This window comes from Mauremys mutica, unplaced genomic scaffold (assembly GCF_020497125.1).
Source record: "Mauremys mutica isolate MM-2020 ecotype Southern unplaced genomic scaffold, ASM2049712v1 000671F_np12_subseq_1:101755_obj, whole genome shotgun sequence".
NCBI classification, from domain to species: Eukaryota; Metazoa; Chordata; order Testudines; family Geoemydidae; genus Mauremys; species Mauremys mutica.
Window position 1 is genome coordinate 12,486 of NW_025423030.1, and position 70,187 is coordinate 82,672.

General features: G+C 54.8%; 7 non-coding genes across 7 annotated transcripts; 4 read left to right on the forward strand and 3 right to left on the reverse strand.

Annotated features, from left to right (window-relative positions):
* Positions 1 to 9,750: 9,750 nt before the first annotated feature.
* On the forward strand, positions 9,751 to 9,832 carry TRNAL-CAA. The gene has a single exon. It is a non-coding gene; the product is annotated as a tRNA-Leu (tRNA).
* Positions 9,833 to 13,707: 3,875 nt separating this feature from the next.
* On the forward strand, positions 13,708 to 13,779 carry TRNAE-UUC. The gene has a single exon. It is a non-coding gene; the product is annotated as a tRNA-Glu (tRNA).
* A 1,268-nt stretch (positions 13,780 to 15,047) lies between these two features.
* Positions 15,048 to 15,119, forward strand: TRNAA-UGC. Its single transcript has one exon. It is a non-coding gene; the product is annotated as a tRNA-Ala (tRNA).
* A 12,016-nt stretch (positions 15,120 to 27,135) lies between these two features.
* Positions 27,136 to 27,207, reverse strand: TRNAD-GUC. Its single transcript has one exon. It is a non-coding gene; the product is annotated as a tRNA-Asp (tRNA).
* Positions 27,208 to 36,854: 9,647 nt separating this feature from the next.
* On the forward strand, positions 36,855 to 36,926 carry TRNAC-ACA. Its single transcript has one exon. It is a non-coding gene; the product is annotated as a tRNA-Cys (tRNA).
* Positions 36,927 to 48,789: 11,863 nt separating this feature from the next.
* On the reverse strand, positions 48,790 to 48,953 carry LOC123357473. The gene has a single exon (XR_006575560.1). It is a non-coding gene; the product is annotated as a U1 spliceosomal RNA (small nuclear RNA).
* Positions 48,954 to 61,536: 12,583 nt separating this feature from the next.
* Positions 61,537 to 61,730, reverse strand: LOC123357474. Its single transcript, XR_006575561.1, has one exon. It is a non-coding gene; the product is annotated as a U2 spliceosomal RNA (small nuclear RNA).
* Positions 61,731 to 70,187: the final 8,457 nt, after the last annotated feature.

A 70,187-nucleotide genomic window follows, 5' to 3' on the forward strand; every position in this document is an offset into this window, starting at 1 on the left:
CACAGCCTCAACAGGGGAGCAGAGAGCCGAAAGGGCCACAGGAGACCAACGGAGCTAGGCAGGGATAGAAAAGACTTCCCCTCCCTTCTCTTCCCTTCCCTTCCCAAGAGTCCCGTTAATCTCACCCATGGGATGTTCCAGCACCGTGTGGGCTCAAAGCACCAACCTTCCCCTCAGCAACGGAAGGGGGAACCAGCTCTATCACATGGAAGGAGACTCCCCACCTCTGCTGCTGCCATCCTGCAGCCATTAGTATGGATTTGTTTTAGCTAATGCAACCCCCTCAACCCCTAATCCATCCATGAATCAAGGAGACAAGACCCTCAGGTGGGCACCAGAGGTGCAATGGGTTAGTGCACAGGACTTATAATAGCAGTGCTGAGTGGACCGGCCGATGGCTCTCTTTGCAAACGGACGCCATCAGACTGAGCCACGAGGCGTGCTGCAGGATAGCCCCTCCCCACCAAAAAGCAATGCCGTGACCTGGATTCGAACCGAGGTTGCTGCGGCCACGGGGCAGAGTACTAACCACTGTACGATCACGGCCAGATGCTGGGGGCGCAGGCAGCAGCCTAGCGCAAAATGCTCAGCTCTGCGCTCTCGGGGGCGGCCTCCTACCTCGCCGGCGGCCACAGGTCTTTCTCAAGTCTCCCCATTACAGTCACAGGTCAAATGCTGAGCAAAGGAAAAAAGACAGGAAGCCAATCCCATGCCTGTCCCTTTTTCTGTCTTCCTCCACCCCTGGACCAAGTCCCTCCCCGTTTGTCTGGGCCATTGTCCTCATGCCCCTGGCCAGCCTATTTCCCTTTGCCGCTCTGAAACGTGTCCCCACATGCAGGCCCCGGGGGAGGCTTTGGCTAGGGCGAGCGTGTCCTTGCGAGGTCATTGTCTCTCTGGAGGTGAAAGTCATCAGTGCGGGGTGCGAAGAGAAGTGGCCGTTGAAGGAGAATGCAAGGCATGTGGTGGGCAGGCCAGGGATTTCTTTGTCCCCCCTTCAAAAGGGGTCAGCCTCCACATCAGGGAATCGAACCCCGGTCTCCCACGTGACAGGCGGGGATACTCACCACTATACTAACGAGGAAAGGGGCACGGTGAGTGGCCCCAGCTCCCACAGACCAGCCTTGGTCAGCGTACACCTACACCGTCGCATGGGCCCCAGCAGGCAACAACACCCCTTGCCCTCTTCTGCTTCCCAAAGGCTTTGGCCGCAGCAACAGCCCTGGGAAAAGCCCTGGCCCTCCTCACCTGCCCTTGCCCAGCAGGACGCCTTTCCGGGCCTACACAGCTCCTCACACAACACCCGCCTGGGACCTTGCCCTCCCCTACCAGCTCAGCAGCACCTTTTTTCCTCTCAAAACCTCCTCTTGACACCCTCCCCCTTCCACACTTCACACTCACCTCATCACAAACTCACCCACGGCCCCTTTGGCTTCCCAAGCGCCTCTGGAGGGACGCAGCTTCCCAGGCATGCAGATCCGGCTGATGGCTCCCAAGTGTGCAAGTCCGTCCCCGCAGAGCTGCCCCATAGGGTGACATTGAAGAAACTGTGGAAAACGGGACGGGGGTGGGGGGGTAATAGGCTCCTATATAAGAAAAAGTCCTCCCGGACCGGCCTGTCCCTTTAAACATGGGACATCTGGTCACCCTGGAGCAGCCCTGCCCTCCTGCTCCCCGGTTGGTGCGTTTGTAACCCAGGGGCTGAAGCCGACGCGTGAAAGGGAAGTGAGCGAGCTCGGAGCTCTCCGGCGCCACCTGCTGGGAGCAGAGGGCAATGACTGAGCTACGTCCTGGCTAATTTAAATATAACCTGGTTCTCTGCCGGGTGGCTCCACTGGAGAGCTGGGGAGTGGCCTGAGTGTGGCAGCACCTTATTTGCATATTAAAAGCGGCAGTTTGAGACCATTGGGGTAAAATATGAGTAAGTTTTGGGGTTGGGCCCCACATGTTTAGTGCAGGCTGTGGGGAGCCGGGCTGAGCAGAGCCTGCCCCGACGGGGAGTGTGATGTCACCCTGAGCTGGGAGCGTGTCGCCAGACATGGGGAAGGGGCTGGGGGTGGGAGAAGGTAGGTTGGTTTTCTTGTTTTTGGTGGAGTTTTTCTTATGTAAATTGAGAGTCTGTCTAGGGGTGGGAAATTGCGACTCCTGCTTTGGGGGCTGTTTGGGGGAGTGACACACGCGTCCTTGATGGTGGCTGTTGCAGTGGGGCATAGGACAGGTGGGGGTGGGGCTGTCTGGGTGCTTGAGATCAGGGGGGGTTCCTGGTTGGCTGGTGCCTTGGCCTGCCTAGCGTTTTCTGACAGCTGATCTCCCATTGGCCCTGGCGTGGGGCGGGTCTCTGAAAGCTGGTCTCCCATTGGGCCCTCCCCAACTGATGTTTCTGACAGGCTCATCTCCCATTGGTGACGTTGTCTGATAGCGATGCGGGGAGGAGCTGCCAGGGACTTGTGCGCTCAGCGCCGCCCACGAGAAGCAGCGCGCGGGGCCGGGTCCCGCTGCCGGGCGGAGGAACCGAGACCGCAGCAGCGGCGCCGCTTCCCGCCTCGCGAGAAGCCGCAGCACCGGGGGGGGGGTCACAGGGCGCGAGGCGCTTCCGCGCGCGGCTGTTTCCTGCCGGTCGCGGGGTGACAGTTCCTGCCCGGGGCGGCCGGGGGGTCCCGATGGCAGCGGGGGGCTCTGGCGTCAGCCCGCCCGCGGCGGCTGGGAGCTGCGGGGCCACCTGCAATGGCCGGGGGCTGCGGCTTCTCCTCACCCCCCCCGGTGACTGGGAGCTCCGGGCTCTGCCTGCGGTGTCTGAGCGCTGGGGGCTCCTCTCCTGCCTGGGGCGGCCGGGAGCTCCAGGGGCTTCGGCGCTGCAGGGTCTGTTAGCAATGACGTGGGGCTGCAGGGTCCTCCCGCCATCAAGGCCTGTTGGGAAACCCTGGGTCCATCCGCAGCAGCTGGGAGCTCTGGGGTCCACTCGCAGGAGCTGCAGGGTCCATACGCAGTGGGGTGGGGCTGTGGGGGCTCCCCGGCCACCCATGGCTGCTGGGAGCTCCAGGGTCTGCCTGTGGGAGCTGTGGGGAGATGAGGGGTTTGGGGTGGAGGAGGGGGCTCCAGGCTGCAGGGTGGGGCCGAGGGATTCAGAGTGCAGGAGGGGGCTGTGGGTTGAGGCAGGGGGTCAGGGTCCAGGACGGGGTGATGGCTCTGGGGTGGGGGCAGGGATGATGGGTTCCAGGTGTGGGAGGAAGCTCTGGGCTGGGGCAGGAGGTTGAAGTGCAGGGGGGTGAGGGCTCTGGGGTGCAAGAGGGGGCTCTGGGTTTGGGGGGCTTCAGGGCTGGGGCAGGGGGTTGGGGTGCAGACTTACCTTGGGCGGCTCCTGGTCAGCGGCGCAGCAGGGGGGACCTACTGGCCACTTCCAGGGTGCAGCGCGGTGCCCTAGGACACGTAGGAACCAGCCTGCCTGAGCCCTGCAGCACCACTGACTGGACTTTATAACCCAGTCACCCCACTGGGAGCTCCAGGGTCCCCCTGTCCCATGTGGTGGCTGGGAGCTCTGGGATCCACTCACAGCAGCTGGGAGCTGTGGGGTCCATCCGTGGTGGCATGGGCCTGTGAGAGCCCCTTCCAACACTGGTGGCTGATAGCTGTGAGGCCCCCACCGGCCGACAGCTCCAGTCTTGCTGCCCCAGGGCTGAGGTGGAAAATGTCACTGAGATCTCTGAAAGTCACAGATTCTGTGACCCCCCTTTATATAATCTTAGCCTTAATAGTTGTTGACTGTCTCTCTCAATCTAGTGGTCTGCTCTAGGGCACATGGGACAGGGAAGACAGAAGCTCACCCCCCAGCACAGGTTTGGGCAGAAATGGCTCTTGGGCTATTTGCTGTGCATGCAGAGGACTTGTCCAGGCCGGTGGAGCAGCTCAGCCAGATGAGGAGCTGGAAGAAGGAGACCTGAGCAGCCTGGACATCCCACTTTTTCTCCACAGCCACTGCCTGTCAGCAGGATTCCTCCTTCTCCTCCTCAGTGAGACCAAATCTAAGCACCTAGACAGCCGGTCTGTCCGCTGCACCCCAATCCCTCATGCCAGAGCCTCCCTGCCAAAGTCCTGTACCTGGCTCCAGAGAATTGTCTCACATCTCGCTGGGAACTCGACTTCTTGTGTCCAGAGAGTCTCGGCCCCACTCAGTAGAGGACCTGAGAAACACAGTGTCTGCCTTTTCCAAAGAAGGGCTTGGAAAGGTTTTGTTCCTGTGACCACGTGGCCTAATGGATAAGGCGTCTGACTTCGGATCAGGAGATTGCGGGTTCGAGTCCTTTTGTGGTTGTGCTTGTGCAATTTTACCTTTGTGCTGTAAGTCCTGCTCCCTTCAGGGCTGGAACCTCTTCTTGGCCGCTCAGGCCAATGCTCTGGCTTCAGCTAGAGCCCCGGGAAGGAGTTGGGGGTTGGGTGTCACAAAGGCTGGGGCATGAGCCCCAGGTGCTTCCAGTCTCACCTTTGCCATTCCTGACTTGCCAAAGAAAATGGGTGGGCTCCCGGGCTAGCGTGTGGAGCAGTTTCCCTCTTCCAAGTGTGCGCCTGTCCCTGTGCTGGAGGGGGTTGCTACATGGCACCTTTGGAGCCTGGGTGTTTCTCTGCTTCTCGCCAGCTGGGGAAAAGCCTCTTGGGGTAAAATCTTCTGCCCCACTGCCAAAGTGAGCACCTTGAGTGGGAATGGTAAGAGGCCCCACCAGGGGGGCTGGCCCTGCTTTCCTACCATCTTCTGATGTTGGCCAAAAAGCATCAGCAGCCGCCCTGCATGCTGGTCTGTGGGTGGTTTTCAGTGTGGGTTCGGCATGCCAGGGAGCAGGGAGCAGCCTGTCTGTGCGTCTCTGTGGCTGTCTGCTGGCCACGCATAGGCATGGTTCTCCCCTCCTCTTTCCCTACCCTTTGTTGTTCTGTGGCTTTTAAGCCTTCCCTTGGAGCTGTCAGCACCAGCCGCCTCTGTCCTAGGTGCCCAGAGGAGGAGAGGTGTGCTGGGCTCCAGCCTGGGACTCTTCCTCCCTCCTGCCTTTCCCTGACTATGAAACCTGGCCCTGACACTCCTTTCTTCAAGCGCTATGTGGGCAAGAGGAAAAGTGTGGTAGAAAGCACAAGGGCCAAACTTGTGGGCATCAGAAATCCCAAACACCCAGTCAAACCATAGCCACTTCTAGACCCCATTCCAACCAAAGACCTGGCTCCAGTGGGTATGAGTCACTCAGCACAAGGTAAACAACTCATTCTTAGACAGCTGGAGATAGGAAAGCACTTGGATCTCCAGGGATTTACCACAAGGTCCCACTGAGATTTGAACTCAGATTTCAGCATGCCAACCATTACACCATGGGACCAGCTTGTGCTAGTGTCTCTGAACATTGGTGACCCTGTCATAGAATACCAAGGTTAGAAGGGACCTCAGGAGGTCACCTAGTCCAACCCCCTGCTCAAAGCAGGTCCAATCCCCAGACAGTTTTTTATCCCAGATCCCTACATGGCCCTCTCAAGGACTGAGCTTACAAACCTGGGTTTAGCAGGCCAATACGCAAACCACTGAGCTCTCCCTCCCTCACAGGGCCAGCTTGTGTAAGGGGACTGTTGGCCCTTTACTAAAACTGAGTGGGGTTTTTTAGGTTGGCTAGTTCCCAGTCCCAATAGAAGTGGGAAGGGTCAATGGGAAATCAGGACCCTGAGACTGACAGGACCCTGGGGCAATGGTCACCAACTGGTAGGGAACAAGTGAGAATTTGTTAATGAGTAAAATTCCTGGTGAAAATTGGCAAAGCTGTGGAGAGTTTGAAAAGTTCCAGTGAATTTACACATGAAGATACAAACAGAGAGAAAGAGAACATCACAGACTGCACAGGCCCACACAGACATAAACAAAAACCAAACCCGCACAGCACACAGAGCCATAGACACATAAGGGAAAGCCACACAAAACATAGAACAAATCCACACCAAAAGGTACAGCAAAAGCCCACAACAGGAAAGCACAAAAACCACATACCAAAAGAATACTTAGCAAAAAACAATCTGCATGCAAAAGTCATACACACACACACACACACAAAACTATGCAAGGCATCCACAAAAATCACACAGGACCCACATGCACATCAACACGACAGACAAAAAAACCCCAACATACAGAAAGCCAGGCAGGGTTTGAGTCTCACAGCGAAGAGGGTGAGCACACAGGTGATTTGGGGAGCAAAGACTGAGGGGGAGTCGGGGGCAGTGCTCTGGGCTCTGCCTGACCCCTCCTGACACAGGCGGCTGGTGGAGAGCAGAGCCTGGTAGATCTGTGGAATCTGCCCTGCTCTCTGTAAAGCAAGGGGACCTCTGTGTCTTCTGAGCTGCGACTGTATTTTCTGCAGGGCAAAATGATTGGCAGAAGCCATTTGCTTAAAGAAAACTGGTGCTATAGGTGAGGTTTAAACTCACAAGCTCAGCATGACTCCACACAGCACTGCTCTGTAAGTACCGGGCACTAACCCATTGCACCACTGGACCCTGCTTTCAGGAGCTTGTCTCCATGTTTCATGGATGGATTAGTGGAGTGGGGGGGTTGCATTAGCTAAAACAAATCCATATTAAAGGCTGCAGGATGGCAGCAGCAGAGGTGGGGAGCCTCCTTCCATGTGATAGAGCTGGTTCCCCCTTCCGTTGCTGAGGGGAAGGTTGGTGCTTTGATCCCACCCGGTGCTGGAACATCCCATGGGTGAGATTAACAGGACTCTTGGGAAGGGAGGGGAAGTCTTTTCTATCCCTGCCTAGCTCCATTGGTCTCCTGTGGCCCTTTCGGCTCTCTGCTCCCCTGTTGGGGAGATGCAGAGACAAGCCCCCATCTGGGTGAGTCACCGAGAGGCTGTGTCCCATGGCGTGTGTGGGGTAGGGGGGTAGGGGTGGGATGGGGCTCAAGGGGAGAAGGTTGTGTGTGACAGTGTGGGGGGAGGGGGAGGGTGTGTTCCTTAGGATATAAATAATGGAAAACACAGGGGCAGTGACAGCGAAGCCCCGTGTCTGAGTGTTATGACCCTGTGTGGTGCTGCCGTTCACCTTCCCCTCCTATGGGCTCAGCTTTCATTGAATCCAGCATTTTTTCACCTGTCATCACCACAGAGGTGTCCCACCTGCCTCAGCTACCGAGTGTCCCTCTTAGAGACGCCGAGGACTGGAACTGATTTCAGCTGCTGGACAGCTCTGCTAGGTCTTTATTCATTTGCACAGGAAAATGCTGAGTGTTTAAATTCATTTCAAGCCCCCCCCCCCTCGCCCTTCAGCGAACTCCTGAACATACTGGAGATGGGTCTGGAAATCGATTTTCATTCAAAAAGTTTTTAAAGGGAATCACTTGGATTGGAACTAGGAACCCATTACCCTGCAGAGAAACATTCACCCACTGACATATACTTGCAACAAAAAGTATCATTTATAGCCAAGAGCAGGAACAGTTTTTAACCTGGGGGTTAGTAAACTTTATCTCTGTACAAACACCACACCTTACAAACTCCCCACCCCCGCTCCATGTCACCAGAGCACAACAACAACTCTCCTTGGGGCACACACAGCTCCCCAGCTCCCTGCCCGTCAGTCTCTCCAGCATTGCTCCAATCCCTTAAAGCAGGGTCTCAACCACAATTTACCTTAGGGCCAGTGCCAGTTCTCCAGTCCTCCCAGTGGGCCAATAATGTCACTCATACTGCCCAGAACCCGCCCCCCAAAACTCTGCCCGAAACCTGCCTAAGGCTCTGGGAGGGAGTTTGGGTGGGGGAGGAGGTCTAGGGTGCAAGTCCTGGGCTGGGGCTGTGGATTGGGGTGCAGGAGGGGTGCAGGCTCTGGGAGGGAGTTTGGGTGGGGGAGGGGATCTGGGGTGCAGGTTCTGGGAGTTTGGGTGCAGGGTGCAGGCCCTGGGCTGGGGCAGGGGGTAGCGGGAACAGGAGGAGCGGTGGGGTTGCAGGCTCTGGGCGGGAGATTGGGGGCAGGTGGAAGGGGGTGTGTGGGAAGGGGATGCAGGCTCTGGGAGAGAGTTGGGGGCAGGGGTGTGTGGAGGGGGGAGCAGGCTCTGGGAGGGAGTTTGGGAGTGGGAGGAGGTATGTGGGGAGGGGGTGAGGGTGCAGGCTCTGGGAGGGAGTTTGGGGGCTGGGGGTATGGAGGGAGAGAGTGCAGGCTGTGGGAGAGAGTTGGGGGCAGCGGTGTGTGGGGGGGTGCTGGCTCGGGGAGGGAGTTTGGGTTTGGGAAGGGGGAGGGGGAGGGATGGGGGTTCAGGCTCTGGGAGGGGGTCAGGGGTGCAGTGCTTACCTGGGGCTCCAAGGCGGGGCGGGCTGGGGGGCCTCCGTGTGCTGCTGCCCGCAGGCATCACCCCCACAGTGTCCCATTGGCTGCAGGGGGTTGGGACGGGGGCAGCGCATGGAGGCACTGACCCACCCTGCCCTGCCATGGGGAGGGGCCGGCAGCCACTGGAGCGAGCAGGCAGATGCTGCTCAGCTCCGCTGCACTGCTGGGGCTCCTGGGAGCGTCAGGTGGGGCCAAGGGAGTGACCTGGTCCCAAAACTGCTGGAGCCCCACGGGCGAGACCTGGGGACCAGGACTGCCAGACAGACAAACACCTTTAAGAGGAGGCGTCCCTCTCCCTGTCAAAAACTGATCTTCCTCCTTCAGTTCAGGGACAGCCTGAATTGTGCCTTATCTCGCCAGAGCCAGAGGACTGAAAGCAGCAACATCAAACCCCTGTGTAGCTCACAGGAATGGACATAAACACTCCCTGGTATATGAGGAGATGTTCAGTTTTGCCCTTGGTCAACTACAAGGCTAAAGGGAAAGGAGGTGGCGCCAGGTATAAAGAGTGAAACACGACACATCATAGTTATGCCCATGGTGGCTGCAAAATCTTTTGATGTACTTCTTCTTATCAGCCGTGCATTGTTTTCTCTGGCGTCTAGACCTTGACCAAGAAATTTGTACCTTGATAAAATAATCGACTGCCCCTGGTGAATACAATGGACTTGACACCCACTGGGGTGTCCCTACATAGGTACAAGTACTAACAACAGTGGCTGCCTTTTAGCCATAGATTTTAATCAGGGCAATACATTGAAACAAACCCCTGTTAAATCATTTCTCAGCCCAAGTCCTTCACCCACATTCCCTAGAGCATCGGGCCACCATGTGGACATTTCATTTCCGACCTCAGTTTCACACAGAGACAAAATTTCCTTTGCACAGATCCATGAACAGCAAAATCTTCCTGTGTCTCTGGTCTGAGCCAGGGCATTCGATTCCAGTGACCTCTTCTCTCCTGCAATGGCGATGGTCAGACAGAGGGGACGTGGCACCTGCATCCCTGCCAGGGAGATATTGGCTCGGCTCTTTCTTTCTGCTGCTGCTGTTAGTCCATGAAACATCAAGGGTGGAATGCAAGACTGAGTTCACGCACCAGCCCTCAGTGCCCCAGAGAAATCCTGCCCCCTGCTATTGGAACAATGTGCTGGAGATTTGACTAGGAAAGGGACTGTCTGAATTGTCAGAGTGGGGAATGAACAACAATCTACAGCAATGTCATTCACACAAACTCACTCTGATCATGCTCCAACAGGAAGGGAAATAGGCAGGAATTCTTGCTGTTCAGCCAAGGACACTCTTACACTAATGCAGCCATGAGTGTGCTGGGGAATCTGGTCTGAACAAACAATTTGAAGTGACAATTCAGTGAGAACTGAATCATCATGTAGGGCAACAAATGTGTGTCAAATAGTTGTGGCCAAGTGGTTAAGGCGATTGACTCAAAATCCATTGGGGTCTCCCTGCGCAGGTTCAAATCCTGCCAACTATGCAACGCATAGTGCTGTTGTTGTTGTTACTATTATAGTCTTAGTGCCTGAGCATCCACAGTGTGAACTGGAGCCAGATCTACTTTCACTCTGTCTACACTTAAAACGCTGCTGTGGCACTGCTATAGCACTTTGGAGTAAACAGTGACTAGAGGGGTTTTCCCATCCCTGTAATAGCTACATGGATAGAAGAAATCTTCCTTTTCTTTAGCACTATCTAACCCGGGCTTAGGTCACCTTAACTATATGGGCTTGGGGATGTCGGTTTTTCACACCCTGAGAGATGTTGCTCTGCCAGTGAAAGTGCCCAGCGTACACCAGCCCTTAGATCCCTCGTGGTATTTCAATGCAGGCACTGACCTGTGAGAGGAAAACATCAGCTCACAAACACAGAGACTGAATTCCCCACATTTAATCTCGCTGCACTTCCCAGAAAGTCACAAAATTCAATTCATTCTTGCTAGGACAGAGAAAAAATAAGTGACACTAAGTTTTTGGCTTGGTTAAATAAAATTAAGTGTTTAATTAATATAGTAAAAATCTGTACTGATTCCTCTAACTAACACCATAGCGTGAAATAGGAACAGAGACAAAGCTTGTCAGTGACGACTAATTTTGCAAATGATCTTCCCATTATTAATTTCCACGCCGCCCCCATTGGAAGTCTGGGCATCTCCAGTGTCATTGTGCTGCACTCACCTTCCCCTTAGAATTGTTCTTGGACATTTGCCTTCCTCTGCAGCGTGGGGCTCAGGTCACTTGCTGGTGGATTCCCTGCACCTTGAGGTCTTTTAGCCACGATTTGAGGACTTCAATAATTCAGACATAGGTTAGGGGTTTGTTACAGGAGTGGGTGGGTGAGATTCTGGGGCCTGCATTGTGCAGGAGGTGAGACTAGATGATCATAATGGTCCCTTCTGACCTTAAGTCTGTGAATCTTTTCCAAAATTTGGAAAATTGTGCAGTTCAGAATGTGAATAGTGACCCCGTCTCCTTCCTGCACCTGCTCTACATTGCTCCACAGCAGCTTCTCCACCTGCAGAGTCACCCCAGCACGGCAGTGCAGCTGCCCAGGGTTCAGCAGGGGCCCCTGGCAAGGACCGTGGGTGCAGCTAACAGCCCGGTGTGCCTGGCTGTGAGGCAGCTGTAAAAAAGCAACACCCCCCCCCAGAAGTACAGAGACTGAATTCCTCAACTTTAACATCATGACCCCCCTGTAGAAAGCCGCACGTGTCAGCTGTATTGTCACAGGGAGATGCAAAGATCAAGTGACACCAATTTTTAAGTTGAGTAAATAAAGTTGAGGAGATAGTTATTAACCTCCCAAAAATATACTAAAGATCCCTCAACATAACACCTGAAGGTGAAATATGAACAGAGCCAAACCTTGTCAGCAAAGGCTCATTTCCCAAACGATCCTCAAAATGTTACTAATTCCCACCCCTTCTCCGCAGGAACTCTGTGCAGTGTCACTGTTCTGCAGGCAGCTTCCCATTCAATGCTGTTGTGGGACATTCCCAGACCTGGAAATGTACCAACGACAGAATTTGAAGAGCAAACCTGGCTCCCCGCAGCAAGCGGGATTTGAGTGTTTTGTCCCTGTCACTTAGTCTTTGTCAATAGTACAGACGCCAGGGGCAGGACTCCAGGCTCTGCTTGAGGGATCCTGGCACAGGGGCTGGTCAGGGAGAAAGGATTGTAGATTCTGACCTGTGCTCTGGAGACGAGGTAATAATTGAAGGGGGCATTTTTAACACCTCTCCTCCTCAGTGTCCCAGGGCTGGAATTCTACATCCCACAGGGCCAAATGAGAGGGTGATGCCACTTGGTTAATGAAAACCAGTGATCCAGGTGAGGTTTGAACTCACAACCTCAGCATAGCTCCTCTCAGCACTGTGTGCTAACCAGTTGTGCCACTGAAGCACCTGTTAATTGTTTTCTCCCAGTTCCCTAGGTTAATTTTTTTTTAATAATTGACTAGAGCTGGAAGGGACCTTGAAAAGTCATTGAGTCCAGCCCCCTGCCTTCACTAGCAGGACCAATCTTTTGCCACAGATCACTGTGTGGCCTCTTCAAGGATTAAACTCACAATCCTGGGATTAGCAGGCCAATGCTCAAACCACTGAGCTATCCCTCCTCCCAAAGGCAAGAATTGACCCCAAAACATTCTCAGTGGGGCTGAGAGCAGGTAGCGACAAGTGTTGTACTCGGTGGGGTGGATTCTTCTTAAGGGTCCCAGGCCCCATTTGACCCTTTTGTTCTTCCCTGTGTAATAACAGAGCTGGTTAAGACTCAATGGAGAATCTTGCTGCAGACCAACAGATCTGAAATCACTGATAACCAGCTCTAAGCATTAGTCCTGCTTTGGGACAGTGTCTCTCATGCAACAAACTGCCCAGTCTGCACTAGCAGTGAGGCTCCCTCACTAACAGCTGAAATCAGGGAGAGCTGTGTGAAGTGCAGGGCCCCAGGGGTGCCTGAACAGGGAGGAACAACACCCCAGGACTTTTAAAAATGGGAGGGCTCTGCCTTGCCACTTTGTAATGACTGTAAGGGCGAGGGGGGGGAGGGGACGGAGAGCAGTGAGCAGGAGGAGGGGTCTTGGGGGAAGAGGCAGTGTAGGAGCGGGGCCTTGGGGAGAGGGGGTTGGGCAGGGGCGTGGCCTCGAGTGGCAGGGGTGGGTCTACTGTTTGGGCTCTGGTGGCCACTACTTTTAGGCAGGGCCACCCTGGGGTGGCTATTTGCCCCGGGCCCCACAGGGGCCCCACAAGCCCTGGCCGAGAATCCCTTTCCCTGGCTAGAGGCGCCTTTTTAATTTTTACTCACCCGGATGCACTTCTGTGGCGGGTCCTTCAGTGCTGCCAAAGACGTGGCACTAAACTGGTTTATGTAAAATCGGAATAATCCCATAGTGTAGACGTACCTGATATTTGCCTTCTTTCCTGGTTCGTTATGTCTCCAGCGAGCAAACTGGAGCTGTCACAAGGCTGGTTAGATGCTGCTTTCTAGCCCAGAGAGCTGGGGTTGATTTAGCATGCAGCCACCATCAGCTGGTCAGAGTAACCAGGGTGGGAGGGTGAAATTTAGGATTCTCCTACGAGGGGGAGCTGCTGTTGGACTCATCTAGTGGGAGAGAGTCTGAAAAAGCTTCTCAGATCCCAGAGAGGGGGGCAGACAAGCCAGTTCCCCACACGCCACACACACATTTTCACAGGGAATCAGGTCCCCTGAGGAAAAACTCAAAAGAAGCCCAGGTCCAGGAGTGTCAGAGAAGGGAATCACTGTTTGCCTTAAGAGGTGGGTGAGGGAAACCTGCAGGTCCGTAGATCCCTCCAGCGCCTGATAGAACCATTTGTGGGGAAGGTCTGGGGAAGCCGAGGAGGACAAGGAGACGGGAAAAGGGCTTGCAGCTGTTGTGCAATCCCCATGCTCCAGCAGAAGGGTCCGGGGGGCTCAGCACTCAGAACTCACAAGATGGCAAAGCTCAGAGCCCCATTACACAGAGTCAGAATGTGATCAGCTCACACCCAGGGCGAGCAACACCCCTCCCTTGGTCTCTATGCCAGAGCTCTTATCAGCTCAGTCCTTCCTGCAAGAGTTGGCTGCTGAGAGGGTTGCGATGGGGTAAATGAAGGCAGAGGAGGATTGTTCCTCATGGGGTTTTTTGTGTGGCTCTGTGATCCTGCTGGAAGAAGCATCATTTGAGTTTGTTTCAGTGACTTGGGTTGGGCTGAGGTTGTGACCCTGAGTACAGGGGTTCCTGCACTTTCTGCTCTTAACCCCTCAGGGAATGGACAATGGAGCAGCTTCAGAAATTGGATAGAAAGCAGCCTAAGAAAGTGTAGCATAAGAGAGAAGCAAAACAGTGTCATCACCTTCCCTGGTGGTCTAGGGGTTAGGATTTGGCACTTTCACTGCCAAGGCCTGGGTTCAATTCCTAGTCAGGGAAAAGTGACTTTAAACCAAAAAACCTTTAGTTATTCTTCACTTGCAATGTAAAGAAATCCATGTTATTTTCCTGATTCTCCCATCGTCCCAGTGTCTCCAGGCACCAGAGCAGCAAGCAGGTGCCTGGGGCGGCTAATGGAAAGAGGAGGCTTCAGTGCAATTTGGCCCTCTCAGTCCCTCTTGGAGGGAAGAACTTTCTGCCAAAAGTGGCAGAGGTAGAGCTGCCGCTGATTGTGGCTTTTTTTTTCTTTTTCCCCGCTTGGGGTGGCAAAAATGCTGGAACTGGCCCTGCTCCATGGAAGACAATTTGTTAAATCCCAGATGAGTGCAGTTCTATCAGTTCTCAGCCTGAGTCCTTAGGTCTTAATCCTGAGGATATTGTCCCACCATGGGGCCATTTCCCGCCTCTCTTTCCTAGGGAAGCACAATTTTCCTTGCACAGACACAGGAACAGCAAGATCTTTCTCTGTCCCTTGTGCAAAGCAGGGGGCCAAATTCCATGGAAACAATGGACAAGCAGGGGGCCCTGGGGACATCCAGCCCTGGCCGTGAGATGTTCCCTCCCCTCTTTCTTTATGCCCCTGTTGTTATTTCATGGATTGTCTGGGATGGGGAAAAGCTGAGTTCACTCCAGGTGGAGGGTAAAAAGGACCCCAAAAATCTCAGGACCCAACCCCTGCTACCAGGATCACTGAGGTGCTGGGAATTTGAGTAGGAAAGGGACTGTGTGAATTGTCAAGGTGGGGAATGAATAACAACTAGATCCACCTCATTAACCACTGACACAGGCTTATCCTGCTGCAGCTAGAAGGGAAACTGAGAGTGATTCTTTGCTGTTCAGCCATGGAAACAGTGACCCAATTGCACCGCAGTGAATGTGCTGGGGAAAGCTGGACTTCACAGGCAGGTGAAAAGAGCAGATCCTAGAAACACCTGGAGCTTCCCACTCTACTTCTGCCACCAGAGTCAGGTGCCGAGCGACTCACAGGGCCCCTCCCCTCCCATTCCCTTGCAGCAGGAGGTGGCAGCACCCTCCACCCAATGCAGGAGAGAGGGCTGAGTGTATCTCTGCACCCTGAGTCCAGGGCACCCACTCTCTCTGCCCCACACATCGAATCTGGACCTGCTGAAAAGTGACCCCTAAGAACCAGCAGCCTCCAGGACCGCAGGTTTGGCCCTCAGAGGAGGGAATGTGTCTCCCATGCTGCTCTTAAGCCACTGGATGCTCTGGAAATAGGACACCTCTGAGTGTAACTTGCAGCCCAGCTGGGGGATGTAGCTCAGTGGTAGAGCACATACTTTGCATGTATGAGGCCCTGTGTTCAATCCCCAGCATCTCCAGGCTCTTTCTTTCAACCCTGCTTCTTTGCTCATGCCTAGCTGGCATGTGGCCCTGCAGGAGTTTTAATCCTGCTGAGAGAGGGGCAAGTGCCAATTGAATGCAAGGTCTGGGGGTGTTTCTCCTCTGAAGTCACCTTGGTACGTGTAAGATTCCCACCTGCTGTGCTGCTTGGGACAAGGGTAGATGAGAAGGGCGAATCCTCCAGCACTGGAGGGAAAGGTCCCATCTGCTCAGACTGAGAGGCAAGGAAACAGAGGGGCAGTCAGTGCTCAGAAAGGAGAGGTCAGTGATGTACACCCAGCAGGGGACACTGTCTTTTTGAGTATCACAGGGGGAGCTGTGTTAGTCTGGATCTGTAAAAAGAGACAGAGTCCTGTGGCACCTTATAGACTAACAGACGTACAGGAGCATAAGCTTTCGTGGGTGAATCCCCACTTTGTCAGATGAATGTAGTGGGAATTCTGTGCCTGGCTAGCCAACTACAAAAGCAGTTTCTCCTCCCTTGATGCTCACACCTCAGCTGCTAGACAAGGGCCTCATCCTCCCTGATTGAACTAACCTCCTTATCTCTAGGCTGATTCTTGCCTGCATATTTATACCTGCCCCTGGAAATTTCCACTACATTCATCTCCCTGCCCCCCTGCCTGCACCCTGAGCTCCATCCTGCCCGCACACAGCCCCTAGCTACCCCCTCCCTGCACCCTGACCTACCCCCTGCCCGCACACAGCCCCTCGCTACCCTCTCCCTGGGCTACCCCCCTGCCCGCACACAGCCCCTAGTTACCTCCTCCTGGCACCCTGAGCTACCCCCTGACTGCACCCTGAGCTACCCCTCCCACCCGCACACAGCCCCAAGCTACTCCCTGCCTGAACCCTTAGCTCCCCCAGCCTGCACCGAGCCCCTAGCTACCCCTCCCTGCACCCTGAGCTACCCCCCTGCCCACACACAGCCCCTAGCTATCCCCTCCCTGCACCCTGAGCTCCACCCTGCCTGCACCCAGCCCCTAGCTACCCCCTCCCTGCACCCTGAGCTGGCTGAAAGGCTGAAAATGAGACAAGATCAGGTTAAGTCTTTTTAACATATGTCCCCAGATGGAAAAAAAGTGCCAGGAGAAGCAGGCAGTCGTAACCAGCTCTGTTATTACACAGGGAAGAACAAAAGGGTCAAATGGTGCCTGGAACCCTTAAGAAGAATCCACCCCACCAAGTACAACACGTGTTGCTACCTGCTCTCAGCTGCACTGAAAATTCGTTGGGGTCGCTCCTTGCCTTTATTAACCTAAGCACCATTATCAGCTCCAGTGGCATGATTGGTTAGTGTACAGTACTTATAGAGCAGTGCTGAGAGGAGCTGTGCTGAGGTTGTGAGTTCAAGCCTCACCTGGAGCACTGGTTTTCATTAACCAAGTGGCATCACCCCCTCATTTGGCCCTGTGGAATGTAGAATTCGAGCCCAGGGGACTCTGAGGAGGAGTTAAAAATGCCCCTTCAATTATTACCTCCTCTCCAGAGTGCAGGTCAGAATCTACCATCCTCTCTTCCCCCATCAGCCCCTGTGCCAGGATCCCTCAAGCAGAGCCTGGAGTCCTGCCCATCCTTGACCCCTGAGCCTGGAGGGAGAGGAGCAAGGAGCCATTGTTAGAGGGCTTTCCCTTCCCCTGCCCACTTCCCTGGCTCTTGTCACACAATCAATAAGGAGCAAAAGACCAGAAGCCGGAAGCGCAGACAAAGGGATGGTTACTGGGGTTAGTTTCCAAGAAGGCAGATTCCAAAGCCCTTCACACCAGCCGGGCTTATCTCTATAGACCGACAGAGTCTGTTCCCCAGTGTCCCCCTTCCCAGCTCTGACACCGCAGAGCCTTGCCTGTTCCTGGTTCCCTATTCCTGTTCCCCGCCCCCGTTAGCAAGATTCCAATTTCTCCTTCCACTTCCTGTTTGACCCCCATTTATACAGTAATAGTCTCAGCTAGACCTTAACCAATCATTGTAACTAACCAATTCTAACCTATTATAACAGAATTCTCTAACCAATTATATCCCACTCCCCTAATTAACTTACACCCAGCAAAATTAATTCGGCAGCAAACAGAAACAATTAGAGAACCAGACAGATTGACAATAGAAAAGTGGGGGCCAGAAAGATAAACCCTACAGAAATGAGGGTTTCACAACCACAACCATTGAGAAGGGATTTCTTGCCAGACCGGATGCTCTCTTAAGATCTGTTTCTTTATCTGGTGGTGATGGGTCAGGATTGTCTTCCCAACAGCCCAACCCCACCTTAGTTCAGTGTGACGGGTTTGGGAGGTGAGGATGGGACCGTTCGCTTCCCAGCTTATGGCTGCCCCTGCTGCTTAGCCAAAGGCCTTAGCCTACGAAAAAGGCTCAGACTCTCGGAGGGAGAGAAGGCCCAGACACAGGCAGACTGGGATTTTGGTTCTTTGTTTTATACCCCTGTCACTAGCTAAGTGATAAAAATACACCTAAGTTCTTAAAGTCTAGGCCTGTACAGGCAGCCTGAATATCTCTAGGCCTCCCTATTCCAAAAAAAAGGAAATGAAATTAAAACATTCCCGGGGCTCTTCCTGTGCACCTGGCTAGTGCATTGGAGTTGAAAGTGCTGTCCAGCGTGGTCACATTGGAGGACTCTCAGATAACTCCCGGAGGCCAATACCATCGAATTGCACAATGCTGTGTCTGCACTACCCCAAATTCAGTGGCTGCTCAGTAGGCCACCAAGCCTGCCTGCCTTGTTTGTGGGGGAGAGGGGGCACAACAAAAAAATGCAGTATCACTGCAGAAGAGAGCTCACCCCCTGCCATCAGTGAGGGTTGCCTCACAGCCGCTGACTCCAGGAGCAGGCAGGAGTTAGCCAAGGAAACATGCCACTGCTCTGCCCTGTTACATTAGCATTCAGGGAGCATGGCACAATGGAAGGCAGAACGTGGGTGGGTGGGTGGGGGGGAGGCAGGTGACCCCATGTGCCCCCCCCGCTTCACCAATGGTTGGGGATCCACAGGGCTGTGTGTTTAATTTTAGGGGCCCCTGGTAAAAAGATGTTGAGAACCACTATGCAAGAGGTCTGTGAAGCCAGGAATGAATGGGCTAAAGTGAAGCGCGAAGTGTTATTTACCCTTTCCCACCATGCAGTAAAGGTGGGGGGAGGGGGAGCCACCTGATGACATTAACGTGCGGAACTCCTTGCCATGGTACGTTGTGAGGGCGAAAGGTAGAACTGGCTTCCACCCAGAATGAGAGACGTTCATAGAGACTAGGTCCCTCGAGAGTAATTAGTGAAGTTGGTCAGTGATGCAATCCCACGCTTGAGGGAAGCCCTAAATCTCTGACTACACAGAGACCAGGAGTGGAAGATGAGGGTGGATCATTCCAGATTGTCCTGTTCTGTGCACTCCACCAGAAGCTCTTGTAGTGCCCAATGTCAGAGACGGGACACTGGGCTAGATGGACCGTTGGTCTGACCCACTCTGGCCTTCTTACAGGAAATCACGGGGGTGAAAGAATTAATTGCTAATGAGCTCTGCTGCATAAGGTCATCTAGAATAACTGGACAGGCCAGTATGAATAACCTTTTTGTACCATTCAATATTAACACAGAAAATATGGGGACTAGTTATTCTAATTCCTTCCTTTGGAAATGAAATGATGCATGAAGAAAAAAAATGAAACTCAAAACGATATCAGTAAGTTATTTTCTACATTATGCAAGCCTTGCCTCAGCAACTCACTCATACCGACAACACATGAAACCAAACAGCTAGGTGAATATAGATCACAAAATAGCCCCCTCCTGGAAAAACCTCATGCTAACACATCAAGCTCTAAAGATAATATAAATGCTATTTCTCTCAAAGCTCTGTTGGCCTATGGGGCTTTTTTTTATTTTCTAAGCAATTTAAGCTTCAGCCGTCTAAAGAAGTTCAAGAAAAAAAATCCAACCACCAGGGTTTCATCTAGCTCAGGGTCCAGCTCAACCTTCTCCCCACACCACTGGCCCTCCCATCCCCTTCCACCACCAGGTTGACCCAGGCACTAGGGCAGGAACAGGGTGAAGAAGCAAGTCAAGCTGAGCAAGGCAGGCCAAAGCAAGTCTTCTCTTCATGGGCCGCTCACAATGACATCCTTTTTGGGTGCAACTGCTGCAAAAACATCCCGGGCAGAGAAGCAACAGGCCAAAGAAATGCCATGCAGCTGTGTGAGCCTGACGCTCTAAAGGTTCCTGGTTCAAACCTGGGCTTTGGCAGGCCCTTTCATCCCTCTTTGTGCCGGGCTGGCTTCTTTCCTGGGAGCAGTAGCAGAGCCTTTAGCTGACATGAGCCCCTGCTCCCAAGCCAGACAGCAGACTGTGGGCTTCTGCCCCTAGTTGGCCCACCTGACCTTTAACAATGAGGGATGGGATCTGTCTTTCCCATATGACTTATTGGTTGACCAAATATGGCAGGAATAAAGTGAGGCAGTGGGAATAGTGCCAGAGGGGGTGATGGGCAGGGACTGAGGATGAAAGCTCCTCTGTGTAGCTGAGTGAGGGCAGTACCAGGGAAGGGACATCTGTTAAAGTGGCCATGTGGAAGGTGGAAGGTATTTGGGGGCCCAGGAGGAGGCACTTGATGTTCAGTTCCTTGGAGCAGCTGGACATAGACATGGTGGGCATTCAGGAAATGCACATTAATGACTTCAGGGTACATTGATGGGCAGACGGTGATTGGAGAAAGGGCCTGTCTTTCTGGTCCTCCAGGCCAGGGAAGAACGATGGGGTTGGAGTCTTGTTCTTCACATCCGTGGTGTGAGTACAGAAGGGGCTGGAGCTCTGACTAGGTAGCTAATTAGTGGTGGACTTTGTGCTCTGTGGCACTGGTTACTCTATATTAGTGTTTATCATCCCAGTTAAGGTGTGAAAGAAAAGATCAATGGAAGGAAGTGGCTCCCTTCCTCTGGACTGCACGGTGTTTGGTGTTGGGGGGATTTCAATTGTTCCAGCTGGCCTGAGGACCGCTGGTCCTGTTTTCCCAACCATCAGAGGAAACTTTTTTATGATGAGCACTACCTGGCGCAGGTCTGTAGCAAGGTCGGCTTAGAGGACTTGTTTCTCCGTAGTTGAACCTGTGGAGGGTGGGCAGTAACCTCCTATTCCTCTGACCCGAGCTCACACCAGCTGCAGAGGGGATACACCTTTCTGCAGGGACAGGCCAGGAGTTGCACTGACCGGATTTCCGTGAAGGAGAGCACGTCGACAGCCCAGTGCAGGGTGGTGCCAATGGACTGTTTGGATCCCGCAGCTCTCACCGTGTGCTCAATGTGGGCAATTCCCTGACCCAGGGCAGAGGATATTGGAAGCTGAACATCCAGAGCTTGCAAGATAAAGGAGCAGGGAGGCAAAGCCTGGCGGTGTTGGCAGAACAGGAAAGCATCAGAGGGTCCTATGGCAACCAGGGGGATTGGTGGGAGTCGGTGAGGGAGGAGTTGGTGGCTTTGTTCTGGCAGTTTGGCAAACACCGCAACATTAAAGAAACCAAGGGTGCCACGTCCTGCAGTGTCGCCTGTGGGATTTCCACAAGAGCATCTAGGCAGGGGAGCTAGTCAGCCTGTGATTGTATGACTGGATGAAACGGCAGCTGGATGAGTTCCAGGAGATGAGGCTGCAGCTGGCTGATATGAGCGGGAGCACTGAGTGAAGGGAGGGGTGGCCTCCCCTGACATTTTTGCAGCCTGCAGGGAATGGAGACAAAGCAGGGGGATGCGGGGACTCAGGGCAGGACCCACGGATCTGATAGTGCAGGACTATAGTCGCTGGAGGAGGAGAGAGAGTCCTGCGAGAGGAAGCCGCTGGTGGGAAGCAATAAGTGCAGCGTGCAAACTAGCCAGCTGAGAGTCACAGGGGTCTAGAAAAGGAACTAGCAGCAGGTCCCATGGTGTAATGGGCAGCACTCAGGTCTCTGAATCCTGTAATCTGAGTTTAAATCTCAGTAGGGCCTCCTGGAAATATGTTGATTTGCTGCCAAACCCTGGAGCTCAATGTGCTTGACTTCCCTCTCTTGGTGAACTAGAGTGAGGTTTTTCCCCACCTCCTGCTGGGTGACTGAGGCCGGGGCCAGCTCCAGACACCAGCACAGCAAGCTGGTGCTTGGGGCGGACCAACGGAGAGGGGCGGCACATCTGGTTCTTCAGCGGCAATTCGGGAGCAGGTCCCTCAGTCCCTCTCTGAGGGAAGGACCTGCTGCTGAATCACCATTGAAGAATGAGGCGGTGGTGGTAGAGCTGCCGCTGACTGCAGCTTTTTTTTTTCCCTCCACTTTGGGCAGCAAAAAAGCCGGCCCTGACTGATGCCCACTGGAGATAGGTCTTTGGTCCAGCCTGTTCAGTGGACTGGCCACTGTAGGTTGGGGGTCCCAGAACTTAACAGCCTGGCTAGAGATTCCTGCGGGTTGACCGGATGGTTGTTTCTCGCTGCTTCACCTGATGTCCACAACTTTGGTCCCTGCAGCTGCCACACTCTTCCTCTTGCCCACGTGGCATTTAAAGGAAGGAGTGCCAGGGCCAGGCTTCATAGTCAGGGCTAGGCAGGAGGGAGGAAAAGTCCCAGGCTGGAGCCCAGCACCTCTCCTCCTCTGGGCACCTAGAGCAGAGGCAGCTGGTGCTGACAGCTCCAAGGGAAGGTTTAAAAGCCACAGAGCAACAGAGGGCAGGGCAAGAGGAGGGGAGAACCATGGCTATGTGAGGCCAGCAGACAGCCACAGAGACACCCGGCGAGCCTGCTCCCTGCAACACCAAACACTCACTGAAAGTCACCCACAGGCCAGCTGCTGACGCTCTGTGGCCAACATCAGAAGACGATAAGAAAGCAGGGCCAGCCCGCCTGGTGGGGCCTCTGACCATTTGTATTCCAGATGCTCACTTTGGCAGTGGGGCAGGAGATTTTTTCCCCCAAGAGGCTTTGACTAGCTCCCCTGCCCGGATGCTCTTTTCCTCAGCTGGCGAGAAGCAGAGACACACCCAGGCTCGCAAGGTGCTACGTAGCAAACCCCTCAAGCACAGGGAACAGGCACACATTTGGAAGAGGGAAACTGCTCTACACACTAGCCTGGACAGCCGCCTATTTTCTTTGGCAAGTCAGGAAGGGCAAAGGCGAGACTGGAAGCACCTGGGGCTCATGCCCCAGCCTTTGTGACGCCCAACCCCCAACTCCTTCCCGTGGCTCTAGCTGAAGCCAGAGCATTGGCCTGAGCGGCCAAGAAGAGGTTCCAGCCCTGAAGGGAGCAGGACTTTCAGCGCAAAGTTAAAACTGGACAAACACAACCGCAAAGGGACTCGAGCCCTCAATTGCCTAAGCAGAGGTCAGACACCTTATCCGTTAGGCCACACAGTTATAATGGAATAAGCCTCTCCAAGCCCTTCTTTGGAAAAGGCAGACACTGTGTTTCTTGGGTCATCTACTGAGGGGAGCCGAGACTGTCTGGCAGGGCCGGCTCCAGACCCCAGCGCGGCAAGCACGCGCGTGGGGCGGCCCTTTCCCGGGGGCGCGGCAGGCTGTGCCGGCAGACCTGCCACAGTCATGCCTGCGGGAGGTCCCAGGATGACCGGACCTGCCGCAGGCATGACTGCGGAGGGGGCACTCGTCCCGCGGCTCCAGTGGACCTCCCGCAGGCATGCCTGCGGCAGCTCAAGCAGAACCGCCGGACCTGCGAACCGTCTGCAGCCGCGGGAGGTCCAGCCGAGCCGCGCGACCAGCGGACCCTCCGCAGTCATGCCCGCGGGAGGTCCGCTGCTCCCAGGGCTCCGGGGCACCTCCCATGCATGACTGCTTGGGGCGGCCAAATAGGTAGAGCCGCCCCTGCTCTCTGGGCACAAGAAGTCGAGTTCGCAGCGAGACGTGAGACTTAATTCTCTTGAGCCAGGTGCAGGACTTTGGCAGGGAGGCTCAGGCATGGGGGACTGGGGTGCAGCGGACAGGCCGGCTGTCTAGGTGGGGAGATTTAGTCTCACTGAGGAGGAGAAGGAGGAATCCTGCTGATAGGTAGTGGCTGTGGAGAAAAAGTGGGATGTCCAGGCTGCTCAGGTCTTCTTCTTCCAGCTCCTCATCTGGCTGGGCTGCTCCACTGGCTTGGACAAGTCCTGTGCATGTACAGCAAATAGCCCAAGAGCCATTTCTGCCCGACCTGTGCTGGGGGGGTGAGCTTCTGTCTTCCCTGTCCCATCCGCGCTAGAGCAGACCACTAGATTAAGACAGACAGTCAACAACTATTAAGGCTAAGATTATATAAAGGGGGTCACAGAATTTGTGACTTTCAGAGATCTCAGTGACATTTTCCACCTCAGCCCTGGGGCAGCAAGACTGGAGCTGTCGGCTGGTGGGAGCCCCACAGCTATCAGGCAGGAGGCGGCGCCCAGTAGTTTCCCCAGGAATTGAAATTAGGGGGGGTGTTTGAATTTACAGGGGGTGGTGTCAGGGCCAATGAGATATATAAAAGAGATGTGAATAAAGTAAATGTTTTGTTAGGATAATGCAAATTTAACATAAGGATAATGCAAGTTACACATAACAGGTCTAGATTTCTAAAAATATATATAATTTAAAACAATGTATTTAATTTAAATTGACTTTTGAAAAGTAAGCCATCATGGGATAAGAGGGATGTCCTCTCATGGATCAGTAACTGGTTAAAATCTTGGAAACAAAGGGTAGGAATAAATTATCAGTTTTCAGAATGGAGAGAGATGGTATCCCAGAGGGGTCAGTACTGGGACCACTACTGTTCAACATACTCATAAATGATCTGGAAAAATGGGTAAACAGTGAGGTGACAAAATTTGCAGATGATACAAAACTGTTCAAGATAGTTAGTTAAGTCCCAGGCAGACTGCGAAGAGTTACAAAGGGATCTCACAAAACTGGGTGATTGGGCAACAAAATGGCAGCTGAAATTCAATGTTGATAAATGGCTTCATCGGATGCATAGAATGGAACATATAGTGAGGATATATATATATATATGCACACACACATACACACAGAGAACATGAAAAGGTGGGAGTTGCCCAACCAACTCTAAGAGGCTAATTAATTAAGATGAGCTATTCTCAGCAGGAGAAAAAAAACTTTTGTAGTGATAATCAAGATGACCCATTTAAGATAGTTTGACAAGGTGGTGTGAGGATACTTAACATGGGGAAATAGATTCAATGTGTGTAATGGCTCAGCCATTTCCAGTCTCTATTTAAGCCTAAATTGATTGTATCTAGTTTGCATATTAATTCAAGTTCAGCAGTTTCTTGTTGGAGTCTGTTTTTGAAGCTTTCTGTTGCAAAATTGCCACCTTTAAATCTGTTACTGAACGGCCAGAGGTTGAAGTGTTCTCCTACTGGTGACTTAATGTTATAATTCTTGACGTCTGCTTTGCATCCCATTTATTCTTTTGCACAGAGACTGTCTGGTTTGGCCAATGTACATGGAAGAGGGGCATTGCTGGCACATAATGGCATATATCACATTGGTAGATGTGGAGGTGAACGAGCCCCTGATGGCATGGCTGATGTGATTAGGTCGTATTATGGTGTCACTTGAATAGATATGTGGATAGAGTTGGCATCGGGCTTTGTTGCAAGGATAGATTCCTGGGTTAGTGTTGTTGTTCTGTGGTTGCTGGTGAGGATTTGCTTCAGGTTTGGGGGTTGTCTGTAAGCAAGGACTGGCCTGTCTCCCAAGATCTGGGAGCGTGAGGGATCATCTTTCAAGATAGTTTGTAGATCTTTGATGATTCGCTAGAGAGGTTTTAATTGGGGGATGAAGGTAAAGGCCAGTGGTGTTCTGTTATTTTCTATGTTGGGCCTGTCTTGTAGTAGGTGACTTCTGGGTACTCTTCTGGCTCGGTCAACCTGTTTTTTCACTTCAGCAGGTGGGTAATTTAGTTTAAAGAATGCTTGATAGAGATCTTGTAGGTGTTTATCTCTGTCTGAGGGATTGGAGCAAATACGGTTGTATCTTAGAGCTTGGCTATAGACAATGGATCATGTGGGGTGTCCTGGATGGAAGCTGGAGGCATGTAGGTAAGTATAGCGGTCAGTGGGTTTCCGGTATAGGGTTGTATTTATGTGACCATCTCTTATCAGCACAGTACTGTTAAGGAACTGAACCACTTGAGTGAATTGATCTAGGCCGAGGTAGATGGAGGGATGGAAATTGTTAAAATTATGGTGGAATTCCTCAAGGGCTTCTTTTCCATGAGTCCTGATGATGAAGATGTCTTCAGTGTAGAGCAAGTACAGTAGGGGCATTAGGAGACGAGAGCTAAGGAAGCGTTATTTTAAGTCAGCCATAAAAATGTTGGCATACTGTGGGGCCATGTGGGTACCCATAGCAGTGCCGCTGACTTGAAGATATATATTGTCCTCAAATGTGAAATAGTTGTGGGTGAGGGCAAAGTCATGAAGTTCAGCCACCAGGTTTGGAATGTAACTAGTTCACAAAACTGTGGGGGGGGGGGTGTTGGGAAATCACTGCTCATGCCCCTGGCCAGCCTATTTCCCTTTGCCGCTCTGAAACGTGCCCCCACGTGCAGGCCCCGAAGCTGGGCCCGGGGGCGGAAGGCCAGGGAGAGGCTTTGGCTAGGGCGAGCGTGTCCTTGCGAGGTAATTGTCTCTCTGGAGGTGAAAGTCATCAGTTCGGGGTGCGAAGGGAAGTGGCCGTCGAAGGAGAATGCAAGGCATGTGGTGGGCAGGCCAGGGATTTCTTTGTTCCCCCCTTCAAAAGGGGTCACCCTCCCCTTTGGGGAATCGAACCCCAGTCTCCCGCGTGACAGGGGGGGATACTCACCACTATACTAACGAGGAAAGGGGCACGAAGAGTGGGCCCCCCCCTCCCAGACCAGCTATGGTCAGTGTACACCTACACCATCGCATCGGCCCCAGCAGGCAACAGCACCCCTGGCCCTCTTCTGCTTCCCAAAGGCTTTGGCCACAGCAACAGCCCTGGGAAAAGCCCTGGCCCTCCTCACCTGCCCTTGCCCAGCACGACGCCTTTTCGGGCCTACACAGCTCCTCACACAACACCCGCCTGGGACCTTGCCCTCCCCTACCAGCTCAGCAGCACCTTTTTTCCTCTCAAAACCTCCTCTTGACACCCTCCCCCTTCCACACTTCACACTCACCTCATCACAAACTCACCCACAGCCCCTTTGGCTTCTCAAGCACCTCTGGAGGGACGCAGCTTCCCAGGCACGCAGATCCTTCCCTTCAACGCGCACTGGACGGACATTCCAAACACAGCCCTTTCCAGGAGGGAATGCACTGCTTTTGGACCCTGGCGCCCAGCAAGAAGTCCTGGGACTCTTTTTCTGACGGATGGACCCCACTGACTTGCCTTTACCAAGCAGAAACTAAGGACCGGCTGATGGATCTCTTTGCAAATGGACGCCATCAGACTGAGCCACGAGGCGTGCTGCAGGATAGCCCCTCCCCACCAAAAATTAATGCCGTGACCCGGATTCGAACCGAGGTTGCTGCGGCCACGGCGCAGAGTACTAACCACTATACGATCACAGCCAGGCGCTGGGGGTGCAGGCAGCAGCCCAGAACAAAATGCTCAGCTCTGCGCTCTCGGGGCGGCCACCTACGTCGCCGGCGGCCACGGGTATTTCTCAAGACTCCCCATTACAGTCTCAGGTCAAATGCTGAGCAAAGGAAAAAATAGAGGAAGCCAATCCCATGCCTGTCCCTTTTTCTGTCTTCCTCCATCCCTGGACCAAGTCCCTCCCCGTTTGTCTGGGCCATTGTCCTCATGCCCCTGGCCAGCCTATTTCCCTTTGCCGCTCTGAAACGTGCCCCCACGTGCAGGTCCCGGGGGAGGCTTTGGCTAGGGCGAGCGTGTCCTTGCGAGGTAATTATCTCTCTGGAAGTGAAAGTCATCAGTGCGGGGTGCGAAGGGAAGTGGCCGTCGAAGGAGAATGCAAGGCATGTCGTGGGCAGGCCAGAGATTTCTTTGTCCCCCCTTCAAAAGGGGTCACCCTCCCCGTCAGGGAATCGAACCCTGGTCTCCCGCGTGACAGGCGGGGATACTCACCACTATACTAACGAGGAAAGGGGCACAGGGAGTGGCCCCAGCTCCCACAGACCAGCTACGGTCAGTGTACACCTACACCGTCACATGGGCCCCAGCAGGCAACAGCACCCCTGGCCCTCTTCTGCTTCCCAAAGGCTTTGGCCGCAGCAACAGCCCTGGGAAAAGCCCTGGCCCTCCTCACCTGCCCTTGCCCAGCACGACGCCTTTTCGGGCCTACACAGCTCCTCACACAACACCCGCCTGGGACCTTGCCCTCACCTACCAGCTCAGCAGCACCTTTTTTCCTCTCAAAACCTCCTCTTGACACCCTCCCCCTCCCACACTTCAGACTCACCTCATCACAAACTCACCCACGGCCCCTTTGGCTTCTCAAGCGCCTCTGGAGGGACGCAGCTTCCCAGGCACGCAGATCCTTCCCTTCAACGCGCACTGGACGGACATTTGAAACACAGCCCTTTCCAGGAGGGAATGCGCTGCTTTTGGACCCTGGCGCCCAGCAAGAAGTCCTGGGACTCTTTTTCTGATGGATGGACCCCACTGACTTGCCTTTACCAAGCAGAAACTAAGGACCGGCTGACATAGGCGGCAGGTTTGTATAATTTTTTTGTGGGGCCCAAAATGGTGGTGCCCCCCCTCTCCCGCCCTGGAAGCCGATATAAAATGAAGCTACAACGCGTCAGCGCCACAAGATTACAAGGGTCAATTAAAAGTGGAAAGTCAGAAGCAGCACTTGCCTACTTCAATATACGGTATTATATTTTGTTGCACCTGTTGTGATGAAGTGGGAATATTCTTAATATTTTCTCTGAATACTGTGTGGGTGCCTCAGTTTCCCCTGTAAGATGCTACTTGAAGGTGTTGGGGACAAAGAGATCAGGTGGCCTCCTTGTCCAGAAGAGACACAGAAGCCAGAGGAGGGAGTGTCAGTTTGGAGCTGGCTGTGGAAATGGGGAGAGACCCAGAACTTGCTTCTGGGCTGCCCGCCCCGCAAGATGGACCTGACAGAGGGGTTCTGTTTTCTGTACCAACAAGCTATGTTTAAACTGTGTTCCCGTCATCTAATAAACCTTCTGTTTTACGGTCTGGCTGAGAGTCACATCTGACTGCGGAGTTGTGGTGCAGGGACCTCTGGCTACCCCAGGACCCCGCCTGGGCGGACTCACTGTGGAAAGTGCATGGTGTGGAAGGGCATGCTGAATGCTCTGAGGTCAGGCCCAGGGAGGTGTAAGCTTCTTGCCATGGAGACAGTCTGCTCAGAGAGGAGGCTCCTCCAGAGTCCTGACTGGCTTTGAAGGAGTGGTTCCAGAGCATCCCAGCATCCCCTTCCACCCCATGCACTTCCCAGAAGTCCGCACAGGCACTAACAGTCCCTCCTCTGGCCTTTGTCAAGAAGGCTAACATCATTTTGGGCTGTATAAGTAGGGGCATTGCCAGCAGATCGAGGGACATGATCATTCTCCTCTATTCAACATTGGTGAGGCCTCATCTAGAGAACTACGTGCAGTTTTGGGCCCCACATTGCAAGAAGGATGTGGAAAAATTGGAAAATCCAGTGGAGGGCAACAAAAATGATTAGGGGGCTGGAGCACATGACTTCTGAGGAGAGGCTGAGGGAACTGGGATGGTTTAGTCTGCAGAAGAGAAGAATGAGGGAGGATTTAATAGCTGCTTTCAACTACCTGATAGGGGGTTACAAAGAGGATGGATCTAGACTGTTCTCAGTGGTAGCAGAGGACAGAACAAGGAGTAATGATCTCAAGTTGCAGTGGGGGAGGTTTAGGTTGGATATTAAGAAAAACTTTTTCACTAGGAGGGTGATGAAACACTGGAATGGGTTACCTAGGGAGGTGGTGGAATCTCCTTCCTTAGAGGTTTTTAAGGCCCGGCTTGACAAAGCCCTGGATGGGATGATTTAGTTGGGAATTGGTCCTGCTTTGAGCATGAGGTTGGACCTTATGACCTCCTGAGGCCCCTTCCAACCCTGATATTCTATGATACTCTAAACTGACCACCAAATTTAAGTTGCGTGTTTTTCCCGTCAGGTGAGGACTCTGGGGCAGGGCTGGGGATAAGGAACTTGGGGTGCAGACAGGCTGCCCCAGGGCTAGGGCCAAAGAGGACTCCCCTCCACCCTCCCTGGCAGCAGCAAGCTCCAGGGGAGGGACCCCTCCTCTCCCCCGCAGTTCACTGCACATGCTCCTAGGGTCCCTCTCAGGTACAGAAAGCCCACTCGGCTCCCCTATGGTGGGTACCGAGGGGGGAGGTTGCCATCACGTATGGCCTCCCCTGCTGCCACCCCTCACCATAGCCTCACTGGGGATGGGGCTGCCCCTTGCCCAGCATGGTGCAGGAGTGGGGACTGCAGGGTGGTAGCTGGGAAGGGGCACAGTATCACAAAATTCACCTAAGCCCCAGCTGCACAAGTCTAGGAAGCTCCCCTCCCCAGTGGTGTAGCCAGGTTCTAACATCAGGGGGAGCAAACATATCCAATTACTAAAAAAGATGCCAGCCAACATATCCAATTACTAATCAGGTAGTTCTATAACAGGCTGCCCTGACCCCATCACCCCCTGAAGCACAAGGTAGGGGTAGGCACCACCATGTTGTGCAACAAACACTTGACAAAATTACTGGACTTAGTGACGGACAATGCAGGCAGGTGGGTATTATGTCATTCAATCATTCAACCCATAAAATTGCACACATTTTGCCTCAGTGAAATTAAATATCCAGAGAATTACTGGGCCTGTGATGATGATGATGACCAGGGCTTGCTCACCTGTGGCTCCCCCTCCCTGTGCTGTGGAGGCACAGCCAGGCAGGTCTGCATCTGCAGGCAGGCACCCTGCCTCAGGTGCAGCTCCCATGGGCCCTGCTAGCTACTAGACTGGGAGCCTCCCGGCCAATGGAATGGGCTGGGCTGGGCTGGGGGGCGGAAGGCAAAGGGGGAGATTGTAGGGAGCTTTGGAGGAGGGGAGGCAGTGGGGGAGGGGAGTGGGCTGGCACAAAGGGGAGGGCTCTTTGGAGAGGAGTGACAGGGGCACAGGGGTCATTGGGAGTCTCTCGAGGGGGCAGAGGGTTGTGTGGGTCTCTGTGGGGCAGGGGGCTGTGATGGGCGGAGCCAGCTGCAACCTGGGTCTGCTCTGCGGGGGGTGTTGCTATAGTCCCCTCAGGAAGCCTCCCCCCATCCTGTGTATTTTATACCAGCCCCGGGGTGCCCATTGCTGCTCCTTTCCCCACTCACAGCTCCATCTGTCTGTCCCCACAACTCCCCCGGCTGTGTCCGTCTGTCTGTCCCCACAACCCCCCTAGCTGTGTCCTGGTGTCTGTCTGTCCCACAACCCCCGGCTGTGTGTGTCTGGCTGCCCCCACCACCCCCGGCTGTGTGTGTCTGTCCCCCTTCCCCCCCCGCTGTGTGTGTCTGTCCCACAACCCCCTGGCTGTGTCCTTGTGTCTGTCTGTCCCACAACCCCAGGCTGTGTCTGTCTGTCTGGCTGCCCCCCACTGTGTGTGTCTGTCCCACAACCCACAACCCCCTGGCTGTGTCTGTCTGTCCCCACCAACCCCCCTCCGGCTGTGTCTGTCTGTCTGTCTGCTCCCCGCTGTGTGTGTCTGTCCCACAACGCCCCCCCCCGGCTGTGTGTGTGTGTCTGGCTGCCCCCACAGCTCACAGGCTGTGTCTGTCTGTCTGTCCGTCCCCACCCTCTGTGTGTGTCTGTCCCACAACCCCCTGGCTGTGTGTGTTTGTCCCCACCAACCCCCCCCTCCCCGGCTGTGTGTGTGTGTCTGGCTGCCCCCACAGCTCACAGGCTGTGTCTGTCTGTCTGTCCGTCCCGCCCCCCCCTGTGTGTGTCTGTCCCACAACCCCCTGGCTGTGTGTGTTTGTCCCCACCAACCCCCCCTCCCCGGCTGTGTGTGTGTGTGTCTGGCTGCCCCCACAGCTCACAGGCTGTGTCTCTCTGTCTGTCCATCCCCCCCCCCCTGTGTGTGTCTGTCCCACAACCCCCTGGCTGTGTGTGTTTGTCCCCACCAACCCCCCCTCCCCAGCTGTGTGTGTGTGTGTGTGTCTGGCTGCCCCCACAGCTCACCGTCTGTGTCTGTCTGCTGCTCACAATGGCTGCCCAGGGCTCAGCCGCTGCCTGTGGCTCGCTCCCCCTCCCTGCTGTGGAGACGCGGCCAGGCAGCTCCGGCACCGCCCCCAGCAGCTCCCATTGGCTGGGGTTCCCAGCCAATGGGCTGGGAGTCCAGTCGCTCCTGAGGCCCCTCCCGGGAGCTGCCGCCGCTGCTGCTGCGGTGAGTGAGAGCGCCGGGTGTTGCAAAGCGGGGACCCCCAGCACAGGGCCTGGGGCCCCAACATTGGTGGGGCTGAGCCCAGCTCCTGGATTATTGGTGGGGCCTGGGCCCCATGGGCCCATATAACTCGCCGCCCCTGTGCATGCTATAGGTTGCACTCAGAGCCCTCCTGTTTCCAGAGCACCTAGTGGCCTAAAAGCAGCATGGGGGACACATTCCCTGCTCTGAGGGCCAAACCTGCTGTCCTGGAGGTTGCTGTTTCTTAGGGGTCACTTTGCAGCAGCGGGCCAGATTCGATGTGTGGGGCAGAGAGAGTGGGTGCCCTGGACTCAGGGTGCAGAGATGCACTCAGCCCTCTCCCCAGCATTGGGTGGAGGGTGCTGCCACCCTCTGCTGGAAGGTAATGTGTTGGGGGAGGGGGCACTGTGAGTTGCTCAACACCTGACCCTGGTGGCAGAAGTGCTGTGGGGAGCTCCAGGTATTTCTAGGATCTGCTATTGCCACCTGCCTGTGAAGTCCAGCTTTCCCCAGCACATTCACTGCGCTGCAATTGGGTCGCTGTTTCCATAGCTGAACAGCAAAGAATCACTCCCAGTTTCCCTTCTATCTGTGGCAGGATTAGCCTGTGTCAGTGGTTAATGAGGTGGCTCTTGTTGTAAATTGTTATTCATTCCCCACCTTGACAATTCACACCGTCCCTTTCCCATGCAGATTCCCAGCACCTCGGTGATCCTGGTAGCAGGGGTTGGGGCCTGAGACTTTCAGGGTTCTTTTCCCCTCCACCTGGAGTGAACTCAGCTTTTCCCCCATCCCAGACAATCCATGAAATAACAACAGGGGCATAAAGAAAGAGGGGAGGGAACATCTCATGGCCAGGGCTGGATGTGCCCAGGGCCCCCGGCTTGTCCATTGTTTCCATGGAATTTGGCCCCTGCTTTCCACAAGGGACAGAGAAAGATCTTGCTGTTCCTGTGTCTGTGCAAGGAAAATTGTGCTTCCCTAGGAAAGAGAGGTGGGAAATGGCCCCTTGGTGGGACAATATCCTCAGGATTAAGAGCAAAGGACTCAGGCTGAGAACTGATTTAATCCCATTCATCTGGGATTTAACAAATTTTCTTCCATGGAGACACTGGGAACTTGTGACATCGATCCAGACTCTGGGGGTTCGGGCTGCTTTAACTCTTGGCAAAAACATGAACTTGATTCCAAGAAGGGAGAGAGGAGAAGCCTGAAGCTGACTTTAGTCCCAGGCTGGGGTCTCCTGAATGGTGGGAAACATCCTTGGCTGCTACCCAGGGACAACAGCTACTGGTGACATACCAGGGCTGGGATGTGAGGGGAATGTTACATGGACTTTATCATACAGGGCCCAGCCTGCTTCTCAGAGCCCACAGGTGAGAATCTAGAGAAGGGTGAGTCATTTCTCAGCTGCATTCTCAGGAGAAGCCGGTAGCCGTCCTTGACCAGAGACCCAGGGGAGCAACCACGGCAGTTCTGGGGACAGCTCTGGCTGCCAGGGGATCCAGCTAGGAGAGGGAGTGCTGGGGGATCTGGAGGGTCAGTCCAGTGGGGCTGTCTCAGGAGTCAGAGGTGGCTTTGCCAGCGGGGAGGCACTAGGTCAGATGTTGGTGGGACGGGGAAGTAGGGACTACAGGCTGTGAGGCTGGTTAAAATGAAACTGCACAAAAAACCTCCCCCTTTGCTCCAGCTAAGGCCCTACTTTGGCCTCTCCCCCTTTCATAAAAATCTCCATATCTACCCTGGCCTCAGAAACCCCCTTTCTCCCATGAGTATTTTCATGGTTTCTTCCTTTTTTCAAATGATCAAGTAAATTTAAAATGAGAAAAACAATCAAACAACACATCTGTCTCTCCTTCACCAGACATGGTCTGTGTCTGAATTTTTCTACAGAACAGTCTAGGCAGGCAGAGTCACCCCTACATTTACTTCACATCAGGCCCAGGACTTGCACCCAGCAGTTCTTGAGGCCGTGGGACAGAACTGAGCTTCACTGGCAGCAGCGAGGGAGGATGGTTGGGACTGAGCTGTCTGGGGAATATTTTAATCCTTATCTATTTTTCAGAGGATTAAATCAATGCAGCTTCCACTTCTCCGTCTCTGCCAAGGAAATGATGTTTCTGTGCAAAGTACCCAAACCTTTTAACAATAAGAAGTGAAATGAAATGGCCACATGATGGCAACAGAACCTAAGAAACGTGCTAGTCTCTAAGGTGCCACACGTACTCCTGTTCTTTTTGAGGATACAGACTAACACGGCTGCTCCTCTGAAACCGAAGAGATGAGAAGCCATGTTCTTGTGCAATGTGCATTGAAGCTGAAAAGGGAGATGTTTCCTCTTTGAGTCCTAAGCCCCCAACTCTAATCCACTAAACACCCCTTTCCTCCCACAGCCAGGACTAAAACCCAGGAGTCATAACCAGTAGCCCCCCTTAACCTTCTCTCTGTGAGGAGGAAGAAGAAGCTCTGAGACCCCTGGGCTGTCCCCTTGCCACCCTGCCTGGGCTGCACTTGAAACCCAATGGGGTTTCCTTGGGCAGTTTTGAATCTTGCTCCCAGGAAGGGTGTAATTTTAGGAGCAGGTTCCAAACAGTGCAATTAACCAGCCAGAAGGGGCAGCAGGTATCGGTGTAGGAGCCATTGAAATCATCATAGCAAAGTAGTTCAGGGAAACTGTTATTAATGAAGTGTGAGTGAAAGGTGAGAATCTTGCAGCTGACGAAGTGGGCATTCACCCATGAAAGCTCATGCTGCAAATCGTCTGTTAGTCTATAAGGTGCCACAGGATTCTTTGCTGCTTTTACAGAACCAGACTAACACGGCTACCCCTCTGATACTTGAGAATCTGATGGTGTCAGTGTCACACTAGAGGCCGCTGTGATGGCTTTAACTTTGTCATCCAAACCCAGCCACCACCTAGCACATGTTTTAACCTCTTCTTCTCTTACCGTTGCTCCTTATCAGGGAAGGGGAGAGAGCAAACGAGCAATAGAAACAGAGACCTAGTGACCGAAACAAACATTTCTTTGCTCCTTGCTTGTGGGACTTGGGGAGCTCGGGACATTGCTGTGAGCTGCTTGAATGTTTAGATGAAAACCACCTAAACATGGACACAAGGTCTAGGCTGCAGTAACTCATCTTGCATCTGCGGCTGTTGAAGCTACAAGGCAGAGGACTAAATACAACATTTAAACTTATGTTTGACCTCAGAGAACAAAACAAATGTGTCTGTGAAAAGAGGGGAGTCGAGTTCAATCCCTTGTCACCATCAATGTGCAAACCAGGAACCTGTTGCTTTGCATTCCTGATGTGTCGCCATCATGTGGCTATTCTGTCTCAGTCCCTTTAATTAAAAAATTGTGTTTTTTTCATAAAAACTATATTTTCCTCGTAGTGACTCAGGGGCAGATTAATCTACAAAGGGAAGGTGATTCCAAGGCAGTTCTGGAGGAGAAGGGAACGTTTTCAGCATCACTAAATTATTTTGTTGTGCCTCACAGAGAGAGAGAGAAAAAAAATAAAGCTATTAATTTGTGCTACCAACACACTTCACAGCATGAAATACAGAATTTTGTGTTCAATGAGTTGTGTTAATTTACATAATATGAAAAATATGTTTTGGGCAATGCATGAAAACCTCACTGCATTGAACAACCCACTTGATCTAGTCAATATACTACAGAATATTTAAAGAAGTTAAGAAAGATGTGCTTATAAATTAACGTGTTGTGCCATTTACACACGTACAAGACACAGAAGAAACTGAATTATTTGAGCTACTAAAATTTCCACTTTCTCACAGCATTTTAGGTCTCAAGGTTGTTTTAATTTGCTTATTTTTTTGGAACTAGAAATGGGGAAAGAGCACATTGAAGTCAGTGGAATTACCGCAGTGAGGGATTAGTCTCATTATTTGCCACTAACAAAACCTTTGTTAACAGAGAGTTAACTTTGACTGTGACTATCTCTTACCTTCTTGAACATTGAGTTCAGTAAAACTCAAACTCTGGAGAAACAGGGAATACAGAGTGAGGGTACATGCCCAGATAACCTTAACTCTGCCCTCTAGAAGAGAATCCCTGATAGCATATGAGAACAAGGAAAGGTTTGGGGACAGATTACAGCTACTTCCCAAGAGTTTGTTTCTTCTGTAATTAATTGATCCTGGCCCCATCCATTGATCCTGGCCTGGTGTCTGGCTGTGGAATTTACTATCTTTATCCCAGTATAGTTAAAGGCAAAACTGCTTTACAAAAGCTCCTTTATTCTAGGTTATACAAACAGGTCACTTCCCCAGCTATTTCAAGGAGCTGGAATTGTCCTGACTCACAGGGAACTTAAACTAACATGCTCAAGATCACACATTCCTTAGGAGAAAACGAAGGGGAAAAAAAACCAAAACCCACCAAACCATTGCTGTTTCTACCCAAATGATCAATGAGACCAGAAAGTGAGACTGTGCAATTAACTGTCTGGGACTACACTGACTCTGCAGTTACTTGGATGCAGACACACCCAGCTCTACGGCTGGTAAGCGTACAGAGACTCTGCTGCTGCTCATGAACTAGCAGCACATGACCTCTAAACAGCAGCCATTCGAATGTATCTGAAAGTCACAAGTAACAATGATCTGTGTTAAAGGAAGGTTGCCATTTATTAGAGCCCCAGTTGATGCCGTGTGCACAAAGAGAGGCTTGAATGTGTAACAGGGAGTTTGGTAAATCTTGGTTATTTTAGTTTTGTAACAGGCTCCTGTCCACCTCCAGTAGAGTTTTCAGTCCCAATGGCAACTTACTTACCAAATGTAATACAGACTAGTCCATTCCTCCCAGGTGGATGTGGTTCTTGTTCTTCTGCACATTGTAGCCCATGGAGGCCAAGGACCTGCAAATGTGTCTTCATGTGCCTTTGTTTAATTGATGAAAACAAACCTAGACAATGAGAGGATTGAAAGTGATTTCAGCTGGGGGACATGTTTGCTAGGTTTTTATGCATTTGCACAGGAAAATATTGAACCTTTTTCTTCATTTCAGGCATCCCTTTTGAATGGAACTCCTGAACATAACAGGAGGTTATTTCCCACCTATTCATAAATAATGAAGCTGCTCTAAGCGGAGGGGAGAGAGCTGTCCCGTCCGTGCAGTTAACCCACCTCCCCGAGAGGTGGTAGCTATGTCAGTGGGGGAAGCTATGTTGGTGGGTGTGCAAGCTGTGGTGTCTACATGTGTATGTAAAGTTTAATTAACCCTCATTTTTAAAACCCCTGTGGTCTGGGAATAGAAAAGGAGCTCTCTGAGGCAGAGCCCGTCCTTCAAAATCCTTAAGATCACGGACTTGCCTCTGCAAGTGTCATGGGGGTATAGCTCAGTGGTAGAGTGTTTAACTACAGATCAGGTGGTCCTTGGTTCAAATCCAACTGCCCCCTTTCAAGTCTCTTCCTTTAGTAAAAATAATTCCATGTCCACTATGTTCAGGAGATTCACTAAATAGGGATTTCTGAAATGAATGGACACACTCAATGTTTTCCTGTGCAAATGCATAAAAACCTAGCAAACATGTCCCCAGCTGAAATCAGTTCCAATCCTCTAAGTGTCTAGGTTTGTTTTCATCAATTAAACACAGGCCCATGAAGACATATTTGCAGGTCCTTGGCCTCCATGGGCTACAATGTGCAGAAGAACAAGAACCACATCCACTTGGGAGGAATGGACTAGTCTGTATTACATTTGGTAAGTAAGTTGCCATTGGGACTGAAAACTCTACTGGGGGTGGACAGGAACCTCTTAGAAAAATAAAATAACCAAGATTTACCAAACTCCCTGTTACACATTCAATCCTCTCTTTGTGCACACGGCATCAATTGGGGCTCTAATAAATGGCAACCTTCCTTTAACACAGATCGTTGTTCCTTGTAACTTTCAGATGCATTCGAATGGCAGCTGTTCACAGGTCATGTGCTGCTAGTTCATGAGCAGGAGCAGAGTCTCTGTAAGTTTACCAACCATAGAGCTCATTATGTCTGCATCTAAGTAAGTGCAGAGTTATTTCAATGGCTCCTACACTGACATCTGCTGCCCCTTCTGGCTGGTTAATTGCACTATTTGGAACCTGCTCCTAAAATTACACCCTTCCTGGGAGTGTCAAAAATGCCCAAGGAAACTTCACTGGGTTTCAAGTGCAGCACAAGCAGGGTAGTGAGGGGTCAGCATAGGGGTCTCAGAGCTTTGCCTCTGTTGCAGGGAGCAGGGTCGGGGGGCTAGTAGTCATGACTGTGGGGTTCTAGTCCTGGCTGTGGGAGAAAAGGGGTGTCTAGTAGATTAGAGGTGGGGGCCTAGAAATCAAAGAGGAAACATCTCCCTTTTCAGCTTCAATGCACATTGAACAAGAACATGGCTTCTCATCTCTTCAGTTTCAGAGGAGCAGCCATGTTAGTCTGTATCCTCAAAAAGAACAGGAGTACGTGTGGCACCTTAGAGACTAAGACATTTCTTAGGTTCTGTTGCCATCATGTGGTCATTTCATTTCACTTCTTATTATTAAATGGTTTGGGTACTTCGCACAGAAACATCATTTCCTTGGGAGAGACGGAGAAGTGGAAGCTGCATTGATTTAATCCTCTGAAAAATAGATAAGGATTAAAATATTCCCCAGACAGCTGAGTGCCAACCCTTCTCCCTCACTGCTGCCAGTGAAGCTCAGTTCTGTCCCACGGCCCCAAGAACTGCTGGGTGCAAGTCCTGGGTCTGATGTGAAGTAAGAACAAAAAGATAACAGAGGTACCATATCTCCTAGAACTGGAAGGGACCATTGAGTCCAGCCCCCTGCCTTCACTACCAAGACCAAGTACTGATTTTGCCTCAGACTCCTAATTGGTCCTCTCAATAATTGAACCCACAATGCTGCATTTAGTAAATTAATGCACAAACCACTGAACTATCCCTCCCCTAAATACTGTAGGGGTGACTCTGCCTGCCTAGACTTTTCAGGAGATAAATTGAGACACACCACGCTTGGGGAAGGAGATACAGATGTGTTGTTTGATTGTTTTTCTCATGTTAAATGTACTTGATCATTTCCATGGCAAAAATATTTGTACGAGTCCATGAAAAAAGGAAGAAACTGTGAAAATATCCATGGGAGAAAGGGGGTTTCTGAGAGCCGGGGTAGATATGGAGATTTTTATGAAAGGGGAGCGGCCAAAGTAGGGCCTTTAGCTGGAGCAAAGGGGGAGGGTTTTTTGTGCAGTTTCATTTTAACCAGCCTCACATCCTGTAGTCCCTACTTCCCCAATCCACCAACATGTGACCTAGCGCCTCCCCATTGGCAAAGCCACCTCTGACTCCTGAGACAGCCCCACTGGACTGACCCTCCACATCCCCCAGCACTCCCTCGCCTAGCTGGATCCCCTGGCAACCAGAGCTCTCCCCAGAACTGCAGTGGTTGCTCTCCTGGTTCTCTGGTCAAGGACGGCTACCAGCTACTCCTGAGAATGCAGCTGAGAAATGACTCACCCTTCTCTAGATTCTCGCCTGTGGGCTCTGAGGCCTGGTCCACACTAGGACTTTAATTCAAATTTAGCAGCGTTAATTTGAATTAACCGTGCACCCGTCCACACCACGAAGCTATTTAATTCGACATAGAGGGCTCTTTAGTTCGACTTCTGTACTCCTCCCCGACGAGGGGAGTAGCGCTAAATTCGACATGGCCATGTCGAATTAGGCTAGGTGTGGATGGAAATCGACCTTAGTAACTCCGGGAGCTATCCCACACTGCACCACTCCGTTGACGCTCTGGACAGCAGTCCGAGCTTGGATGTTCTGATCAGCCACACAGGAAAAGCCCCGGGAAAATTTGAATTCCTTTTCCTGTCTGGCCAGTTTGAATCTCATTTCCTGGTTGGACATCGGGGCGAGCTCAGCAGCACCGGCAACGATGCAGAGCTCTCCAGCAGAGGAGTCCATGCAATCTCTGAATAGAAAGAGGGCCCCAGCATGGACTGACTGGGAAGTCTTGGATCTGATCGGTGTGTGGGGCGAGGAGTCTGTGCTTTCGGAGCTGCGCTCCAACAAACGGAATGCAAAGACCTACGAGAAGGTCTCCAAAGCCATGACAGACAGAGGATGCAGCCGGGATGCAACGCAGTGCTGCGTGAAAATCAAGGACCTGAGACAAGGCTACCAGAAGACCAAAGCGGCAAAGAGACGCTCCGGAGCCTGCCACCACTGACCCACCAGTGACCGTGGACTCTGACTATGGGATAGTGTCGACGGCCGGTTCCTCCGCGATGTTCGCGGGCGGGGAAGATGAGGAAGGGTTTGTGGAGGACGAGGCAGGCGACAGCGATTATAACGCTGGTTTCCCTGACAGCCAGGATCTCTTCATCACCCTCACGAAGATCCCCTACCAACCCTCCCCGGCCGTTAACCCGGACCCTGAATCAGGGGAAGGATCAGTCGGTAAGTGCTTTAAACATGTAAACTTTTATTATTAATGGAACAGGAATCTGAACTATGTGAAAAGGAGGTCTATATATATGGGGATAGAACAGAAATCCTCCTGGGAGATCTCCACGAAGCTCTCCTGGAGGTAATCGAAAAGCCTCCGCAGGAGGTTCCTGGGGAGAGCTGCCTTATTGGGTGCTCCGTGGTAGCACACGTTTCCGCGCCAAGCTTTCAGGAGGTGTTCAGGGAGCATTGCCTCCCCGAGCACGGCTGCATAGGCCCCTGGTTTGTGCTGGCTTTCACGCAGCATGCGCTCTCTATCTCCTTCAGTGACCGTCCTCAGGGTGATCTTGCTCGGAGACTCCTGCATCTAATAGGGGAATTACTGTAATGTTACGCCTGATCCAAAGTATTTTTTAAAAATCTCCAGACAGACGGCGTAGCAAAGACTCAGCGCGCTGCTGCGTGACAAGCGTAACGGAAAGCCAAAGAATCAAATGGACACTCATGGAGGGAGGGGGGACTGAGGACGCAAGCTATCCCACAGTTCCTGCAGTCTCCGAAAAGCATTTGCATTCTTGGCTGATCTCCCAATACCTGTGCGGTCAAACACATTGTCCGCGGCGGTTCAGGGCATAGCTCGTCAATGTACCCCCCTCCCCCACCCCCAGAAGGAAAAGGAACAAAAATTGTCTCTTGACTCTTTTAAATGTCACCCTATGTGTACTGAATGCTGCTGGTAGACATGATGCTGCGGCACTGTACTGTAGCATTCTCCCCCCCGCCTCATGGGTGGCTGATGGTGCAATATGACTGATATCTGTTGTCATCATCATCAGCCTTGCTGTAGCTGGTGTAGTGCAATATGACTGGTACCCATCCTCATCATCAGTCCATAAGTAGATGGCCTGCTAACAGTCTTCATCATAACAACAGGGGGCTGAGCGCCATCAGCCCCTGCCCTTCATGTGTAAAGAAAAGATTCTGTACTGCCTGGCCTGTCATAGCAGCAGGATGCTGTTTTCCTCTCCCCCACACTGCTTAATATCTTGTCTAGACAATCATAGCAGCTGGAGGCTGCCTTCCCCTCATTTCATTTCAGTAACAAGTCACTGTTTCTTATTCCTGCATTCTTTATTACTTCAGCACACAAATCAGGGGACACTGCAATGGTAGCCCGGGAAGGCTGGGGGAGGAGAGAAGCAACAGGTGGGGTTGTTGCAGGAGCACCCCCTGTGAATGCCATGCAGCTCATCATTCCTGCATAATCTGACCTGGAGTGGCTGTGCTCTCTGGATCTCTACTACACTAGCCCCATATTCTATGCAGGAATTATTCTATTTTTATATACCATAAAGGAGGAATTAACTGGGGGAGTCAGTCCCAGTTTTGTCTTTTGCACCCCCAGCTGATCTCAGCCAGGGGCACCTATGACAGCAGCAGAAGATATAATGCAATATGACTGGTAACCATCATCACCTTGCCAATTTACAATAGCATGGTAGATGGTACAATACGGCTCATAACCATCTCTGCTGTCATGCAAAAGCAAATGAATGCCGCTGTGTAGCGCTGCTGAATCGCCTCTGTCCGCGGCATCTAATACACATATGGTGACAGTGACAAAAGGCAAAACAGGCTCCATGGTTGCCACGCTATGGCGTCTGCCAGGGTAATCCAGGGAAAACGGGCTCAAAATGATTGTCTGCCATTGCTTTCCCAGAGGAGGAATGAGTGACTACATGTACCCAGAACCACCCGCGACAATAAAATTTGCACCATCAGGCACTGGGATCTCAACCCGGAATTCCAAGGGTCGGGGGACACTGCGATGGGGTGGAACAGGGGCAGAGGTTATGCTTTCCGTCTGCCACACCAGGGCACCACGGGGAGGTCACTGCTCCAATTAGTAGAGATACTCATCGGGTAGTGCCCCACCTGGGGGCCCTACCCCAGAGAGAGAGGGGGCTGGGGAGAGAAGAGGAAATCAAAGGCCACTGCCTCACTTAGCCACCAGGGGTCACTACCTAAATAGGGGACACACACACACAGGGCACTGCCCCACCTGACCAGTAGGGGTCACTGCCCCAATTGGGGGATATACAGAGGGTATTGCCCCATGGGGAAGCCAGGGATCAGTGTCTGCCATACCTGGCACAGGGGTAGAGGGGATAGGGTGACCAGATGTCCTGATTTAATAGGGACAGTCCCAATATTCGGGGCTTTTTCTTATGTAGGTGCCTATTACCCTCTACCCCGTCCCGATTCTTCACACTTTCTATCTGGTCACCCTGCAGGGGGGAGGGAGGGGGCTACACACAGGGCACTGCCCTACTTGGCCACCAGTGCACATCCCTAGTGGGGGAGTGACACACACCAGGAGCAGGGCTCACTGCCACAGAGGGGTTGGAAGATACCCAGGGCACTGCCTGACACGGCCACCCAGGCACCCTGACACCTTGGGGGAGGTGAAGAACACACCTCAGGCACTGACTCCTCTGGCTACCAGTGGTCACTGGCCCAATGCAGGGGTTGGGGGGAGTAAATACACAGAGGGGATTGCCCCACCTGGGCAACACGAGTCACCGAGATGAGAGTGGGATACGCAGAGGGCACTGCCCCAATGGCTGATATACATACAGGGCCCTGCCTCACCTACCCACCAGCGCTCACAGGCGCAATGGCAGTGGTGGGGTCACATAGGCAACTGCCCTCAGTGGCCACCAGGGGGCGCTGCAGCAATGCTAGGGGGGGATACATGCCAGGCATTGCTGCCCCTCGCCACCAGGAGTCACTGCTCCTACAAGAAGGCACCTACAGGACACTCCCGTGCCTGGCCAGCAGGGGTCACTATCACTGGGGAGGGGCTATGGGGAAGCAGAGAAAGAGCAACTAACTGCAGTGGGGAAAATCGTCATCTACAGGGGAGAAAGAATGGACTCCGCTAGGACATCGCACCAACTCCGGCCAGGCTGGAGACCAGCAATTCGGGGCTGGGGCAGCTCCAGCAAGAGGCTGGGAGGAGGCAGGTGACCTCGGTCTCTGTGCTGAGCAGGCTGCTTTGGCAGCGAGGAGGGACAGGGAACCCCCCGGCCAGGGTCTTGCTGCCCAAGGAGGGGAAGATCTGTGGCAGGCTTTGGAGTAGCTGATTCAGCAGCCGTGAGCCGCACGCTTGTCCCTGCCCGAGCTGTCCAGGAGCACGTAACACACAGGTGTGCACTGGATGTAGGCACCAGTAACGACAGGGCCAGACTCTGCTGAGTGCTCCCTGCGAGAGACAGGGGCAGAGTCAGACGGGGGCAGGAGATGACAGGGCCAGCGGCCATGAGCTGAACCCATCACAAGTCCAGCCTGTGATGTCACCATCCGTCCCTGCAGCTCTCCATCTGTCCCGCTGTCCGTCAAACTCTCAACCTCCCATCCATCTCCAATGTATGCCACACACCCCCCTTCACCCATCTGCCTCACACACTCATCTATTTCCTCATGCATCCTGCTGTCCCTCTGATTGGCCCTGCAGTGCCAGCACAAGGAGGCATAGTGGACCTTGAGCGAGGCTTTTGGGTGATGCAGTAATGGAGCTAGCGGGTGATAAGGGGGGTTCTGGGCATCTCTAATCCCAGCCCCACTTCTCCTGTGCCCAAAGCCATGACTGCGAGCCCACCCCTCTCAGTCTCAGTCCCCACAGCCCCAAAGACATGACTGGCCACTCACGCTGTGATCCAGTTACAGCAATGAGGTCTCCCTGAAGATAGGGGGTGGGAGGAGCAACCCCCTTATCCTGGCAGGCAGGACGCATCTTTCCCAGTATGGCAGAGACCTTGCCCGTGGGCAGATGGACCCAGCTGAGCCCATAGGAGACTGGGGGAGGAGGAGCAGAGGAAGAGGATGCAGGCAACTGAACATGACAGGTGTCCATGAAAGGAGAGAGAGAGTTTGAGTGTAAGTTGGCCAACACAGAGAGAGAAACCTTGGAGGAAGAAAGAAACTCAGAACAGGGAGTCACCCTCATGGATCCAACTTTCTGCTAGGGAGCACACACCACTCCTGGCCAGAGAGATGATCAGCCCCCGCAAATGGCAACATCATCTCCCTTGAAGCCACAGCTAGTCCGGAAACCCACACCCAGGTAACAGGACGTCCCTGCCTGGAGCCAGGGGGGCTGTGACCAGAGCCCTTCCCAAACCAGATACTTCTCTCAGCGATAGAGACAGCTACTCTCATCCCAGTTGGGCAGGTCTTGCCTGGCACCAACAGGATTCACGAGGTCACTGCTCTCGCTCACTTTCCATCTCACCTCGGGGCTGGACTCCGTCCCCGCGACTTCTTTCCCCTTGGTATGAAACACAAGAGGAAAAGAAAAAAACAATGGCGGCGAGGCTCCTCTTCTCGCTACTCCCGTACCCCAGGGCTCCGGCTTCAACCCTCCTCCCATCCTGCCATCACAGCTACAATTAGAAATCTGAGCCCTGGGCTCACACCTGGTTGTCTCCCCAATCCTTGGCGCTGTCCAGCATGTCTCCCTCCACAGAAGTCACCTGGCCTCGTCTTAGACTCCATCTTCATATTGCTCTTCTCCTTCCCAGAGCTCCTGCTCTGCTCCTCAGACTTGTCTGTGCTCAGCTCTGCAGGCAGAGGGGAAGGGGCATGATGGGAACACACACGCCCCATTGCAGACACCACGCAGCATCCACAGGGCTACCAAACCACATCACCTTCGGCCAAAACCACCCCCCGCCCCGAGGGAGCAAAAACCCTTTGTGAGCTCAGCCCCGCCCCCCGGCCTGCTTCTCCCTTGGCCTCATCTCTCCCCACTCGGGGGCGGGGCTGTTGGATGGAGCCATATGGAAATACGGGGGAGGGGCAGGGCTGGGAGCCAGGACTCCTGGGTTCTCCCCCAGCTCTGGGAGGGGAGGGGAGGGGAGGGGAGGGGAGGGGGGCAGAGTGGGGGAGGGGTTGGGCTGCCTGCTGCCCTCGCGGTGACCAGCAGAGCCCACCCTGCAGCTTGTCACCGCAACCACGCGCTTGGGGTGCTGGTGCCGGGAGCCGCCCCTGGTTCCAGCCCTTCTGCCCAGGCAGCTCCCCCAGCCTGACACACACACACAGCCCCTGCACCCGCCCACCCCAGGGCTCCTCAGCCCAGAGGGGAGCCCCCCGGCTGAGTGGGGAATCAGAACCCCCTGAAATTACCCTGGGACCAGCATGATCTGCCTCCGCCCTGCCCTGCTCCGCATGTATTCGGAGTGAGTCAGTTTCCCTGTCCAAATGTGTGTCCTGCCCTGTGTCTCTTCTCCTCCCCAGTTCCCTCCAAACCAGCCCATTTCCCCTGCACCCCGGGCTGGATCCCTCCCTCCCCCCTTCTCCCCTCATTTCCTGCCTCTGGGGGTCTATGGAGATGGGTGTCTCCTCTGCCATCCCCTCTCCTGCCCCCCCCATATCCCGCTGCCTCTAGGGGTCTATGGGGCTGGGTCTCTCCCCCCTCCATCCCCTCCCCTGCCCCCAATATCCCGCTGGGGCTCTGTGGGGCTGGGGCTCTCTCCCTGCCCCTGTGCTCCCCCCCTGCACAGCATGTCCTGGGAGTGACTCAGATTCCCTGGACCAACATTTCACACACCCCACCCCCACCCCACGTCTCCCTCCACCCCACCCCATTTCTCCTGCACCCCAGGCTGGGTCTCTGCCAATCCCCCTTCTCCCCTCCTGACCCCAAGATCTCCTGCCCCTACAGGTCTATGGGGCGGGGTCTCTCCCTCCCCCCTTCTCCCCCCATCCCCTCATCCCTTCCCCCAATATCCCCCTGCCCCAGGCTGTCTATGGGGCTGGTCTCTCCCTGAAGCCCCGCCCCCAGCGCGGGGCTCACAGACAATCCCCGCCCGGCTGCTGTGACCTGCGCTGGGGCTGGGACGTGCACTGACGTGTTCACTCTCTGCAGGCGACTCATTCACTCGAGACCAAAACGACAGAAGGTGTCACGTGTCCCTGGGCGGGGCTATGCAGATGAGCAGTGTCTGGCGGCAGGACGGAGAGCAGCGAGAGGAACCGAAGGAGCCCGGCAGAGAGAATTCTCTGCGTGTGGACAGAATCCAGTTTGGGGAGTTCGTGCTGTGGGTGCCTGTGCCGGAGTCACTTCGGGGCAGTGATTGCCACTGAGCTGCATATTGACCAAAGGCGTGTGACTGGGGTGTGGTGCCTAGCGGGGAGCAGCTCCTGGTGAAAAGGAAAGAGGAGATCCTGTCCTAGCAGGGGCTTGTGTGGGATTTCTTTGAAACCATGAGTGGGCTTGTTGTGGGTGTAACTAGGATCCCTACTTCTCTGGTGGGGTGGGGCTTCTGCTGTCTGCCTGGGGGGGTTCCATGATGTCACAGCCTATGGTGGCATCGTGTTTTGGAAGTGGGAGAGCAACTTTCTCTGCACTCACTCTCCACTAGGGGGCTGGGCTGGGATCTCTAGGGAGGGGAGCCCAGGAGAAAACAGTCTCCCCTATGGAACCCAGGAGTCCTGACTCCCAGTCTTCCTGCTCTAGACTCCCAGGGCCAGGGATAGACGGTGACCCCAGGTGTTCTGGTGCCCAGCCCCTTCCCTGCTCTGACCACTTGACCCCACTCCCCTCCCAGGGTGGTGCAGGGCTCACTGGGTCTGTGTCCCAGCTCTGCTAAGGGCCTTGATTGATTTTCCCAAAGTGTTTCCTTCTGAATCCAGCACATCTAACCCCCGCCCCCGGCCCGGTCGCTGCCCACCCCCGTGTGGGGGCACCAGCACTGTGCCGGGTCGTGATGGGAAATTGTGTGTGTCTCTGCTGCCCCCTCCTGGTGGGGCTAAGCCCCACTCTCTCTGTATATGTGTGTGTGTGTGTTGGCTTTGCAGGATTTTGTATCCTGCAGCAAGTGACACACACACACACATTGACGCACAAAGGGACTCACACAATCCCAAGAACACTCACACACAACACATGCTCCCTGAGCTGGTGTCATTGGCTGAAGCTTTTCTATAGTATGAAAAAAGTATAGTAGGGGGCACCTGGCTGGTATTGGCTGCTGTCGGCAGACAGGATACTGGGCTAGGTCTTTAACTTGGATGGGTAGCTGGGAAGATGGTAAATCAGACAGAACCCGTTCGACAAACCTTTTCATTTCCTTGTTATTGCCTGACTCCTTTAATTCTTTTACTTATTTCCCAGCAGACCTACTAGCCACCAGATTTGGGTGCTAGCAGAGGGACCTGACGAGCTCCTCCTTTTCGGCAGCGTTGAACATGCCAGGGCACAGTCAGATTCTGGATGCTCATCTGAATGTAACGCCTAGCGCTCACCTTTATTTCTGTTTCTTAGCTCTTTTGGGCCATCGATCTTTGGTCTGACCCGTAGGATCCCTGCATTAGGAGAGATGGCTAATTAATGAGCCCACAAACCTTGGAAATCAAATGAAACCTGAAGTCCGTAGAAGACCTCGAAAGGCCCTTGGGGGGTGGAGTGCGAGCTGAGGAAGAGTTCCCTGCACAGCTTACCTCTCCATTCTCGTTTTCCTGTCCTGAGCGCAAAAGCCAGGAAGCAGCTCCGGGTAGGGAGGGGATACCATATGTGTGCAGTGGTTAGACAGGAAACAACAAAGAACTGGACTCGTATGGAGTGAAACTGTAAGCATCTTCTGTATGCCTGATGACTGCAGGTTTGAGAGAGTTATGTGGGAAGTGGAGGCTTTCGGTGGGCTTTCAGAGGAAATGTAATGGAAAGGCAGCCGAAAGTGGAATCCCAGGTTTTTAAACAATCCTCCACTAACACACCAAACAGCTCAGGTCTAGTTACTCATTGAAAATTAGAATAAAGTTACAGCAAGATTTCATCATAAATGAAGTCAAAGCCTAAAGATTTCAGAACACAACTGCTATAAGGAGCCACGAGGGAAGCAATACAAAGTCAACCTGGCCTCAGAGAAAGGCAGTTAAACAATTTCTCTTTTTTAAAGCAGCATAATCTCCCCAAACAGAAGGGCACTGTTCCCGGAGAAGGGTCCTGGAGAGGGTTTTCCTCGTTGGTGCCGGCCATCCACCTCCCCCAAAGGCGGGAGCTAGGTCGACGGAAGAATTCTTCCGACCAAGGCGCGGACTGATGTAGCCGCGCCGATTTACGTTCCCCGTGCAGCCCAGGCCCGAGGGTCGGTGCGCGCTGAACAGTTAAGTCAAAACAGCTCCGTCCGTCAGAGGTGTGCAAAAGGGAAAACCCGCTCCTGGGCGACGCGGCCACGCCGCCCTAACCCCCAGCGTAGCTAAGGGCATTCGGGGAGGCGGTGGGTGGGCCTCAAGCGACGGAAAGCCCTCCTCCAGCACGGGGTTGTGACAGCCTAGTCTCCGTAGCACAGAGACAGGAACAGACAGCGAAAGCCAAAGCGGCCCCAGGGCAGGGGGCGAGGCTGCCTGTTGGACGAGGAGACCAGGTGGGACAGGCGTTTTGGACAGGCTGTCCTCCCGTCAAAGGAGGAAGAGCCCGAGAAGAAGGGCCGGGCAAGAAGCTACAAGCAGGGAAAGAAGCAGAGCAGGCAGGCAGCTCCCCTTAGAGCCAAGGAAGGCACCGGTCCAAGCCCCCCAAAAGCAGACTAGAGAGCAGATCAGCTGCAAAAGACCAGGGAAAGCCAAGAACACAGAAAGAGCCTTATAAGACCCAAGTAAAGTTTCAGAGCTGAGCTTTGCTTACAAGGAGGAACGTGTGACAAAGATGCCTAGAAGTACAAGACCTGTTGAAAAGAGCACTCCCAAAGACCCAAAATAACAACTGCTTTCCTAAGAATCTGCTTTGCAGTGCACTAAGCCTAAACAGCCCACTGTCAGTTTTCTGTTGTTCAACCCCATTCCCAGAGGAAAGCGCAAACGCAGTCCCCCACTACCACAAATTATGCAGTCAAGTTTCCCGCGTTTGGGGAAATCACAGGGGTCAACACACCCGCAGTGCAATGGATGAGCCTCACCCTGGGAAAACCACCTTCATGATCATGGTATCTCCCCTGCCAGGTAAGTATGAGTTCCTGCTGCCCGGCCGCCGCCCGCCCTCGCTCGCCCCGCACTTATAACACACGGGGCGGACCGCCGCGCCCCCACCGCCGGCCTCGCCCACACCGGCCCCCACTGCCGACAGCTGCCCCGACGCGGCCCCCGGAGACCGTCCCTTCCCCACGCCGAGCTCCCGGTGCCAAAGTCGGGCCCTGCCTGGCAGCCTGCGTCCGCTCCCACCATGCTCTGCTCGCACACAGATCTGCATACCCGCTCACGCGGCTCCGCCCCTCCGCTCAGGCCCCTCCCCCTGCCCGCCCGGGCCGCCGCTCTTGCGTGCTCAGCTCTTTGAGCTCAGATGGGGTGTAGTGCTCAGATCGAGTGCGACAGACCTTAACTTTGCCATGTGAGGGTCATTCTATCCCCATTACCTGGCTTGCTTATTTATACCTATGACTGTCTTTAACTGTTGTATGCGTGATGTACCCTCACTGCTTGCTGACTGTATCTTGAACTCACCCACAGTATACCCCACATTGGGGACATTGCACACTGTATAAGTTATGTGCTGTCCAATACCAAAAGTACTAGCATCCCCCTATACTCTGTATGTCACCCCTGATGACCAGTAACTGATGTTACAAACTCTCTGTATTATCTATTCTTAAACATTTTCTAATAAACATTTAAAACTAAAATCACCCTATACTCTGTATGTCACCCCCGATGACCAATATCTGATGTTTCAACTCTCTGTATCGTTCATTTTCAAATATTTTCTAATAAACTTTTAAATCTTGGCCTATCCAAGGCCGTGATCAAGTGTCTTGATGTTTTTGGTCTTTTGGCCTCGAGATGAAAACCTTGTCTGTGTCTTGGGAACCTTGAGGTAAAAAATTGTCTAAGTTGTAGCGGGTCCCATCCCGGGAAGCCAGGCCATCAGAGAGACGACGTGGCCCACCTGCTGCTGGGGAAAGAGTGCAGCTTGCATTTCGCTTCTCTCTCTCGCTCTCCCCACCGGAAGTTGGTCCAATACAAGAATGACCTCCCCTGCCTTGTCTCACGTCAGTTTCTCCTCAGGGCAGAAGGTCGGGTGTTGTCAGCCACTCTCCAGAAACTGGACGGCCACTCGATCCCTTTTGTGACCTGCCAAGTGAGGCTGAGTGCACTGGCAAGCAGGGCTGCCCAGACGGGGGGGCAAGAGGGGCAATTTGCCCCAGGCCCCGAGCCCCACAGGGGCCCCCACCAGAGTTTTTCGGGGCCCCTGGAGCAGGGTCCTTCACTCGCTCCAGGGAGCCTGGAAAACTCTTGCGGGGCCGGGCGCAGGAGCTTCTTCCGCTCCCAGTCTTTGCTGGCGGCTGGGGTCCTTCCGCCCCTGAGCGGACCCCCCGCTGGCGAATTATCGCCGAAGACAGAGCGGGACCCGCCGCTGAACTTCAGCTCGGTCTTCGGTGGTAATTCGGCGGCGGGGGGCCCTTCCATTCCGGGACCCGCCGCTGAAGTGCCCCGAAGACCCACGGCGGGGCCCCCCCCGCTGCAGAATTACCGCCGAAGACCGGGCTGCACTGGTCGGCCCTGCTGGGAGGCAGCTCCACATGGAGCTTCCCACCTTGACATCCCTGGACGAGGTGAGGTGGTGCATTGGCAAAGGGGGCGGTTTGAGCAGAGGGTGTGTGTGTGTGTGTGTGTGTGTGTGTGTGTGTGCGTGCGCTCTGCTGCCCTCTTTCGGCGCAACAACTGTTTCTCCGTATGTCACAGCCCCCATACCGTCGACCCCGGTGGTGATTTCCCCATGTTACAAGGGCTGGCTGGCCTGACCCTTCTCCCCTCTGCGGAGTGTGGCAGGGGCTGCAGCTCACCCCCTGTGGGGCAGGAGGGCCCAAGTGTGGGGCACTGGGCTCCGATGCACCTGGAGAGCAGCTCAGGTGAGGTGGGGCAGGGCAGGGCGTGTGGTGTCTGTTCTGTGTTGCCTGGTGCTGGGCCATTGCACAATCCCCAGCCACACCGCACAGCGCACCCCGAGAGGGGGCAGGGGGCCAAGCAGACGATCCAGCACGAGCGGGGAGAGGATGTGTGGTTGGGGCGAGGAAAAGCCTTGGGCTGCACTGGGGGAGTGCAGAGCAGGGGTGACACCCCAGAAACCTGCAGCAAAGGGATGGACAGGTGGGCTGGGCAGATAGAAGAGGCAGCGGGACTAAAATCTAAAAGGGGAGTGTGGGGTCTAGTGGTCAGAACGGGGGAGGGGGGCTGGTGGTCAGAATTCCTGGGTTCTATCTCCAGCCCTGGGAGGGGAGTGGGAGCCAGTGGTTAGGGTGTGTGTCAGGGGGAGAGCCAGGACTCCTGGGTTCTCTCCCTGGCTCTGACTCTCTCTTGTGCAATCCCTCAGCAGTTACCCAATTCACCAGCGTGTGGGAGCGAGGGGCTGGGGCCGGGTTGTGACACAGGCCAGAGTCCCGTACTGCCCCTTTGTTACCCAATCAGGGCAGGGTGGGGGATGGCCTGGGAGTCCCGCTAAGAAAGGCGCTTCTGGTGGGTCTGTGTGTGGGTCACGCTGCCCCCTGCTGGATAGACCCCTCTATGTCAGAACCAGTCACAGACCTGGTCAGACCCTGGGAGCCCAGCCCCCTCTGTCGCCATGGCCATGTCTATTGGTCTCCTCGAAAGGTCCATTCTCATGTGTAGCTGTCCAGTAGCAGTGAGTTCCACAGGCCTCGGCCCACGCTGTATGGGGCAGGAGGTCCTTGTATTTGTAGCAGTGGGAGTGAACTGTGTGCAGTTGTGTCTCTGAGCACAATTGCGAATATTCTGGTGTGTGTGTGTGATTGTGAGTGTGGCTGGGGGTGTGATTGTTTCTCTCTTTGGGGGTTGGGCTAGCATGCCCCTCTGGGTGTGTTGTGTGTGAGTGCTCTTGGGACTGAGAGTCCCTTTCTGCGTCAATGTGTGTGTGTGTGTCACTTGCTGCAGGATTCAAAATCCACACACACACACACACACACACACAGAGCAGGGCTCAGCCCCACCAGCAGGGGGCAGCAGGGACACACACGTCTCTCCTGGGCCAGCTTGGGCAATTTCCCATCACGACCCGGCACAGTGCTGGTGCCCCCACACGGGGGTGGGCAGCGACCGGGCGGGTGGGGGCAGATGTGCTGGATTCAGAAGGAAGCACTTTGGGAAAATCAGTCACGGCCCTTAGCAGAGCTGGGACACAGACCCAGTGACCCCTGCACCACCCTGGGAGGGGAGTGGGGTCGAGTGGTCAGAGCAGGGCGGGGGCTGGGCACCAGGACCCCTGGGTTCTACCCCTGGTCCTGGGAGTGGAGGGGGTCTAGAGCAGGGGGACTGGGAGCCAGGACTCCTGGGTTCCATAGGGGAGTCTGTTTTTTCTTGTGCTTCCCTCCCTAGAAATCCAAGCCCAGCCCCCTAGTGGAGAGTGAGTGGGAGCGGGGGAAGTTGCTCTCCCACTTCAGAAACATGATTCAACCCCCCCTCCACCATGGGCTGTGACATCATGGACCCCTCCCTCCCCCAAGCAGACAGTAGAAGCCCCGCCCCACCAGAGAAGGGGGGGGTCTAGCTGCAGCCACAACAAGCCCACTCATGGTGCAAAGAAACCCCCCACATCCCCACAAACCTCTACTAGGACAGGATCTGCTGCTTTCCTTATCACCCTGAGCTGCTCCCCGCCAGGCACCACACCCCATTCACACGCCTTTGGTCACTATGCAGCTCAGTAACAATCACTGCCCCGAAGTGATTCCGGTGCAGGCACCCACAGCATGAACTCCCCACACCGGATTCTGTCCACACGCAGAGAATTCTCTCCGCCGGGCTCCTTCGGTTCCTCTCTGCTCTCCGTCCTGCCGCCAGACACTGCTCATCTGCATAGCCCCGCCCATGGACACGTGACACCTTCTGTCGTTTTGGTCTCCAGTGAATGAGTTGCCTGCAGAGAGTGAACACGTCACCACACGTCACAGCCCCAGCGCACGTCACAGCCGCCGCGTGGGGATTGTCTGTGAGCCCCGCGCTGGGGGCGGGGCTTCAGGGAGAGACCCAGCCCCATAGACAGCCTGGGGCAGGGAGATATTGGGGGAAGGGATGAGGGGATGGAGGTCGGGGAAGGGAGAGACCTCTAGGGATATTGGAGTCAGGAGGGGAGAAGGGGGATTGGCAGAGACCCAGCCTGGGGTGCAGGAGAAATGGGGTGGGGTGGAGGGAGACATGTGGGGTGGGGGTGGGGTCTGTGAAATGTTGGTCCAGGGAAACTGAGTCACTCCCAGGACATGCTGTGCTCTGGAGGCTTCGTTGCCCCACCCACCCACCCCGGGCGCGCGCTGTGGCCGTTGGGATTCGAATCCCGTTGGGCCTGGGGGGCAGCAGCGGGGGGGGGGGCTGAGCTGCCTGGGAGCAGCCCCACAAGCGGCAGCCTGGGGCCGTGGGGCCTTCAACCCCCCCCAACCTGCCCTGCAGTGTCCCCCCCCCGCTGTGTGTCCCCCAACCCCCAACCCCGCCAGCCCCGCCCCCGGTGTCCCCTCCCCCACCCCGTCCGCTCTGCCCGACCTTTCCCTTCGCCCCCCCTGCCATGCTCCTCCTCCCCCCCATCCCTGTCCTCAGCACCCTGCCCCCCCGCCTCCTCCCCCTCAGCGCCCCGACCTCCTCCTCCCGCCCCACCCCCGACATCCTCCTCCCCCTCCCCATCCTCAGCACCCCACCCCGCCTTCCTCCTCCTCCCCCCTCCCTGTCCTCAGCACCCTCCCATCCCCTCCCCATCCCCCCCCAGCACCCCACCCGCCTTCTCCTCCCCCGCATCCTCAGCACCCCGACCTCCTCCTCCCTGTCCTCAGCACCCCGCCCCCCTTCCTCCTCCTCCCCCCCATCCTCAGCACTCCTACCCTCCTCCCCCTCTGTAGGGCCCCGACAGCCCCTTCAAGCCCCCCCGTGTTTCCCCTTCTGTTGTGACCCTCTCGCCAGCCCCACCCCCATCTGTGGGGATCCCTCAGCCCCCAGCATCCCCTCCCCCACCCTGTACACTCTGCCTGGCCTTTCCCTTCACCCTCCTCCTCCTCTTCCCCACCATCCTCAGTGCCCCACCCCCTTCGCCACCCAACCTCCTCCCCCCCGTCCTCAGCGCCCCGATGCAGACCTCCTCCTCTCGCCCCACCCCCGATGACCTCCTGCTCCTCCCCCCTGTCCTCAGTGCCCCATCCTCCCTTCCTCCTGCCCCTCCCCGTCCTCAGCGCCCCGCCCCTACTTGATTCCAACCCATTTCTCCATTGCTGGGCCCCACTTTCCCATCCCCCCCCCACTCCCCCAGTCCATCCCCAGGGTGTGAGGTTCCTCATCTCCAATCTCTGCTACCCCCAAACCTGCCAGGTTCCCCTTTTCAGCTACTGTGGGGTCCTCCAACCCGCCCCCACCCATCCACTCTGGGCTCTCTAAATCCCACATTCCCACAATGCACCTTGGTATCCCCACCCTCGTCTATCCCTAATCCCCCTAGTCCCTTCCCTTGGGTCCTCCTGGACACCCCAACCCACACTCCGGCCCCCACATACATCCCAGTCACTCATTCACACGCTGAGCTAGTCCTTCAGGGGCCCCCACAGCCCACCAAACTCCTCCATCCATGAGCCCCGTGGGCCTGTGGCCGGGAAGGTGGGGAAGCTCCCACTTTGGCTGGGCTGGGGGTGGGTGTTAATCTTTTCCTGGCTTGTGTGTGCTGAGCTCACAAACGCTTTTTGCTCCCTCGGGGTGGAGGGTGGTTTTTGGCGAAAGGTGACGTGGTTTGGTAGCCCGGTGGATGCTGCGTGGTGTCTGGAATGGGGCGTGTGTTCCCATCATGCCCCTTCCCCTCTGCCTGCAGAGCTGAGACAGACAGATCTGAGGAGCAGAGCAGGAGCTCTGGGAAGGAGACGAGCAATATGAAGATGGAGTCTAAGACGAGGCCAGGTGACTTCTGTGGAGGGAGACATGCTGGACAGCGCCAAGGATTGGGGAGACAACCAGGTGTGAGCCCCGGGCTCAGATTTCTAATTGTAGCTGTGATGGCAGAATGGGAGGAGGGTTGAAGCCGGAGCCCTGGGGTACGGGAGTAGCGAGAAGAGGAGCCCCGCCACCATTGCTTTTTCTTTTCCTCTTGTGTTGTGTTTCTTACCAAGGGAAAAGAAGTCGCGGGGACGGAGTCCAGCCCCGAGGTGAGATGGAAAGTGAGCGAGAGCAGTGACAGGGTGAATCCTGTTGGTGCCAGGCAAGACCTGCCCAGCTGGGATGAGAGTAGCTGTCTCTGTCGGTGAGAGAAGTATCTGGTTTGGGAAGGGCTCTGGTCACAGCCCTCCTGGCTCCAGGCAGGGACGTCCCGTTACCTGGGTGTGGGTTTCTGGACTCGCTGTGGCTTCAAGGGAGATGATGTTGCCATTTGCGGGGGCTGATCATCTCTCTGGCCAGGAGTGGTGTGTGCTCCCTAGCAGAAAATTGGATCCATGAGGGTGACTCCCTGTTCTGAGTTTCTTTCTTCCTCCAAGGTTTCTCTCTCTGTGTTGGCCAACTTACACTCAAACTCTCTCTCTCCTTTCATGGACACCTCTCATGTTCAGTTGCCTTCATCCTCTTCCTCTGCTCCCCCTCCCCCAGTCTCCTATGGGCTCAGCTGGGTCCATCTGCCCACGGGCAAGGTCTGTGCCATACTGGGAAGGATGTGTCCTGCCTGCCAGGATAAGGGGGTTGCTCCTCCCACCCCCTACCCTCGGGGAGACCTCATTGCTGTAACTGGGTCACAGCGTGAGTGGCCAGTCATGTCTTTGGGGCTGTGGGGGCTGAGACTGAGAGGGGTGGGCTCGCGGTCATGGCTTTGGGCACAGGAGAAGTGGGGCTGGGATTAGAGATGCCCAGAACCCCCCTTATCACCCGCTAGCTCCATTACTGCATCACCCAAAAGCCTCGCTCAGGGTCCACTATGCCTCCTTGTGCTGGGCACTGCAGGGCCAATCAGAGGGACAGCAGGATGCATGAGGAAATAGATGAGTGTGTGAGGCAGATGGGTGGATGGGGGGTGGCATACATTGGGGATGGATGGGAGGTTGAGAGTTTGACGGACAGCGGGACAGATGGAGAGCTGCAGGGATGGATGGTGACATCACAGGCTGGACTTGTGATGGGTTCAGCTCATGGCCGCTGGCCCTGTCATCTCCTGCCCGCATCTGCCCGTCTGACTCTGCCCCTGTCTCTCACAGGCAGCACTCAACAGAGTCTGGCCCTGTCGTTGCACTGGTGCCTACATGCAGTGCGCACCTGTGTGTTATGTGCTCCTGGAGAGCTCAGGGAGGGACAAGCGTGCGGCTCACGGCTGCTGAACCAGCTACTCCAAAGCCTGGCACAGATCTCCCCCTCCTTGGGCAGCAAGACCCTGGCCGGGGGGTTCCCTGTCCCTCCTCGCTGCCTGCTCAGCACAGAGACCGAGGTCACCTGCCTCTGCCCAGCCTCCAGCTGGAGCTGCTCCCGCCCCGAATTGCTGGTATCCAGCCTGGCCGGAGTTGGTGCGATGTCCTAGCGGAGTCCATTCTTTCTCCACTGTAGATGACGATTTTCCCCACTGCAGTTAGTTGCTCTTTCTCTGCTTCCCCGTAGCCCCTCCCCAGTGATAGTGACCCCTGCTGGCCAGGCACGGGAGTGTCCTGTAGGTGCCTTCTTGTAGGAGCAGTGACTCCTGGTGGCGAGGGGCAGCAATGCCTGGCTTGTATCCCCCCTAGCATTGCTGCAGCGACCCCTGGTGGCCACTGAGGGCAGTTGCCTATGTGACCCCACCACTGCCATTGCGCCTGTGAGCGCTGGTGGGTAGGTGAGGCAGGGCCCTGTATGTATATCAGCCATTGGGGCAGTGCCCTCTGCGTATCCCACTCTCATCTCGGTGACTCGTGTTGCCCAGGTGGGGCAGTCCCCTGTGTGTATTTACTCCCCCCAACCCCTGCATTGGGCCAGTGAGCACTGGTAGCCAGAGGAGTCAGTGCCTGAGGTGTGTTCTCCATCTCCCCCAAGGTGGCAGGGTGCCTGGGTGGCCGTGTCAGGCAGTGCCCTGGGTATCTTCCAACCCCTTTGTGGCAGTGAGCCCTGCTCCTGGTGTGTGTCACTCCCCCACTAGGGATGTGCACTGGTGGCCAAGTAGGGCAGTGCCCTGTGTGTAGCCCCCTCCCTCCCCCCCCCCCCCAGGGTGACCAGATAGAAAGTGTGAAGAATCGGGACGGGGTGGAGGGTAATAGGCACCTACATAAGAAAAAGCCCCGAATATCGGGACTGTCCCTATAAAATCGGGACATCTGGTCACCCTATCCCCTCTACCCCTGTGCCAGGTATGGCAGACACTGATCCCTGGCATCCCCGTGGGGCAATACCCTCTGTATATCCCCCAATTGGGGCAGTGACCTCTGCTGGTCAGGTGGGGCAGTGCCCTGTGTGTGTCCCCCCCCTATTTAGGTAGTGACCCCTGGTGGCTAAGTGAGGCAGTGGCCTTTGATTTCCTCTTCTCTCCCCAGCCCCCTCTCTCTCTCTGGGGTAGGGCACCCAGTTGGGGCACTACCCCATGTGTGTCTCTACTAATTGGAGCAGTGACCTCGCCGTGGTGCCCTGGTGTGGCAGTGCCCTATTGGTATCTCCCTCCCCCTCATCCCCCCCACACCACCACCACCACTGCAGCAGTGCCCCCTGGTGGCCATGTGTGGCAGTGCCCTGCATGTATCCCCCCCAACCATTGCTGCAGTGACCCCAGGTGCCCAGTTTGAGTAGTAGCCTGTGTGTACCTCACCTCTTGGGGCAGTAACTTGTGGGGCCACGTAGGGCAGTGGCCTGTATGTACCATCTCCTCTGGCGCAGTGACCACTGGTGTCTTGGTGCTAAGATGCAGCCACCTCTGGGGTACATGGTGGGGCTGTTTACAGGACAATGGGGACAGGCCCCCCCGTTCCAGGAAGTAGGGGACTGTCTGGTGCTCGGGGCAGAGCGTTCCACCTTCTATTGAACTGTGATGCTCTGAGCACCTTTCCCTTGCATGAAGAAAACCTTGTGTGGCTCCAAAGCTGGTCCAGTAACAGGTATCACCTCACCTGCCTTGTCTCCTGGTATTCTGGCCAGTGTCCAACTTCCCCTTCGCCGTTGGTCCTCAAACCTCCTGCAAGCAACCCCCCCCCCCAGTCCCTTAAGATGCCAAACCTCCCCTGGAGCCCAACCCGGCAGGGGGCACCCCACCTGAAAACCCTACGTCACCATGGGAGATGCTGCCATGAGGCGCTGCTGGGAAGGGTGATGCTGGTGTCGAAGAAAAACTTAGTTCTCGCTTTTTGTTTGGGTGCAGCAAAATCAAATACTTTATTATTTTCTCCAGTAATTACAATGGAGGGAGAGAGTGCCATAGGACACAGGGTCGCCCCAGTCCTGGACAGGTCTCTCAACTGGTAAACAATTACATCAAGCCTTTATATCTTTGTTACAGACAATTTCTAGCAATCCTGGAGACATTAAAGGAAAACATTTGCATTTGTTTATACATAAGCCTATTCGCTATCTTATTTGTCTTCAATACTAGAACAAAAACAAGGCTGCATTTTACAAGGCCGTAATGACTTTTCACACAATTCACTCTGTACCACATTATCTTATTTCTACATATCTCACAGCATTAGGATCAGAGCCTAACTCCTGCTAAATTAGCTAACATACATTAAGATCCCTTCAAACCTTTATTAATTATTTCTTGGCTTCCACACTGGTGTCAGAAGAAAGCAGGAGGAGTAGGTGTGGTCTGTGCTATTGTCCCCCTAATCCCTGCTCCCCCCCCTCTGGCACCCAACCCTGAACCTCCTCTGGTGCCCCCAAGCTCTGCACCCCTAACCCTGTGCCCCCTCCAGTTCCCCTAACCCCTGCACCCCTAACCCCTGCCTCCTCCCGCACCCGTAATCCCTGCACTGTGCCCCCTTTTCCCCTAACCCCTGCACCCCCTCCTGTGCCCACTTGGGGAAACTGACCTGGATGCACGGAGTAGCTGGCATTGCTGCTCGCTCCCCCCGCCGCCCCTGAACACTGCTCCTCCGCACATCGCTAGGGGGCTGCATAAGGGGAGGACAGAGAGCAGCAGCCCAGGTGGGGAAGGTGACCTGGATGCAGGGAGCCCTGATGTCGCTCCTTGCTCCCCCTCACAGCTCCCTAGGGGGGCACGGAGGAACATTGGGGGGAGCAGTATCCGGTCATCACCGCTATCTCCCCCTTCTCTTCCCCTCCCTCCCCTCATGTTCCTGAACAGGGAGAAATCTGGGCACCACCCCAAGCAGCTCTCCCCTGCCAGCCGGGAGCAGTTTCTGACTTTACACCGGCAGCACACACCTCTCTGCTACCGTACAGCACCGCCCTTGACCATGGTACCCCTGGGCAATTCCCTGGTGGCCCCCACCCCTAAGGCTGGCCCTGGCTGTGGGCTTCAGAGGGAGTGACCAGACCAGGCGGCCATGGAGAGCTCCAGCCCCTGTTCTCCCCTCCCAGCTTCTAGCCATCAGAGGCCAGGGACATGCTTCCATGCTGATGACAGGTACTGCTCGATAACGATCCAAAGTACCTTCATCTTCCTCATCTGAGTCAGATGCCACCCACCGAAGATTGATTTTCCTGTCTAGTGGTTCAGGTTCTGTAGTGTCTGCATCAGAATGTTGCTCTTTGAGGACTTCTGCCAACATGTTTCACACCTCGTCCCTCTTGGATTTTGGAAGGCGCTTCAGATTCTTAAACCTTGGGTTGAGCGCTGTAGCTATCTCTAGAAATCTCACGTTATACCTTCTGTGCGTTTTGTCAAATTTGCAGTGAAAGTGTTTTAAAGTGAACAACATGTGCTGGGTCATCACCCAAGACTGCTATAAAACAAAATATATGGCAGAATGTGGATAAAACCATGGAGCAGGAGACATACAGTTCTTCATCAAGGTCTTCAGTCACAAATTAACACATTTTTTTAAACGAGCGTTATCAGCATGGAAGCATGTCCTCTGGAATGGTGGTTGAAGTATGAAGGCATATGGATGTTAGCACATCTGGCACATTAATACCTTGCAATGCTGGCTGCAAAAGTGCCATGAGAGAGCCTGTTCTCACTTTTAGGTGACGTATATAAGACACGGGCAGCATTATCTCCAGTAAATGTAAACAAACTTGTTTGTCTTAGCGATTGGCTGAACAAGAAGTAGGACTGACTGGACTCTAAAGTTTTACATTGTTTTCTTTTTGAGTGCACTTCTGCAACAATAACAACAACAACATCTACATACGCAAGTTGCACTTCAATAATAAAGAGATTGCACTACAGTACTTTATATTTTACAATGTAAATATTTGTAATATAACTATATATAGTGAGCACTGTACACTTCGTATTCTATGTTGTAATTGAAATCAATATATTTGAATATGTAGAAAAACAAAATATAATAAATTTCAATTGGTATTCTATTAACGGTGTGATTAAAACTGAGATTAATCATGATTTTGTTAAAGTTAATTGCGTAAGTTATCTGCGATTAATTGACAGCCCTAGATTTGGATGTTTCTGTCCCATGCAGGACAAGCTAGAATATCTGTGTGCAGGGAAAGAGCCTGGGGGGAATTGTGCTGGGAAATTATTTCCTGTTCTGACATGTCCTCAGTTGCCCTTTTTGCCCTAACAGGCTGCAGCGCAACATCCATGTTTTGCTCCAGCTCATTCCGTCCTCCCAGGGGCAGGGGAAGGGAAATGGCTGCAGTGGAGCCAGTTGAGGGAGGGATTATCAGGGAGTTGCTGGCGGGTTCCCTTGGTGGGGAGAAAGGGCAGTAAATACATAGGGGGTGGGAACTTCCAGGAAGGTTGGTCTGGGTGGGAGAGGGCAGGAAATCCTCAGGCTGGGGGACAGGGAGTGACAAACCTGCTGGGATTTGTTTACTGTGAGGCTCCAGCATTTCTCAAATGTGGCCACCAGGGGCTTTTATTGTGGCCACAGACTCCCGGGCTGTAATTGAGGGGGAGTCGGGGGCAGCAAAGCAGCGGCTCTTCCCCCGGGCTGCCTGCAGGGGCTGGTCCCTACCCCCTTCCGGAGTCACAAACACTGCAGGAGCAGGCAACCAGCGGGAGTTCCCCACCTACCCACGTGCGGTGGGGCTCAGGCTTCAGGCTTCTGCTCTGGGATGGTGGGCGGCAGGCTCAGTCAAGATACATGGAGCGTAGGCTGGGTGGGGAGAAGTCTGTGTAACTCATCCAGTTACTGATATACATGTGACCTCAAATATTACCAATCTGTGTCCCCCCCCCCCAACCAACCATCTCCCAAACAGACCCTCAGTCTGGAAAGCTTTCGTCCCTCATATTGTTGAAAAAACTCACAGCAAACAGAAGAATCTCAGCTTTTAAAACAATTTTCCAGCAAGACAAAGAAACTCACAGCTGTAGACTCAGAAAACACTCCCAAGGAATTTTAACAATATGTTGTTATGAAGAACTTAAGTGCTAAAGAGACCTGATTTTCCAACTACTTTAAAAAAAATCTTCTCAAATCAGCATCTTTAGAGTGAATCTTATTCTGCTTTTTTAACCACACAAATCTCCTCTGAAGGAGAGGCACTGGTCCTGGAGACACTGCAATACCAGGTCAATGCATGGGGTGGACAGAGCAAGCTCCTATTCCATCCCCTTGTTTCAAAAATCAATTTAACATACAGTCCTTAAATAAAGGACTTATCAAAATATTAAACTGATAAGAACAGACACTACGCTTGATCTGAGCTCTAAGGAGCCGAGAAGCAATGCTGTGAGTCTCGGATGTTAGGCAGCCGCTATTCCCCCACTGCTTTTTACTTCAGCACGAGGAGCTCCCAGACACGCACCAAACACCATTCACGACACTTTGATAACTAGGTAACTCAAAGTGATGATCACTTCCCCGAAATGACTCCACTGGAAGAATTCAAAGCAAGAGCCCTTAACACACAATTCTGTTCAAAGACAGAGAAGTCTTTCAGCCTCCTTCCTCTTGCTGGTTTCCCTGTACACGCCTAATTTGCATAAACCCACCCACTGACATGTGACTAACAATCTCTCTCTGTTAACTCTTACAGCAAAACAGGCCACAGAAAGCCTATGCAAGCGCTATCCCGCAGCCCCAGTGCTCTTTTCTGCTCCTTCTCAAACATACAGTCATCAGGCACACATAAGAGTTTTGCTCCATACCAGTCCAGTTTATTGTCTAACCACTGCACACACATGGTATAACTCTACCCTGAGCTGATTCCCAATTTTTGCACTCAATCCAGGAAAATGAGAATTGAGAGAGAAGCTGTGCAGGGAAGTCTTCCTCAACTTGCACTCCACTCCCCAAGGGCCTTTCAGGGTCTTCTGTGGACTTCAGGTTCCATTTGATTGCCAAGGTTTGTGGTCTTATTAATTAGCCATCTCCTAATGCAAGGATGCTACATGAATAAAGAAGTCAGGAAATAACAAGGAAATGAAGAGGTTTGTCGAACGGGTTTCTGTCCAATTTACCATCTTCTCAGCTACCAATCAAAGTTAAACACCTAAAGTCGACCTATCAGCATAAGTACAGATGGTTGAATGGAAATTAAAAGGAGCTGCTGTGGCAAGTGTTAGGAGCCTGCAAGCAACATGCAGACGGTTTAAAAACACTGCAATTAGAGGCTGCGACAAAGTTCCTCCTCTACCTTGGTGGGTCCTGTGCTTATTGGCAGATTTGCTCACCTCAGTGATCTTCCCCTCTGGTGGAACCCACAGTCTGGGTCAACTCCTCCTGTGTCTGATCAGGAGTTGGGAGGTTTGGGGGAACCCAGGCCTGCCCTCTACTCCGGGTTCCAGCCCAGGGCCCTGTGGATTGCAGCAGTCTATAGTGCCTCCTGTAACAGCTGCATGACAGCTACAGCTCCCTGGGCTACTTCCCCATGGCCTCCTCCCAACACCTTCTTTATCCTCACCACAGGACCTTCCTCCTGGTGTCTGATAACGCTTGTACAGGGCCGGCTCTAGACCCCAGCGCGGCAAGCACGTGCGTGGGGCGGCCCTTTCCCGGGGGGGCGGCAGGCTGGGCCAGCGGACCTGCCGCAGTCATGCCTGCGGGAGGTCCACCGGAGCTCCGGGACGACCGGACCTGCCGCAGGCATGACTGCGGAGGGGGCGCTCGTCCCACGGCTCAAGCGGAGCCGCCGGACCTGCGAACCATCCGCAGCTGCGGGAGGTCCAGCCGAGCCGCGCGACCAGCGGACCCTCCGCAGTCATGCCCGCGGGAGGTCCGCTGCTCCCGCGGCTCCGGGGCGCCTCCCGCGCATGACTGCTTGGGGCGGCCAAAAAGGTAGAGCCACCCCTGCGCTTGTACTCCTTAGTCCTCCAGCAGCACAGCACTCGCACAGCACTCCCACTCCCACTCAGCTCCTTGCACCTCTTGCTCCCAGCTCCTCACACGCACACCACAAACTGAAGTGAGCTCCTTTTTAAACCCAAGTGCCCTGAGTAGCTCTGCCTTGATTGGCTGCAGGTGTTGTAATCAGCCTGTCAGGGGTGCTGAAAGCCTGTTCACAAGCAACATGAAAACGTGCAATTCCCGCTCACACTCCACAGGGGCAGCACAGCTCCGGGGTTCTCTGGAATCATACAATAATGCTGGCTTTGTTCCCACAGCACCTGGAGCATTGCACAGTGAGACATGGGGGTGCTGCAGCACCCGCCGCACCCCTCGGTCCCGCACCTCTGCTTCTCTGCAGGGAACTTGTTATGCCACGAGGGGTGGGGGGGGGCAGGGAGACTGTGCAGGAGACCCAGGCCCACGCGCTGAGCACTGCAGCTCCAGTGCTGTGTGCAGGATTCATTTCTACTCTCTGATAAAACTGCCCCAGGCTCCTCTGTCCAACTAATATTTGTCCAGGCTCCCCGGCGCTGTTAGTATCTGTCCAGAGCTCTCGCCAGCCCTGCCCCAGGAGAGCTGGGCGCTCGCCCTGCTCTAGGAGAGCCAGGCAGGCCCTGAGCGGGTCGGCAAAGGGCACTAGATGGTGACCCTAGGCCAGTGGTGCCAGAACAATCTGTATAGTGGGGGGTGCTGAGCCACCGAAACAACTGTAACCCCTGGGTGTGATGGAAACCACGTCAAGCCAGGGGCTGCTGCAGCCCCCCCAGTTCCAGCCCCTCTGCCCAGGCGGCTCCCCCAGCCTGACACACACACACAGCCCCTGCACCCGCCCCACCCCAGGGCTCCTCAGCCCAGAGGGGAGCCCCCCGGCTGAGTGGGGAACCAGAACCCCCCAAAATTACCCTGGGACCAGCATGATCTGCCTCCGCCCTGCCCCGCTCTGCATGTATTCGGAGTGAGTCAGTTTCCCTGTCCCAACATGTGTCCTGCCATGTGTCTCTTCTCCTCCCCAGTTCCCCCCAAACCCGCCCATTTCCACTGCACCCTGGGCTGGGTCTCTGCCAACCCCCCTTCTCCCCTCCTGCCCCCAATATCTCCCTGTCCCTACAGGTCTATAGGGCTGGATCCCTCCCTCCCCCCTTCTCCCCTCATTTCCTGCCTCTGAGGGTCTATGGAGATGGGTGTCTCCTCTGCCATCCCCTCCCCTGCCCCCCCATATCCTGCTGCCTCTAGGGGTCTATGGGGCTGGGTCTCTCCTCCCTCCATCCCCTCCCCTGCCCCCAATATCCCTCTGGGGCTCTGTGGGGCTGGGGCTCTCTCCCTGCCCCTGTGCTCCCCCCTGCACAGCATTTCCTGGGAGTGACTCAGATTCCCTGGACCAACATTTCACCCCCCCTCCCCCACCCCACATGTCTCCCTCCACCCCACCCCATTTCCCCTGCACCCCAGGCTGGGTCTCTGCCAATCCCCCTTCTCCCCTCCTGCCCCCAAGATCCCCTGCCCCTGCAGGTCTATGGGGCTGCGTCTCTCCCTCCCCCCTTCTCTCCCTTCCCCCCCATCCCTTCCCCCAATATCTCCCTGCCCCAGGCTGTCTATGGGGCTGGGTCTCTCCCTGAAGCCCCGCCCCCAGCGCGGGGCTCACAGACAATCCCCGCCCGGCGGCTGTGACGTGCGCTGGGGCTGTGACGTGCGGTGACGTGCTCACTCCCCGCAGGCAACTCATTCACTGGAGACCAAAACGACAGAAGGTGTCACGTGTCCATGGGCGGGGTTATGCAGATGAGCAGTGTCTGGCGGCAGGACGGAGAGCAGCGAGAGGAACCGAAGGAGCCCGGCGGAGAGAATTCTCTGCGTGTGGACAGAATCCGGTGTGGGGAGTTCGTGCTGTGGGTGCCTGCACCGGAGTCACTTCGGGGCAGTGATTGCCACTGAGCTACATAGTGACCAAAGGCGTGTGAATGGGGTGTGGTGACTGGCCGGGAGCAGCTCCTGGTGATAAGGTGCCCCTCACTCCCAAACCGTAGCCCCCGCTATCCCAGTCCTGACCTCCAGACCCACAGCTCTGCCGGTGCCCCTCACTCCCCACCCGCAGCCCCTGCTATCCCAGTCCTGACCTCCAGACCCACAGCTCTGCCGGTGCTCCTCACTCCCGACCCGCAGCCTCTGGTATCCCAGTCCTGACCTGCAGATTCACAGCTCTGCTGGTGCCCCTCACTCTCGACCCGCAGCCCCCTGCGCTCCCTCCAGCTCTGCTAGTGCCCCTCACTCCCGACCCGCAGCCCCCTGCGCTCCCTCCAGCTCTGCTGGTGCCCCTCACTCCCGACCCGCAGCCCCCGCTATCCCAGTCCTGACCTCCAGACCCACAGCTCTGCGGGTGCCCCTCACTCCCGACCCGCAGCCCCTGCTATCCCAGTCGTGACCTGCAGAATCACAGCTCTGCTAATGCCCCTCACTCCTGACCCGCAGCCCCTGCTATCCCAGTCCACACCTGTAGACTCACAGCTCTTCTGGTGCACCTCACTCCCGACCCGCAGCCCCCTGGTTTCCCCCCAGCTCTACCATTGCTCCTCACTCCCCACCCCCAGCCCCTGCTATCCCAGTCCTGACCTCCAGACCACAGCTCTGCGGGTGCCTCTCACTCCCAACCCACAGCCCCTGCTACCCCAGCCCTGACCTCCAGACCCACAGCTCTGCCGGTGCCCCTCACTCCCGACCCGCAGCCCTGGCTATCCCAGTCCTGACCTCCAGCCTCACAGCTGTGCGGGTGCTCCTCACTCCCGACCCGCAGCCCCTGCTATCCCAGTCCTGACCTGCAGACTCACAGCTCTGCTGGTGCCCCTCACTCCCGACCCACAGCCCCTGCTAGCCCAGTCCTGACCTCCAGATCCACAGCTCTGCCGGTGCCCCTCACTCCCGACCCGCAGCCCCTGCTATCCCAGTCCTGACCTGCTGTGATGGAGCAGGGGCTGTCTGTGTGGGGGTTGGGAGAGCCAGGGAGGATTTTAGGTGAGGGACAGGTATTCAGCCTGTACCATGAGCTAGGTGGGGGGAGGGGAGGTCCACACCTTTGCCCGGGGAGCTAGACAAAGCCAGGGAGCCGGCTGGAGGGGGTTGGGTCAGTTTCAGTTTGGGGCTTGGGGGGGAGAGTTCAGGGAATCCTATGCTGGGATCCAAGCACCCTGAACCCCAGAAGGACTCGACTGAGGGGTCCTGGTTGTGCTGTAGCCTGTATTCCTGTCTCCAATAAACCTTCTGTTTTACTGGCTGGCTGAGAGTCACTGTGAGTCCCAGGAAGAGGGGTGCAGGGCCGGACTCCCCCACACTCCGTTACAACTGGTGGTAGCGGTGGGACCTACTGCACCCCATGGACGGCGCTTCCTGCAGTAAGTGACTGGGGAGCAGCAAAACGAAGGGGGACTGACGGGGACCAGGTGGGCTGAAGAGACAGATAGTTTCAGGAGGTGATTAACCCCTGGGAGTGTGTGACCAGAGAGACGGACTTTTGCAGTGGGGCAGGAGATTTTACCCCAAGAGCCTTTTCCCCAGCTGGTGAGAAGCAGAGAAACATCCAGGCTCCAAAGGCGCTATGTAGCAAGTACCCTCCAGCACAGGGACAGAGGGAAACTGCTCCACACACTAGCCCGGGCAGCCGCCCATTTTCTTTGGCAAGTCAGGAAGGGCAAAGGCGAGACTGGAAGCACCTGGGGCTCATGTCCCAGCCTTTGTGACACCCAACCCCCAACTCCTTCCCGGGGCTCTAGCTGAAGCCAGAGCATTGGCCTGAGCGGCCAAGAAGAGGTTCCAGCCCTGAAGGGAGCAGGACTTTCAGCCCAAAGGTAAAACTGCACAAGCACAACCACGAAGGGACTCGACCCCTCGATCGCCTGATCCAAAGTCAGACACCTTATCCATTAGGCCATGTGGTCACACAGAAAAAGGGCCTCCAGGCACTTCTTTGGAAAAGGCCGACACTGACGCATCCGACGAAGTGGGGATTCACCCACGAAAGCTCATGCTCCAATATGTCTGTTAGTCTATAAGGTGCCACACGACTCTTTGCTGCTTTTGCAGACACTGTGTTTCTCAGGTCAGCTACTGAGGGGGGCCGAGACTCTCTGGGCACAAGAAGTCGAGTTCCCAGCGACATGTGAGACTTAATTCTCTGGAGCCAGGTGCAGGGCTTTGGCAGGGAGGCTCAGGCATGGGGGACTGGGGTGCAGCAGACAGACCGGCTGTCTAGGTGCAGAGATTTAGTCGCACTGAGGAGGAGGAGGAGGAATCCTGCTGACAGGCAGTGGCCAGGGCCGGTGCAACCACTAGATGAACTAGTCGGCCGCCCAGGGTGCCAAGTGGTTGGGGGCACCAAAAATTGCACTCAGGGGAGGCCGGGGAGTGGAGGTGAGCTGGGGCAGGGGGTTCGGGGGGTGCGGGGGGGAGGGCTGCCCACAGCAAGTAACGGGGGTGGGGGTGTGCAGGGGCACCGCTCCCTGTCCTAGGTCACCTCTGCTCCGTCTTCTCCCCTGAGCACGCCGCCCCCGCTCTAAGTCTCCTCCCCTCCCAGGCTTGCTGCACTAAACAGCTGATTGGCACCGCAAGCCTGGGAGGCGGGAGAAGTGGAGCGGCGCCGGCGAGCTCAGGGGAGAAGGCGGAGCGGAGATGAGCTGGGGTGGGGAGCTGCTGCAGGGGGGCTGCCCGGCTCTTCCCCATGGCCCCCGCCCCTGCACTCACTGCCTGGTAAGTGGAGTGACCCAGCCCCAGCCTGGTCCACTCCCCTGGCTCCCAGCCACGCCGCCGGCGAGTGCTGTGGGGTGGTTCCCCGCCGCCCAAGTTTGGGAGCCAGGGGAGCAGAGCAGGCTGGGGCTCCAGGCCTCTGTGGGGGGAAGCAGAGAGGGGCTGGTCCCAGGCCTCCGTGGGGGGAAGCAGAAGGGGGCTGGCCACAGGCCATCGTGGGACCAGGGTGGCTGGCTACTTCCTGCAGGAAGTGGAGCGACCCGGCCCCAGCCTGCTCTGCTCTGCTCCCCTGGCTCCCAGGCTTGGGTTGGTGTTGGCTGGATTTGTGCGGGTGTTTGTGTATATTAGCAATTGTGTGTGTGTGTGGCTGGATTCATGCATGTGTTCGTGTATGTTTGCAATTGTGTGTGTGCGCATGCTCTGCTGCCGTGACAACCGTTTCTCCATATGTCACAGCCCCCATACTGTCAACACCGACGGTGATTTCCCCATCTTACAAGGGCTGGCTGGCCTGACCCTTCTCCCCTCTGTGGAGTGTGGCGGGGGCTGCAGCTCACCCCCTGTGGGGCAGGAGTGCCAAGGTGTGGGGCACTGGGCTCCGATGCACCTGGAGAGCAGCTCAGATGAGGTGGGGCAGGGCATGTGGTGTCCGTTCTGTGTTGCCTGGTGCTGGGCCAGTGCACAATCCCCAGCCACGCCACACAGCGCGCCCCGAGAGGGGGCAGGGGGCCAAGCAGACGATCCAGCACGAGGGGATCATTCTCATCGGTAGCCGTCCAGTGGCAGTGAGTTCCACAGGCCTCGGCACATGCTGTGTGGGGCAGGAGGTCCTTGTATTTGGAGCAGTGGGAGTGAACTGCGTGCAGTTGTGTCTCTGAGCACGACTGTGAATATTATGGTGTGTGGGGGGTGTGATTGTGAGTGTGGCTGGGGGGGTGATTGTTTTTCTCTTTGGGGGTTGAGCTAGCATGTCCCTCTGGGTGTGTTGTGTGTGAGTGTTCTTGGGATTGTGTGAGTCCCTTTGTGCGTCAGTGTGTGTGTGTGAGTGTGTGTGTGTGTCACTTGCCACAGAATACAAAATCCTGGCAAGCCATTTCCTACTGGTTAGCTCAGCAACACACTGATACAAACAGTGTCACAGACACACACACACACACACACACACACAGAGTAGGGCTCAGCCCCGCCAGCAGGGGGCAGCAGGGACACACACGTCTCTCCTGGGCCAGCTTGGACAATTTCCCATCACGACCCGGCACAGCGCTGGTGCCCCCACACCGGGGTGGGCAGTGACCAGGCAGGGGGTAGATGTGGCGGATCTGTAAAAGCAGCAAAGGGTCCTGTAGCACCTTATAGACTAACAGACGTATTGGCGCATGAGCTTTCATGCGTGAATCCCCACTTTGTCGGATGGATTCAGAAGGAAGCACTTTGGGAAAATCAGTTAAGGCCCTTAGCAGAGCTGAGACACAGACCCAGTGACCCCTGCACCACCCTGGGAGGAGAGTAGGGTAAGGGTGGTGCAGGGGTCACTGTGTCTGTGTCTCAGCTCTGCTAAGGGCCTTAACTGATTTTCCCAAAGTGCTGGCAAAGAACCCCAGGTACCTAAGAGACAGGGACTCACATCCCTGAATGGGCTTTAAAAAAGGCAGTGGTTAAAAAGTTTGGCCCTGAGTGGTCAGAGCAGGGACGGGGCTGGGCACCAGGACCTCTGGGTTCTATCCCTGGCTCTGGGAGTGGAGGGGGTCTAGAGCAGGGGAACTGGGATCCAGGACTCCTGGGTTCCATAGGGGAGACTAGTATCAGAGAGGTAGCCGTGTTAGTCTGGATCTGTAAAAGCAACAAAGAATCCTGTGGCTCCTTATAGACTAACAGACGTTTTGCAGCATGAGCTTTCATGGGTGAATACCCACTTCGTCGGATGCAAGGGGAGACTTTTTCCCTGTGCTTCCTCCCCTAGAGATCCCAGCCCAGCCCCCTAGTGGAGACTGAGCAAAAGTGGGGGGAAGTTGTTCTCCCACTTTGGAGTTATGATTCAAATCCCTCCCCCAGGGGCTGTAACATCATGAAACCTGCCCCCCAACACAGAAAAAACTAGTCAGGTTAGAAGAGTTGTAGCTGCAT